Consider the following 72,089-nt stretch of genomic DNA (forward strand, 5'->3'; position numbering starts at 1 on the left):
CACAGGTGGTTACCGTTTGTGTCTGACAAGGGGGTGATTTATACTCAAAGCAGGAGTGCCACATGGTAGCCATGGTAGGACCAAAGAAACCCCCAAAACAACCTTGTGAACCACACAGTAAAAGTGAGAGGATAAAAAAGTGAGGGTTATTAATAAAATTGAAAATTAAGAGTGAAATATTATAAACATTTTGCGGGGCTTGGGGGCAGTTGGAGCTTAAGTGGGAGTGAGAGGGCACATAAATTTACATATTAGCACTTACTGCCTTTTTATCCACTTAATATTAAAGACATGTTTATGTAATGTTTTATTGCAGCTTAAGCATTTACTACCTGACAGGACCTTTTAACAAAATGAGAACCATAGGTCTTCCCACTACAATCAAAGCATGCTGGAATTAATTTCTCTTTAGTTTTACTACACAAGTTTTACAAATTTTATAGTAAAAGCATCACATCTTCAATAATAAAAGTAAACAGATTTCTTTGGTATTAACACCAGGACTGTAACTGATAAAATGTTGCAACATGTTTATAAAAAAATGCTTGCACACAAACACACAGACTGATTATAAGTCATGCAGGACAGCTGGTCATCTGTCTAGCCTAAGAGCAAATGAGTAGTTAGCCATTTCAGGACAATGGCCACAGTGTCCATTTGGCTCTGACCCCTCACACACTCCAGGGCAGCATGGAGAAAACATTCACAGCACTGCGGGAGGCCTCAACCAAATGCACACAATACTGGCCCCTGTGACACTGTCCATGCATCCTGTTGCTGTCAGTGCTCTTTCATCTCTCACTCTCTCTGTTTCGTGCTTTCTCTCACTCTTTCCGTGAATTTAGACTCATTTCAGCTACTAATATTTAAAAGTCAAATCACTGAAAACCTTTCTAACCTTAATTGCTCAATTTAACAGTTAATCAGGGAAAAAAAACTATCAGCTAAATAGGATATAAATAATTATATAAATTTGAATATCAGCAATAATGGCAGTGAGTTAAATGATGTGTTTTTTCCTTTCTTAAACTACATAATGCACTGCTTTGCCAAACCACTAACCAGAAACAATGGACATCAGAGATGTGAAACTAGAAAGAGGAAAAAGAAAAGCAGAGCCAAAGACATGGGTGTGAAAACAGGTCATATAAGCTGTTGCGTTTGTGTAGGACCAACGAAGCAGGGTGGGGTGAACAAAAACTATATATAACTACAGTGAGGGTACTTTGGTGTGGCTGCTCATCTCTTCACCCTATAACTGACTCCAGCTCTATAAACTAAAGAGGTACTATAGTACAACCACAACTCTTCCTCTTACCTTTTATTAGAGTCAAAGTTATACAGAGACTGAAAGCTGTGCTGGCTTTACAAAACCATTCATAAATTCATACTTGATCTCAAATAAACAGGTTTCCCACAAGTAATTTTAAAAGCAAATGATTTTTATTCACTTCACTAAAGAGTTTAGAGACAGCTTGTTCCAGTACTTTGTTAAGAAGTAGTGAAATAATCACAACCACATCCTAGTTTATAAATAGCAACACTTTTTAAACATTGGAGCATGTTGTGTTTTTGCAAAGGTAAAGCAAATTTTTGTTTGTTTCCCAAGCCTGCAATAGAAAGCTAACCTGTGCAGCTGTCACTGTGACAGCTGGGATGGGCTACAGCCTCACTGGAAAAGGTGATGAAAATGGATGAATGTTTCTTTCCAGCTTGCCAGAATGGAAGATAATATAAGAGAAGCTAGGGCAGCACTTCAATCTGGGTTCCTGCTGGTGATTAATGTGTGTGAATGTGAACCTGAACTTGATGGCTCACCTTTGAACACTGGAGGCCACATGCAGACACTAGTGAAAAACGCACAGACACCACACACAGAGTGGGAGAAATTCTTTATTCCCCATTTCACACAACATCATAAAAATTCTTTATTCCTACCTACCCTCATCCTGCCAACTTTCCCCTTGTCCTTACTTCATTTCCTATGTCCCTGGGCTTCTGTACTTCTTTTTCCCCTCAAGCACCATCACTTCTTCCCCTCCTCCCTCCCACAGGCTGCACAGTAAAACAGGAGCATGCAGGCTCATGGGAGGCCATTAACCACCAGAAATGCTGTCTTACAGCTCTGCTGCAGTGCAAACGACTGCAGATTCCTTTACACATCCATGAGCCCAATGTGGTAGACCAGCACATAATGTAGCCATACTTCAAATGACTTCTGGCCCTGCATATTGAATACCTACTGAGCTGTGGTCACAAATGTTTGCAGGTGTGTAAAATAGAGCGCCCCAGTTAACTTCCTTGTAGTATTTCCATTATAGTTACCATGAGTGTAAGTGACTTTGAGGAAAAGAGGATTGCTTGGCCACAGTCTTTGTTAGGACAACAATGATGAAATTAAATAAAATCTTTGTCCTCCTGGCTCTTCCACTGTCACACACACAGACACACTCCATAAGGCTGAAGCTGGCTCCCAATTTTGCATGTGGTCTGTAAGACAATACCATCATTATGAAGTGGTACATGCCCAATTAACCTTTAACCTTAATAGGCAATATATGTTGGGGGAGGCTCAGCTGTATCGCTGATCTCAAAATGTGTACATACACATACTGTAGACACACACAGGTTAAACCTTAAAGGAAAAACATGAGGCATTTTCTGACAGTCACATAAAATAGCTTAAAGAATATATATATGAAACATCTAGTTATGAAACTGTCAGTGAGAGGCTCGATTAACATTAGTGGAAAAGTGGTAATAGCATCACGTTTGGGTTTCCTGCAGCACATGCAGAGCTGCTACCTCCACTTTTTAAAAGGAGAGTTTGCAGGAACAGCAAATGTATACGAGCACAAGTACAGGCCTTTTTTTCTTTATGAAAGAATCCAGACTCCATTTCTTTGACCTTGCGCCTTTACGTTACCCTAAAAGCTACCTTTAAAATGAGCTATAAGCTGTTTTATTTTTTACAATGTTAAAAGAATAGAAATACAAGCAATTATATATTTAAGCTTAGTCTAAAACAGCAGAGAAATATGATCTAGCTTGTAGCTAGTAAATATATGATTGCATTCCTAATTGAAATGGGAAACACATGGTACAAAATATATTGCTTTACAATAAATTGAAGTTATGTCCTGTTCTTACTACTTAATGTAAAATAGAGCTACTGTTGATTTATGCAGATGCTATTGACAATACCATAAAAATCCCACTGAGGTATCAGCTTTCTGCAAGATGAAAAATATAATAAGATGAATACTGCTTTCTCTTCATTGCATCAGATGTGAGGCCGTCACCAGTTATATTTCAAGTACAGACAGCCTGCTTAGTTAACATGATCAGCATAACACTTAGTTAATTTAAGTTTTCAATAGGAACATAAGTTTGTACTTTATGTCTTTCTTCAAATTGGCTTCACAGGTAAAGATATTATTATTATTATTAAAGAAGTGTCTTAAGACACCTTTGTGAGTCAGTGCATGAATGTCTGTGTGTAATGTAACAGAGCCCCGCTTAACTGCTCCCCAGAGACAGGCTTGAAACTGAAGCTAAGAATAGCCCTGGCTGCATTACCTCTTGTAAAGGGGGAGATAAGGGTGAGTTGGAAGGAGAGGAAAGAGTCAAGGGGGCAAGTGACACTGTGCCGCATGGGAGATGACAAGTAGACACGGGAGCCTTAGTCCATTGCAGGACAGCTCTTTTACCTGGCACAGATAGTATATACACATGACCTAACCAGTGACCCTTCCAACCTCTCAGAGACAAGAATGGATGCATATGCGCACAAACACATGCAAACACACACATTTTGAAGGTTTTTGGGCACCTTACATGTCAGACATGCTTAACTTTTGTTTTTTGGAAATTAAATTTAAATTTTTAGCATTTTATTGCTTGAGTAACAGGAAGTGGTGTTTAAGATGCCCAATACCGTTAGGTTTGATGGCATGGCGAGTAGCAGGTAGGTGGAGATACATGAAGGAATATAGTGGCCAGACGTTAAGGAATAAGTTCTTCATTTTAGAATTGTAATGATCCAGTATTATTAGCATTTTTTAAAAGACAGATGAAAGCTGCATTACTACTTGATCACTGCTGTAATTCCAACATGTGCTTCTATAACAGACCAACAAGGATCTTTTTGCTCGTTCTTCATTTGTTTTTGTTTTTCATTTTTTACAAGTGTCTGGGTTTGAGGATAGATGGATGGGCACACAGACACACACAGGAACGACAAAAACAACATATCTCTGGGTGCCATACAGTGTGATCTGTACTACTCACATGTCACACTGACACATATGCACTCACAGTCTTCTCAGATGTCAGGTGAGAGGTTGTGACCCTGCACTAACAGCTCTGTTTCCTTTACCACTGAATATGAGAACCTCCTCCAGGATCTCTGAATGGTTCAAAAAAGGAAACGCTGCACTGAGTGACCTGTCAAAATAGGTACACGGCAGCACGCCAAGGAATAAATGCATATGTGTACAGTTTTGTGTGTCTGTGTTGACATTAAGAAAATGGAGACATGAATAGCTATATTCATCCTGGCAAAACAGCTACTCCAGGCGATGGTGCTACAGCAGTATTGGTAGTGATGTCTGATAATCACCTGTCATTTGAGATAATTGGGTAATTGGGGTAATGGACTTCACTGTGGTCCACTCTGAGCTCATCATTTCAAACAGGTATGGAAGGTTATATTTATACCATCTACACTAGCTGCCTAGGCATACAAAAGGATGAGCCAGAGGTAATTAGTGCCTGCCTCTGTTTTCATTTTACAGACCAGAGAATGACCACTGAGACAGATAGAAGAAAAGGATTTGAGAGAAAAGGAGAAAAAATAAAGAATGAGCTAAAAACAATAAGCAGAATAAGAGCTAAATAACATAAATAAATAAATAAAGCAACCGAAATGCTTTGCCAGGTGTTTAATTGGGACTCGGGGTTATTTAGTGTATGACACAGGGAAAGACAGAATGCATTACCATAGCAGTCTAACATTATGGTCCCGCTGCTATTACAGATTTAATGACACGCTGTGTGGTAGCCAACTACATTTAACCCTCTCATCTGCATAATAGTGCTGCCCTTACAACACTCACAGCGGAGTAATACCTCATTGTAATTAATCTCCCTCCCTTTATCTCTCCCTTGCACCCATTCATGTACACACACTCACACATTTACGCACAAGAGAAATTGACCATTAGCACACATTTTGCAAAAACGAAAGCACTATAAAGTTTATTCTGCAAATTTGTCCATGTAAAATATTATCAAGCTAAACAAATGTATCCCTCTGACATTACATACCACGGGTTATTACGTGGGCTATTAAAATCATGGCCATGTGGGAATTTACTCTATTATTTGTAACTAAAGGTGACAAAGCATGTATAGTTGTTGGGTTGGATGCAGAAAAAATGTATTATAGGAAAATATTTTATTTGCAATCTCAACATTGGTGATGTAAATGAGGCAAGCAGCCCAGGTGAATGAACTTTGAGTCCATAGTCTTTGAAACTTTCTATCGTTGCCTAGATAGGTGTCAGGCACAAGTGACAGCAAAGCCAGTAACCAGTGAGCAGCAGTTAAAAACTGGAAAGACTGAATGAATCGTATAAAACGACACTTTTCGCCGAGAATGCTTTGCCATTTATCAAATTTATTGAGACTTTTATTTCTTCTCTTGCTCTTAATAACACTCAGCCACGCACACATGCATACATACTTATATACTGTAGGGAGCAGGAATCTGAACCACCATAAAATTCATAGCAGGTTGAATGTGACCTCCATTTCTTGCGTGAAATACATTCTCTGCTTATTCCTTCACATATTTCAACTTTAAGCATGGCCCAAAAGAACCATAAAAAGGCAGTGAGTGCAGTCATCTATCATTTGCAGAAGGCTACCGAACATTGTCTGTTCTGATGATAGCAGTGCCCTTCATGCTTGCCAAAACTGGTGCCTTGGTACCTCCTTATTATGCAGACACTGGATGTGATTGTAAGCATTTGGTGTTCAGATAAGGGTTAAGGTGGGCATTTGCTGATCCTACGGACGATTTTGGATGTAAATCCTTTAACTAAATAAATAGGCAACTTTATGCTTTTCAATATATATAGATATTTGCAAATTTGTTTAGCACATGCAGAAATATTAATCCATCAGGCATTTGTGTGTTTTGTGTTGGTTGGCCCTCATGTTGGAATGCAGGAATGTGCCTGCCATGAAGCAACATGACAACCGACATGCACATGGATTTCAGAAAGACATCAAAGACTGAGCCATATGGGTAGGGTTACCAAAACCACAGGAAGGAAGACGGCAGGAAGGAAGCCGAAATGAAAGAAAGCACATAAATATATATATAAAAAACACAATTCATTTTACAGTCTAATATAAATAATAACCATAATAGACTACCATGTGCCTGGTGATGATTAAGGAAAGTAATTAGTTTGCAATGAATGTAGAATGAGCTCATTAAGACAAATGCAGGGAGACTGAGGCTTATCACAGTCAAAGACACACTGGCAGCTTCTCCTTTATGAAAGCACTGAATCATCCGTCTTACAAATCTGTTTAAAAAACCAGGAAGCTGTGTGGCAACCTGCTGTGATCACCAGGCCATGACAGCAGTGTTTTGAATGATGAAGTAATGCATGGGTTGAAGAGCAATGGATGTCATTTTTCATTTACATATCTACACAAAAGGCCTGCAAACTGGACCATTTCTCCTTTGATTGCTGTTATTTTCTGAGCCATCTGAATGAATGGCAGTTCACCGAGAAAAGGAATTTCCCTCAGTATCAGCATGGCCCACCATTTATCTGTACAAGTAAAGCTGATTAATACTGAGAATGCCAATATTCACTTCTTACACTCTACTACAGTGCCGTACCAGCACCAAGCGTTGTTGGCAATTGTAAAGAAAAAAGTGTCACATCAAATATATGTCGATTTAATATTGCACTCTGCGTGCAGTAACGTTACTGCAATATACCTACTGAGATTGTGTGATTTTTGTTATTATTAAGCATGTGGTCTCTCATTTTATTGCTTTTTCTGGAAGTGAACTTTCCCCAGCTTTGGTCTTATGTAATCTTGTTGTGAATTTGGCTCGGCACCTGGCAGCTTAAATCAAATTCCCCTTGGTCTCAATAAAACAGTTTTGCTTGGAACTTATCCACTGTGAGACAGAAAGGAACATTGTGCGTGCTATTGCAAAAGAACAACTGATTCTGCGAAAAGGCCAGTGTGCCAGTGGAAACCAAGGTAAGCATGCAGAAGTTCTTGCATAAATGTTTTGAGTTTAAGTAAACAGACTCTCCAAATTCATTCAATAGAGACATGAAAATCAAGGCGTGAGTACTCTTGATTGTGCTTAGCAGTACCAAGTGGAAATCCACAGCCCTACAGCTGTTATGGTGACAAACATTTTATTTAAGCTTTTGATCTCCCATCACTGGCAGCTCAACACCATTCACACCTCTGGAAAATACTTAGATCATTCCATGCATGCACATACACGCATACCTTGTTTGCTAATGTGTTAAAAAGGGCAATGATACTTTTCCACTGCAAAGGTCCTTACTCTTCCTACTCTTCCACTAAAATTTGGGCTCTGCAATTTTTTTTCTTTAGCTCAATGTAATTTGTAGGTCAGTGCAGGTGGAAATTGTAATAATTAAACATAACATATAGTACAGCAAACATCAAGATCAGTGAGTATAATGCATTTAGAACTATAACGATATCGATGGATGTTTATTTTTTCTTAAATTAATGACAATAAATTTTAAATAAATCAGTGTAAGTGTAACAAAAAAGAATAAACAATAAAAATAACAATTAAGCACATGTAATATATGAAATTAAGTCCAAATAGCTGTAAAGCACTGATATACTCAAACAATTCAAACCATGTTTAAGGTGTGCACAGGTCTGTGATCAGGTTTGGTGATTTTTCACATAAAAGCTGAACCAGCTTAAGCACATATCAACTGTGTATGACTCAAAATCAATCACAGAGAAAATGCAAAAATAAAACTTAATTTTTAAAAAACAAATAACAAAACAATTAAGAAGCAGTTTTGCACACACTTAGCTCTGTCACTGAGTAAGCAAGACAAGCTTCAACGTGATTTTTTTTAACCAGTTGTCACTAGTTATTCTGCTTAACAAGTCCAACAAATGTCTTACCATAGAGTAGATCGAAGTCAGAGTCAAAGAGGAGCATTGCAAGGTGTTTGGTGTCAGCTGTCAAATCCTTGGTGGCATAATGTCATGTGCTTTGACTGATAAAGGAGGAGATGCCATTACATGCCACCAGGCAGAAGAGGTATGCTACAGTAATTCCCTCAAAGTATCCACTTTTCTCTTTCACCTCTCCCTTGCTCTGCTGTCTCCTCTCCCTTTCCTCACATTAACACCTGATAGCTGTGACCACTTATCAGGTATCCTACCCAGTCTCTAAAATCAAAATGTTTAAAAGCTCTCATGGTTTTCTTATGTACTCTTTTCTTCCCTTCTTTTTAGGGGGTCCCAGCGTTATTTTTCAAGATTTTTACAACTGTCAGACAAAAACATCAAAATTACCTTTACTTCTGTGTCTGTATGTGTGTGGGGGACAAACTGACACTCATGGCTTAACCGCTTAACCGCTCTATGCTGGTAATGTAATAGAGACATATCAAACATACTTCTGTAGATTAAATGAAATATAAACTGGCTGAAAAGAAATGAGAGTAGACATCTGCGCATCCTTTTCTTACAGTCAATATCTATTACATCAGGAAAATATTTTCCAAATGAATTCAGGGCAGGTCATGTGGCTTGACAGCAAAACAAGGATAAAGTAAAGATATGTGACCAATTGGAAAACCAGATTAAAAGGCTAAAGGTCAATGAGGTGTGGCATCAAACTGCACTGAGTCATATCGATTTCATGGATATGTACACTGTGGCCCCTGGGATCTGTGGATGCCAGCAGCAATATGAGACACACACACAAGCAAGTGTGCACACACATGAGGGTGCAAACTCCCATAGTAATATATAAGCGCAACTAGTTAGGAAGATTTTCTGTTCTGGTGTTACGTACACAAACAGCTACAGTGGGGCAAAAAAGTATTTAGTCAGCCACCGATTGTGCAAGTTCCCCCACTTAAAATGATGACAGAGGTCAGTAATTTGCACCAGAGGTACACTTCAACTGTGAGAGACAGAATGTGAAAAAAAAAAATCCATGAATCCACATGGTAGGATTTGTAAAGAATTTATTCGTAAATCAGGGTGGAAAATAAGTATTTGGTCAATAACAAAAATACAACTCAATACTTTGTAACATAACCTTTGTTGGCAATAACAGAGGTCAAACGTTTACTATAGGTCTTTACCAGGTTTGCACACACAGTAGCTGGTATTTTGGCCCATTCCTCCATGCAGATCTTCTCGAGAGCAGTGATGTTTTGGGGCTGTCGCCGAGCAACACGGACTTTCAACTCCCGCCACAGATTTTCTATGGGGTTGAGGTCTGGAGACTGGCTAGGCCACTCCAGGACTTTCAAATGCTTCTTACGGAGCCACTCCTTTGTTGCCCGGGCGGTGTGTTTTGGATCATTGTCATGTTGGAAGACCCAGCCTCGTTTCATCTTCAAAGTTCTCACTGATGGAAGGAGGTTTTGGCTCAAAATCTCACGATACATGGCCCCATTCATTCTGTCCTTAACACGGATCAGTCGTCCTGTCCCCTTGGCAGAAAAACAGCCCCATAGCATGATGTTTCCACCCCCATGCTTCACAGTAGGTATGGTGTTCTTGGGATGCAACTCAGTATTCTTCTTCCTCCAAACACGACGAGTTGAGTTTATACCAAAAAGTTCTACTTTGGTTTCATCTGACCACATGACATTCTCCCAATCCTCTGCTGTATCATCCATGTGCTCTCTGGCAAACTTCAGACGGGCCTGGACATGCACTGGCTTCAGCAGCGGAACACGTCTGGCACTGTGGGATTTGATTCCCTGCCGTTGTAGTGTGTTACTGATGGTGACCTTTGTTACTTTGGTCCCAGCTCTCTGCAGGTCATTCACCAGGTCCCCCCGTGTGGTTCTGGGATCTTTGCTCACCGTTCTCATGATCATTTTGACCCCACGGGATGAGATCTTGCGTGGAGCCCCAGATCGAGGGAGATTATCAGTGGTCTTGTATGTCTTCCATTTTCTGATGATTGCTCCCACAGTTGATTTTTTCACACCAAGCTGCTTGCCTATTGTAGATTCACTCTTCCCAGTCTGGTGCAGGTCTACAATACTTTTCCTGGTGTCCTTCGAAAGCTCTTTGGTCTTGGCCATGGCGGAGTTTGGAGTCTGACTGTTTGAGGCTGTGGACAGGTGTCTTTTATACAGATGATGAGTTCAAACAGGTGCCATTCATACAGGTAACGAGTGGGGGACAGAAAAGCTTCTTACAGAAGACGTTACAGGTCTGTGAGAGCCAGAGATTTTCCTTGTTTGAGGTGACCAAATACTTATTTTCCACCCTAATTTATGAATAAATTCTTTACAAATCCTACCATGTGAATTCATGGATTTTTTTTTCACATTCTGTCTCTCACAGTTGAAGTGTACCTCTGGTGAAAATTACTGACCTCTGTCATCATTTTAAGTGGGGGAACTTGCACAATCGGTGGCTGACTAAATACCTTTTTGCCCCACTGTATACTGACACTGTGCAATTCCTAATACAATAAGCCTCATGCTGATATAGACATTCGGTTTAGATTGCCATGCCATTAATCACATATAATGAACTGTATAACAAATGTTTTCTCCGGCTCTTTACCTACACAGAATCTAGAATTTCAAATATGAAACGTGAGTAAAGTAGATTCAGACATAGTAATGGTCTAAAAATGTATTCACAGTAGCCATTCAATCAAAATTACAGAACCCATGGACTAAATCTTTATAACAACTGGGAATATCAGCTATGCAAATATAGTCAACAAGGGAAATTATTACAGATTTTTTTTTGTTATTATTCTAAAACTATAAAATGTTCAGTGTTACATTTATTGCTGTCTACACAACAACTAAACAACTTGGTAAAGTTGTACCTATTGGCACTTTTACTAGGAGTGCATCACAAAAACACATAATTTGTTCTCATTTCTAGAACCTATGAAAAATACCAAAGATAAGAGACTCTGACGGGCATAAAATATGTATTTTTGCACCAACAATGTGATTCCCAAAGAGCTATTGGCCAAAAACATGCCATATCTCAGTATGCTGTTCAGTGTGTCCTTCTGAAGAAATTGGAGAATCAGAGGACGAAAGGAGAAAAGACAGGCCTAAACAAAACTTGCAACCTAAGATGAATCATATCTGAAAGTCATATCCTTAAGAAATGGGAAAGAATCCAGCAAAGAACTTACACAGGACCCGAGAGATGCATCTGGCTCATCAGTTGATTCATCTACTCTTTGTCAGGCCCCATATAAAATGGCCTCAGTGGAAGGATGGCTGTCAAGAAGCCATTCTTAAGGAAGGGAATTAGGGAGAAAAGCTATGGTATGCAAAAATGACACAAGAACTGGACTGAAAGTCAGTGGTCTTATGCACAGAAAATTCCAAGTTTGAAATTTTTGGCAGGTCCGCCGGTGTCTGTAGGCATCTGCAAAACACGGTGGAAGCTCGGTCATTGTTTTTCGACATGCATGTCAGCCAGTGGTGTTGGAGAGCTTTTCTATATCGATGACTTTATGATTGCAGAAAAACACAAACGGATTTTAAACCATTTTGCAACACCATCTGCAAGAATTCATTGTTCAGCATGACAGAAATCCCAAACACATCCCCAATGTAGTAAAAGCATATCTGGAAAGAAACACACAGTGGAAGACTATCAATCATTGACTGGCCTCCCCAGAGGCTGAACCTCAGTGTGGAATTATCTTGACAGCTAATACAAGAAAAGCCAGGACAATTAAAAGTCCTTGAAGAAGCCCAGAGAGCTATTCCTGAAGACTACTTAAAGAATTGACAAGAAAGCTTATCTAAGTTAGTCATACAAAATACTACAACAAAGCATCTTAGAGCAAATTTGTTCTAGCACAATGAAGAACAAACAAAAGTTTCAAGAATTATTTTTCTTCACATTCCCAGTCATCTAAATTCCAACTTCAACCACAAACAATTGTTTTTTTTTAACCTTGATGAATGAAATAACCACCCAGTCATATTGAATACTAATACCTTTATACATCAGTGCGAGACTTGTCAGCAATAGATTAAAGTCAACAAAGTATTAAACTGTGCCAATGCCTACACAGAGTAACTGACAAGAATCTGACACTTTAAACACACACTGTCTATGTTTTGACATAGCTGAGTTCATTACACTGACAACCAGTCTGGAAGTTGAGCCTGAAGGCTGTTTGAAAGGAAAATATAAAGAAAGCAAGAGGGACCATTTGTATATTGATCTCAAAAATCAAGCTTGAAATCTGAGTGCTTTCGTGACACCCCAGCATGGAAAACTGTTGAAAACCCTCCATCAGATGTTCTGGAGGTTTTCCATGTTTACTAAAGCTCATCAACTCTCTTGCTGATTCGGGGTTCCACAGTACAGAGCAGACACTGGAGACGATTGCTTCCAGTCATGCACATTAGTCCAGTGTCTCTTCCCCTTCATGTAATATTTCAGTTTCTCTTTACTCTCATTGGGACTCCTCTCTTCCTCTACAAACCAATGTACACATGACAGTCTCACATTTAACAGATGAACCTACACCAAACAGATGAACCAAAAAAGGAGAAGAAAGATGAGAGGGGGCAAAAAGCCAAAACATGCTGGTGAGTAAAGTTAATTTGTAAAACTCTGGTAACCAGTAGACCTTACATAAACCAGACATGGAAAAACAAAGCAGAAAATTTTGAATAAATATTGTTTTTACTTTAATGGCACAAGTGCTATTGCTTAAAAATACAACTAAAGAGTTTTTAATTATATTCAGCGGCACAAATACGGAGGATGAATTCTTTTCAGAGACAGTTTCAGGCTCATTTGTTTTGTTTTCATTTTACTTGCATCAGAGACAGCATGATGTGGTGGACATGACAAAAACCTCTCTCTCACTGACGACTTGAATTTGTGATCATCGCCTCATCTGTGGTTAAGCTTAGGAAACAAAAATCTTTAGCAGGGCAAGGATTGCAACACAGAGTTTGGGGCTTGCCAAAAACATTTATCTAACAACATTTTCCCACAGTGTTAAATAGAAAATATTATGAGGTAACATTGGCATTTGTTCACCCATTGTGCCATTTCAGTTATTATTTTAGGGCTCCAGCTCCTTTCACTGTAAACTAAGGATCTGCACATTAAGCTTTCTTTGTGATATATATGAAATTCAAGTTAAAGGAATTGTGGAAAATTCGGAATAGTTTTAAGATTTGTGTCTTTTTCATGTTCTGGTAGTGAAAACCAATTGCCAGATAAACTAGATTAAGCTATAAGAGACAGATCAAATAAAAAGTATTCACCATTGGTAATCAGTATGTGAGCCATGTACTGTATAATTTATTTTAATACAATTCTTATGTGATTTTACTCAAGAAACTTGTACGAACAACCAAATAAGAACTTGCCAGTACCCAGGGACTTTTAGACTCTGAGAAAAACTGTGAGCTGATTAAAATCTCTCTAAAGGACAGTATGTTTGGTATATGATATTTAACAGCAGTAAACACACTACACCCAGTGCAGGTAAACATACATCCTGACTGAGCCCTGTTTACAAAAACTGTCCACAGCAAGGGAGACCAACAGGGCAGAGGCAGACATCTCTTCTGCAAGGAGGTTCAAAGGAGCTCTTTGTACAGCAGATGAAAACATCTATCATAGGGGGTGTTTAGAATATTGCATGTCCTGCCACAGATCCCGGAGAGAAGAGAGATCACTTATGTCTGTAAATGAGGCTGAGGGACTACAGGTAGTCATTACTCAGAGGAAACAACTGTTTCTACCTCTTACTCACATACCTCTCCCCTTCCAATACCCGCAGGCCACCATCAATACCGCTCAACCCGACAGCTATCATAGAAGTTCACTGTCAACGCCTGACAAACACACATCTGCACAGCTGTAAATGCCCTGTAATATAGAACCAGAAACACCTCCTTGGTCTGACATCTCAATTCCGCTCTGTTCTCCCTCTAGTCTTCCTGTCAAAGTTTTTGATATCTTGATTCAGGCATGGCACTGTGGAGGTTGTGGAACAGGGTTCATTAGAAAACACCTTTGCAAAGGAGTTTTGCACCTGGGCACATGTGCATAAAGTGACGTTAATACTTTCTCTGTGTTGTCAGGCTAATGGAAGCTGATAGATTCAGGTCAACAGGTATTGCTATGTGGTTTTTGTTTTTTTGTTTTTTCTTGGTCTCAACTAATGCCAGGCAGTTTCACTTACACTATTGATAACTGTTTTTGATGTGTATTTTCACTTTAAATCAATTGAAACACTGGAATGTGTTGTTCAGTTGACCCAGGCTATAAAAAAGGGAAAAACACTGCTGCTGACAGTTTTATCCTTTAACACTGGTAATGATTAATTCTTGTTGCACAAGTCAATATTAGTTCATATAGTGCCAAATTACAACTGCCACCTGTAGGTGCTTTATGTTGTAAGGTAAAGACACTAAAACAAGCACTAAAACACCTACATAGCTTTGTAGATCATATCTAACCTGTAGATCCCATCTATAGAACCAATTCTTGATGTAGTTGCCCATGTGGATCACTGATCATAGAGAAACCAATTTTTACAAATGTAACTGATTGTCACGGTTCTGGGTCATTTTGACCCTGCTTTTTCGGTTTCTTGTATTTTGGTGTGTTTCCAGATTGTGCTCATTATAATTATGTTCTGATTCTTTAGCTATCCTATGATGATGATGATTATTATTTCTGGGTTTAGTTTAGGTTTTGCCTGTGCTTAGTCTTCTCTGCCTGTATGTCCCTCTGTCTGTCCATGGTGTCTTGTCTGGTCCTCTGTGTCTGTTAGTTTCCTGTTTTATTCTGAAGGTCCCTGTCTTATGTGAGTGTGTTCAGGTTACATTTCCCCTGTCTCGTCAGCTGTGATTTCTCCCAGGTGTGTTCCCCACCTGTCTCTCATCCCTTGATTACTGCCGTGTGTATATAAGCCCTGTGTTTCCTTTGTTCTCTGTCGTGTCGTCAATGTCTACTCACCCTCAGTTTCAGCTGTGTGTTCTGTTAACTGTATTTACCTGCCTGTTAGTTTATATTTTCCAGTTTAGTTAGTCTTCTGTTTGATCAGCAGCCTGCAATAAAGCAGTTTATTCTGAGTTTACTTTTGCCTCCGTGAGTCCTGCATTTTGGGTCCTTCCCCTCTGCCTTCCTGCACACAGCCATGACACTGATGGAGAAAAAGAAGTATACTGTGTACGTGTGCCTTTGTCTGTGTGTGAATACACTGTAAGGCTTCGCTCCAGGGGCTCCTAAGCACACTTGCTTGCTCATTACACCAATCACATCAAATTAACCACTTCCTTCTAGAAATTCTGGTTCCTTTCCATGGTTCTGTTTCCTCATTTAACCCCCACTGTTTCTGTCTGCCTGTCTAGAACAGCAAATCACTTCACTCATGGGTTGTTTTCCAGCCACATGTGAGGGTCAAGTTAACTCTGAGCATACATAGTATGCTTATGTCTACAATTACGATCTCTTATGGCATCTGACAACAGATCTTCTGTGCAGGATAGCACATTATCATTCAGCCTTATATATAAATAAGGAACACTAAGTTGTAATAAATAATAAGATAATAAGTTGATGCTGTTGAAATGAAACCATTAGCAATAGCAACACTGAGCAGTGAGCTGATATTTTTGACAGTTATCACCCTTAGTGGTCTTTCAAATTGGTTTTTTTTTTTTTTTGAGAGTGTGGTGGTACTGTGGCAGTTGGCTGTGATGGTCTAAAGAGGGGAAATGAAAATGCCACAGTACAGGACGATGTGAAGTATAAATAAATGTTTGGTAAGCTGAACTAATTTTGATTTAAGAAAATACATTGTCTTAAAATATGCATGTACATTTGTTTATGTGAAATAAGTTGATAAATAATTTAATGTAAAAAAAAATGTGAAAAATAATATTTTAATGTAATAATATTTAGAAGAAAAGATTTTCTAGTTTTTATAAAGTCCTCTTGCTGTTTCCGTTCGGGGGAGATGCAGTTTATTCTTTACAGCTGACTGATAAATAAACAATAGACAGAGAGGAAGCATTTGAAATATTTATTGTCTTTGTTACAAGAAGCTCTGAAAATCACTGTGGAAAAGCACAAAATGGTAGACCTATTTATACAGTTAGATAGGGAGAAAGTAAGCACAATAAAATGTGTCTCTGTAAGAAAAACACAGTGTCCATCATAAAGACAGTTATAGCTATTTATGATAGACCAGTTATGGTCTATGAGGCAATGATAATAATATTTCTAAAAGTCATATTTTTTATATATATATTTGAGTTTGAGACTAATTTTCTATGTGACTCTTCTTCCAGTATTTCAGCAGCTCACTCAAAATGAAATTTAAGATGTTACCACTAAATCAATTAAAACAGGACTCCCATGACTGTGATGATGCCTTTCACAGAAGAGCCTTGTCATTTTATTTTCAGCCTGAAATACAAGCACCGTGTATCATATTACTTCCATTTCTTTGTAAGTCTGTACATAAAATTCAGGCCAGGCACACTGGGTTGCATAATGCTTGGTTTTCATGCTCATGCCTCTGACACTGATGCCATCTCAACTTTTTATTTTTATTTTGGGAAATCTGTAACTGGGTTTGATCACAGCCTTTTATATTTCAAATGGTTTCTACTGAAGTTGCCACTTTCTCTTCTTCTTCTTGTCTTTTACACATTTACCTTTACACGCTCACACACACAGGGACACATACTAAAAAACAAACCAGCTGGTCCTGAATCATTCTGACATCTGCATACAGTGTACAGGGACCCGTGTTGCTATATCAGGAGAGGCTCAGCTGAGCTAACCCTAACTAATTCCGAGTATGCCTGTCATATACTTGAGACTGCCAGTAACTGCAGCAGTAAAGTTTTTGCATACTGATTTTATCTGTGCACAGAATATAAGTAAGCAATAAATTTAAGGAACAGAGGCTCCAAGACACATTTATTTAAATAACGTTCACAAACAGTTATAATAAAAAAAAAACCTCTATTGCACCTACAGTACACAAGAGTAAATGGATTGTACAAAAATATGTCATTTTTTTTAGAATAACATCATAAATGATTACTGTTATAGGTCAGTAATAAGACTAAACTTAGCATGCTATGTCTCCTGTACATGTATTATCAATATTTACAGTCATACATAATGAAAGTAATGGCGTCATCTTAATTCCAATATTACAAATCCTAACTTTTAATGTCATTAAGTGACCAAATGGAATATTAGCCCTATGAAACTTTGGAGTAAAACGAGCAACAGCAGTCTGTCAAACTACGGAGGCTTGAGTGATATCAATGGATAATTTATTTACAACGTTAACTGTGTGTTTTCCTGTAACATACCTCTACTACTTCAAGTTGCTTGCTAAGTATATTGCATTTTTGCACTGCATATTTCACTGATCGTCTTTCATGTCACTTTAAGAGTTAAAGTTTACTTGCTCATCTGACACTGCAGTTTCACAGTTCTGAGTCACATTAGCTTGATCCTTAAACCAGTTAATATAAACATCCTTAATGTTTCTATATCCTGTCGCCTATTGTTCTGCTGTCCTCACTACCCTCCCTTGCTTCTGATGTTCTTTCTTTTCCACATTCTCTCTGTGGTGTCTCCTGTTCCGGCTTTTCTTCATTTCCTGGATGTGTTTCCATTTGCCATTTCCTAAGCCTCGCCCTCGAACCCTCAACGGCCTCTTATCCAGCCACAGTGCATCGCAGTACTCTTCTAGAGAGCTGAAGGGAGAGCTCATCGCTCTCAGGTAGTCTTTATATCGCTGACGTGCCTCTGTTCCATGGTGTAGCCCCCCGGCAGAGTCGTCACTCGGCTTGGCTTTTCTGTCTAGCTGTCCATTTGTAACAACTTGTAGAGTGACACGGAGGAGAGTATGGGTGAAGTGTGTGTGCTCTTGAGCTACACAGATATACACACCGGCATCAGAAGCATGAAGGGAGCGAATTAGGAGACCTCTTTCCGTGTGAATTACTCGATCATCAAATCTGACCTGAGAGACAACAAGAAACATATAAGAGCTACATAATGCCAACCCACCACCACAAACCCCAGCTAACACATCACCCTCCTAGGGCTGTTCGATATAACGATATATATCGGATGACGATATAAAAACGTCTATCGTTTCACATTTTACGCTATCGTTTTTCGTGGTGTCGCAAAATAAACTGTTTACGGCAATATTTTTTCATTATTTTGATGGTCACTGTAGTGGCCATCAAAGAAAACAGCGGCCGTTATAACTTATGTCTAAAAATTTATTATTTCATGCATCAGTTAAAACACTCGACTCCAGGTACGACGCCCAGCTGGAAACACTTCACGCAAGTCGAGCTGCCCGAGATTCACAGAATTTACAGAAAATGTTACATTTTTGTGATTTATGTCGTTATCGGACGATAGATGTCTTAATATCGGGATATGAGATTTTGGTCATATCGCACAGCCCTACACCCTCCTCAAACACATACATTTCTGAAGATTTGTAACCAAGTTGTGTTGAACAAGGTAATGACCCCTAAAACGGGAAGCATATGGAATTAGGTGTGGCGAGTATAGTTCACGGCGTGGGTGGGCACAGGTCATTATGTGATGAGAGATCTTTAGATGCATAATAAAGAGTAAACGTTGAGCGCTGCTGGGAATGTATGTGCTTGTTGTTAAGGTAAGTGGCATGCTAATGTTTTTGGCCCTATTTCCGTCTAGCATCCACCACGGTTCATCGGATGATGTGACTGCTGTCAGAGCCTAAAAAAACAAAGCTGTGTTAAGAGGACACAGAAAGAGCATGAGGGAGTGAGTCCAGCATGTGTGAAAGTGTGGCTGCTTCAAAGGGATACCTCCCACAGCTGCACTTTGACCCCCAGAGGTGTAACTGATAAGAAATGCAGAATATTACCATGTCTTTTGCCCATGTGCTTGCTGTGGTCTTGTTTTACCATTTTTTTCTTACATACACAGGTGTCTCTGTGTGTGTGTGTGTGTGTGTGTGTGTGTGTGTGTGTGTGTGTGTGTTTGGATAGCTCTGTGGTGGTTTCCAGATCTGACACTAATGATGTGTAGTCAAGGCAGAGGCACACCCACAGGTTTCAGAGTCTTTCTGGATGTTGTCTTTTGCACACATTAGACCTACTAGCCAGTCTCATACCACATTCTCATTTCGTGACACACCTGACTGACTTGACAAAACATATGGTATACGTATTAAAAACATAAAAATCACACTTACGTGGCTCTCTGTCCTCTGCCTTTTAAAATCATCCAATTAGCATTCATGTGCCTATCTGATTGCTTTTTAAGTCGCCTGCACTCTTCCATCCAAAACCAAGGCATCTGTGACTAAATAGCAATGCCAGGCTTTTAAACTTAGCCAGATGGTCTGTCTTTATTTGTATGTGGATATGTCTGTGTGTGTCTGGGCATGCAATCACATCAGCAACTCCTACAAGGGAAAGCAATCCAGTGTATAGTGTATAGTGGTGTATAGCGTTCATAAACACACTTATGCTCTTTTGTTTTAACAACTTTGCATGAATGTGGAGTAAAGCAATGAAATGTTATTTAATGATGACGTTTAAACTGTTAAATGAAACACAGGCGAGAATATTTGCAGTCTACTTCTAAGTTAATTTGATGCTTTAAGTATCAAATTAAGAAATTCCCACCTAAGCTGAGAAATAGGTGCTTTGTGCTAATGAGCATTGAGCAACACATTTAACCTTTTCCATACTTTTCTTATTAGAGATTACCCAATGGGCTAGCATTGCAGGCTCCAGGAGGTAAACACGTGTGCACAAACATGATGTGTGAAAGATGGCAAAATTTCTTCTAGCTCACATCTTTAATAGCTGAGTTTTACTAGGAGATAAGAGGAGGCACTGGATAAGGAGATTATGAGTTGAGTAAGTTTTAGACTGGGCTGCAGGTGCTATGAACAGCTGGCTGAGGTTGCCTTTATCAAAACCCAGAAACACAGGAGGGAAAACTGTGGGAAATTGTGGACACAGCATGAAAGTTTTGAGGAAGCTAAGTAGGCAAGGAGTATTGGGGCAGGACGTGAGCAAAGATTAGGGTCGGGCTGAGGAGGAAGTTAACGGCCAGGGAAGATAAAAGGATGACAGAAGAAAACAGGGCAGAAAAGAAGAGATTGAAATGTGCAAGACACTTAAATGATCACATGCTTTGCAGCTGTGAGAACACATAAACCACCTTACACAGCTAGAAGGCCAAGATACAACTATTACACCCAACTAATGTAATAGGGATGTAGTTTCAATTCCGCATCCAAAAAAGGCCTAAAAACATAGATCCAAACTTTATACATAACACACATATCAGCAAACACACCATTGCCACTAGGTAATTAAAACAAAGAGAAAAATTAAGACAGTTAAAGAAATCAAATGGTATTAGTTGCAAGAATGCTATCTGAACATATTCAAGATATCGCCCACACAACTGACTATGAATTCCAACATCTGAAAAGTGTGCGCTCCTCTGACCTCCAGCTTGTTTTTCACTTGATCTCCATCCTTTTTATGATCAATGTTTGCTGCTTTGAAGCAGCACAATCTTGTGTTTACTATAATTGTACGTATAAACCGACATGACAAAGAAGTAAAAAGGCCAATAATTTAAGTACCAGAAATTATTATATAATTACTTTATGTTGTCTGAGTTCACAAACGAGAAAAAAAGTGTTTTAAGGCAATATTGCTCATAAACTACTTTGCTCTTCCACTGTTCAGTTTGCAAATGTATTTGGAAATACTATAGTATAATATATAGTAACTATGTATAGTCACATAATAATCTCATAATCATGCTCCAGCTTTGGCCGTGTTTTTTTGTAATTATTATTATTTTTAGCTTATATAGCTTCCCTGTATTTGTCTAATCCTTGTCATGATTATCTTATTATCATGTTTTTCTTTTAGCACTGTTTTCAACCTATACTCAAAATTATCTCCATTATATTTGTATTTTAACTCTTTTGCCTGCAAAGTACTTTTATGGTATGAATCCTAAGGAGCTATGTGCTTACTTAAAATTCAAAACACCTGAAATTTTAAATCACTTTTCTTTATTTGACTCCATCCAAGCCGCCATCACTTTGTCAACAGTGCAACAGGTCACATATTATTCATCCCTACACACACAAACACAGAAAACACCACATTGTGTTTATTGCACCAAAACCCGTGGCTGTCCCTGGGGAGTTCTCTGTTATAGTTTTTCACTGTAGGGGTACATAAAGAAACACAGACACATGCATTCATCCACCCACAGACAAAAAGCAGAGCTTTGTGCAGTGTGAGCCCATAAAGAAGCACATGGGTCTTTAGTGGCCTATGCACCTGTCACTGTGCTTACATTCACCCCTGAGAGAGAGGACAGAGCACAGTGGTAGGAGGAAATTAGTGTAGTGGGAAGTAGAGAGGTTAAGCACTAAAAGGGCCACTTGCAGTGGGTGCAGGATAGATTGTATGTTTGGATAGGGGGAGGGGAAGGCACTGAGGTGCTGAGTAAGCACATCTCTGTTGTCTCAATCAGGAGACAACTGTCATCATTATTTAGTTCCTTTCCACACCTCAAATACAAATATATTACCTCTTTCTGCTTTTATGCCTTTCTGTTCCCACCCTATTGTTTTTGCAATGGCTGGAAACTTTTCTGTCAAGGCCTTAGACATTATTAAAAATATGCGTATGCAGAGATTTTTAGTACAAATAATTGCTGAGAAGTTCAACACTCCAAAAGCAGTGCACATGAAGTCCGCTGTGGTGTGTTTTGATGTTTTGAAGCATTTCTGTGAGAAATTAGTGCCGCTGTAGCAAACACTGTTCCTAGGCACTCTAACCTTTCCCCACTTTTTGATGTAGGAAGAAAATAAATGCAACCCCTTCAACATGAACCCAAGAAAAGCAAAAGACTTTCAGACTACAGAAGGAGAGCTGAATCTATGAAAAATGCAGTAATATTCTAACCTCCTCTCTGCGTTCAGATTCCAGTCTTTGCATGTACCATCGAATCCGGGCCTGCTGAGATTTGGGGATACACTCGAAAAATGTGGAGTTGCTCTGCACCCCAAAGAGAATTTTCTCCTCCACACTCCCAGTACCAAGACCTGTAAAAACCAAAAGTAGTGTCTATGTTTTCTCAGGTTCTAACAAAGATACAGTATCTGATGTATGTCTCATAATTAGATTATTTTTTGTGACAATTATGCAGTACCAGGCAAAGGACATCACTGTCATTAAAAACATGTTTGTTGCATGACATGAAAACCCCAACAATGGATACACAAGCACACAAATTTCAGCTGTGTCAGCCAACATGAAAGTATCTTGGACATATTGTCATATTTCTTTGAAAAACTTCCGTTCTCTGTTGATTCTGTCTCTTCATGTGATCCCAATCTGACTCTGTAATCTTGACATCGGAGCTCCGTGGGAGCCATACCATCTGTTGCAGGATTTTTTTGTCTTTCTTGACACTGTTTATAGTTCTTCTTGAATCTGTCTGCGGGTTTAGGTTCATTATCAAGCAGACAGAATTTGAAGTGATCAGATGCTTTCCTGATTTTTTAAGAAATGCTTTACAAAAACAAACAGTGGCCGAACCCCTTAAGACATAAAGTGTACATACTGTCTTCTGTGTCCCAGCACTGCATGGCAGGGTCTCCATTCTTGATGTCCTGTCTTCTAGCTCGCCTTGCAAGTAAACACAGAAACAAAGCAAAAAACAAGGAAGCGTATGACCACTTTAGTCTTCAGTATTGAGATGCAGAATTTAAAGTATAAAGAACTTATATGCTTTACGCTCACAGTCCAGTATTCTCCACGAGGGGAGTTTCACAAAATTAGCATCTAGCTAATTTAATATACATTGTGTACATTATATTAGTAGATTATCCACTCATGAAGTCCTTATCAGACATTTATCTGAATTCTATTCTATGAATTACAATTTTAGCATCACCATATTATCACAGTTAAAGGTTCGACAGGAATTAGACATTATAAAACAAACAGCCATAATTAGCCAAAAAAGCCAAAATCAAAGTTGGTAATAACACTGTTATATGAAAATTATGTGAAATTCTTTTCAGTCATTAAAGTAAGTAAATCCAGATTGATGTTAACACTGCAACATGCGAAAACTGAAAAACAAAACAAAACAAAAATCAGAAAAAGGGTTTTTAATACCTTTATTTGTGTTTCTCAATACTGCATTTTGTAAATCAGTCAAACAAATAGTTATTAAAATGAATGTTTCTGACACACTTCACGTGAATGCCAAATTTGCCATTACTTGTGATAAACCTGTGAAGAAATTGTCTGAGAATTACTATTTTTTCAAAAGCACTTAAAATGTAGGGAGGCATTAGCTTTATAGTTGTATAGCTAAAGAAGAAGAACCACTCCATTTTATTCCATAAGATAATCTTGTCTATCACTACAATAGGATATCAAAAAAAAAATAATAATATATATATATATATATATATATATATATATATATATATATATATCACTACGCTATCCAGCCTTTGGAACAGAGGATCGCAAGTTCGATTCCCGCCTGGGGCGTCTGTATCCAGTAAGGGTCCTAAGGCTAGACCCCCTATGCTAAGCAAGCCTACCGCAGACATGAGCGAGACAGATAAATATGAAAGCATGCCGGCTCGGACGTCGCCCGGATCAACAAGGTCCGCGTCAGGTGTTGAGGAACCAGGGCACCCTGATGAAAAGTGGGCTACTGGAACAAGAAGGCATCGGTGGGCAAGAGACGAAAACAGAGCGTTGTTGGAATGAGATGTTGTTAATGCAGCACTACGGACAATACCTACAACCACGATTACCGACACTAACAAACTGATCTACAATACGGCAGCAGTGATCAGTGAGATGCTTGGCTACAAGTTGAACAGCCACAAGGGGCAGTACCCTCCATGGAGAAGGAGGCTAGAGGGCAAGATCAAAGTAGCACGGAGGGAGGTTAGCCAACTAACGGAGCTGCAGAAAGGTGCGACAAAGAAGGTGCATAAGAAATACAGCAAGCTGTCCATACCTGAGGCCTTGGAAACTGCCAAGCAAAGACTCACAGCCTTGGCCAGCCGCTTGAGGAGGTACACCAGTGAGATAGAAGGCAGGAGAATAAACCAGCTGTTCTCCACAGAACCAGCAAAGGTGTACTCTCAGTGGCAAGGGAACAATAAGAGAACAGCACCACCAAGGCTGGAGACGGAGCAATACTGGAAGAGCATATGGGAGAAGGACGCAACCCATAACGGCAATGCTCAGTGGCTAGTGGATCTGAGGGCAGACCATAGCGACCTCCCTGAACAGGGTCCAGTAACCATCACAGTGGCAGATATCCAAGAAAGGGTCTCCAGTATGAAGAGTTGGACAGCACCAGGGCCCGACATGGTTCACGCCTACTGGCTAAAGAAGTTGACTGCACTCCACGAGCGTCTGGCAGCACAAATGAACCAGCTGCTAGTTAACGAGAGACACCCGGAATGGCTAACTGAAGGTCGGACGGTCCTGATCCCCAAGGACCCCAAGAAGGGACCGGTCCCCTCCAACTACCGACCAATAACCTGCCTCAGTACTACATGGAAGCTCCTGTCAGGCATCATATCGGCTAAGCTGAACAGGCACATGGGTCAATACATGAGTGGGACACAGAAAGGAATTGGCAAGAATACCAGAGGCGCAAAACACCAGCTACTGGTAGACAGAACAGTCAGCCGAGACTGCTTTCTATCTTTCTACGTAGCACTCATAATTCTTATTCTCATGTATATATCTCATGTATATCTCATGCACATATCTTTCTTTCTACATAGCACTTTAATTCTTATTGTCTGCACTGAAGCACCGCAGCAATTTCCTAATGTTGTAAACCTCAACATCTGGCAATAAACCCATTCTGATTCTGATTCTGATTCTGAAGACCAGACTGACCAACCTGTGCACTGCCTGGATTGATTACAAGAAGGCCTATGACTCAATGCCCCACAGCTGGATACTGGAATGCCTAGAATTGTACAAGATCAATGGGACCCTAAGAGCCTTCATCAGGAACTCAATGGGGATGTGGCGTACAACACTAGAGGCCAACTCCAAGCCCATAGCACAAGTCACCATCAAGTGCGGGATCTACCAAGGAGATGCTCTGTCCCCACTGCTGTTCTGCATAGGCCTGAACCCCCTCAGTGAGATCATTAACAAGACTGGCTACGGATACCAACTACGGAACGGAGCAGTTGTCAGCCACCTCCTGTACATGGATGACATCAAGCTGTATGCCAAGAGTGAACGAGACATCGATTCACTGATCCACACTACCAGGCTATACAGCAATGACATTGGAATGTCGTTCGGACTGGAGAAGTGTAGTAGGATGGTAACAAAGAGAGGGAAGGTAGTCAGAACTGAGGGGATTGAACTACCAGAAGGCAACATTGCAGATGTAGAGGACAGTTACAAGTACCTGGGGATCCAGCAGGCGAATGGGAACCATGAAGAGGCTAGAAAAGCTGCAACCACCAAGTACCTGCAGAGGGTCAGGCAAGTCCTAAGGAGTCAGCTGAATGGTAAGAACAAGATCCGGGCCATCAACACCCATGCCCTACCCGTGATCAGGTACCCTGCTGGGGTAATAGGCTGGCCAAAGGAGGAGATAGAAGCCACTGACATAAAGACAAGAAAGCTCCTTACCATGCATGGAGGGTTTCACCCCAAGTCCAGCACCCTGAGGCTGTACGCTAAGCGGAAGGAAGGGGGCCGGGGACTGGTGAGTGTCAGCACCACAGTCCAGGATGAGACAACGAACATCCAAGAATACATTGGGAAGATGGCCCCAACTGACCGAGTGCTCAGTGAATACCTCAGGCAGCAGAAACCCAAGAAAGAGGAGGGAGACGAGGAACCATCATGGAAGGACAGGCCCCTGCACGGTATGTACCACCGGCAGATAGAGGAGGTGGCTGATATCCAGAAATCCTACCAGTGGCTGGACAAAGCTGGACTGAAAGACAGCACAGAGGCACTAATCATGGCAGCACAAGAACAAGCTCTGAGTACAAGATCCATAGAGGCTGGGGTCTATCACACCAGGCAAGACCCCAGGTGCAGGCTGTGTAAAGATGCCCCAGAGACAATCCAGCACATAACAGCAGGGTGCAAGATGCTAGCAGGCAAGGCATACATGGAACGCCATAACCAAGTGGCCGGCATAGTGTACAGGAACATCTGTGCCGAGTACAACCTGGAAGTCCCAAGGTCAAAATGGGAGATGCCCCCAAGGGTGGTGGAGAATGACCGATCTAAGATCCTGTGGGACTTCCAGATACAGACGGACAAAATGGTGGTGGCTAACCAACCGGACATAGTGGTGGTAGACAAACAGAAGAAGACGGCCGTAGTGATCGATGTAGCGGTTCCGAATGACAGCAATATCAGGAAGAAGGAACATGAGAAGCTGGAGAAATACCAAGGGCTCAGAGAAGAGCTCGAGAGGATGTGGAGGGTGAAGGTAACGGTGGTCCCCGTGGTAATCGGAGCACTAGGTGCGGTGACTCCCAAGCTAGGCGAGTGGCTCCAGCAGATCCCGGGAATAACATCGGAGATCTCTGTCCAGAAGAGCGCAGTCCTGGGAACAGCTAAGATACTGCGCAGGACCCTCAAGCTCCCAGGCCTCTGGTAGAGGACCCGGGCGTGCTGGGTGTTTTTATTTTTATTTATATATATATATATATATATATATATATATACACACACACACACACACACACACACACACACACACACACACACACACACACACACACACACACACACACACACACACAGAGTTGAGGGCATCATCTTGTTGGCATTTTTATCTGTTTTCCTGCAAAAACATTTAGAGTGTACCAGTTTTGGGTTTTTTTTTTTAAAGAAGAAAGAAACAAGTTTCTTTGACCTCTGACTTGTGTTGCTCACTTGGGCTCCTTCAGTTTGTATTGATTTCTTCCTCCACTTCCTGCTAGTCCTGTGTGGTGGGACATCTGTAGCCTACATTCCCTGACACTCTGAAGGTCTGCTTTCAAAGAGCCCTGGAGGCCTCCACTATTGTACAAACCATAACAAAATCCCTACTGGGCAATAATATGGCACTATGAACCCAAACTGTAGGGCACAGTTTGTTCAGAGCTTGGATTCATGCAAGCAAGCTCACAAACAAAAACACAGAACAGGATTTGATTTTCACCTTAAGGACCACACTCTGCAAGTGTGGAATGACAGTGTCAGCCGAAAACACGCTGAAACATCTTTAATCATTGCCTGAGAAAATAATTACCTAATGGCTTGGAAAATATTGTGAGGTGAAGAGAATGAAAACAGAAAAAAAATTTAGGGAGAGCTATGAACGTCTGAGAGTTCCAGCATTAAGAACTAGCCTTGGAAACACACACAAACAGACACACCCCCTGGCAAACTATGGAACCAACGAGTCAGTGTTCACCGGTCCACATTTGCACTCTAATGATTTCCTTTTATTTTGGGGTTTGTTCAGATACTTGTTTCAGGCTTACTGCTTTGAATTAATGCATGAGGACATTTCAAAAATACAAAAGTACTACAAGTGTCATGTGCATACCTCTTAGAGGCAGGGATATATCGTGCGCATGTGTGTCCATCCCAGGCACAGTAGGGATCTCGTGCCAGGCAGCATTCAGCACAAGCCTGGCCATATAGGTGGCATCTGCTGAGTGAAACCTGGGCTAGACCCTCACTTGAACCCACGTAGAGCTGTTGCTATGGTAAAACACAACATTGCTTCAAGACATACAAACATACAAAGCACCTTCAACTTTAACAATTGTACATCATCAACAGAGGACATATCACTATGTTGCGTAAATAGTTAATTAGTTAAGTCTGCTAAAGCTAAAACTATTTTTTATGGAAAAAATATTTGTTCTATATTAAAATTATATTTATTAAAAAGTTTTCCTCTTTCCGCATTAACATTCTTCATCTATCAGAACATGTTTGCTTTAAATGAATCACACAGAGATTTAAAGATTTCCCCTTCTTAGCATAACATTTTCTTTGTACACTATGTACTATTTTTATAAAGAAAAAGATTCTACGCAACATTAAATACACTACATTTAAACTGCTCTGAGTGAGTAAAAACCGGCTTCCACTAAATTCTTGATCTGTTGCAGATAAAAATCACATTACAATACAGAACGAAGATGGCATTAATCAACAGAAACAAGGCTGCTAGGACAACAAAACATAAACACCTACACAGAACAGTAGACTACAGACGGAAGGCCTTGAGTGAACTATGTGAGGTGATACTTGTGATTTGAAGGCATTTTTGCTTCAGTGTAGTATGGGATGTAATTACAGAGTTGGCACTGAAACAAGTTCATATAAAACAGATCTGGTAGTTTCTTGAAGTTGTTTCACCAGCTTCGTCAGCTCTAAGCTTGGAATTTAAGAAGAAGCTTCTTGGATAAGAAGTGAAACGTCTTCAAGAAACTTAAAGAAATCTTTGCTGCTCTAAAAAGTTCGGTTGCAAGGTTGCTATTGATCTAGTATGCTTTAGTGCATAGTCTTCATATGGTTTCCTTTGTGGTGTAGGACCAATTTAAGATAGCGTATACTGCTGAAAGAATGGCTGCATATAGATATGAGTCTGATATATTTTTTATTTTATTAAAAGCACATGGTTAAGTTTCTTAAATGATTACTACTTTTTGAAAATCAGGTTATAACTTAAAGAATACTCCAAGATATTCTTAGGTTTCTGTGAAGGCTGACATTTGGCTTGCAAAATGAATAGGCTGAATTTCGCAGTTGCAACTGGATCTAGTCTGACTCGCCTCAAAACTCTAGCGGGCAGGCACACAGACACAGGTCAAACACTGTTGGTGATTAATGGAAGCTGTGATTGGGGTTGAAGTGTCTACTGACATTCCTGACCCTTATATAATGAGGCGTAAGGGTGAGAGAGCTACAAGAAAATGGGGAAGACTACAGACAGAGAGGAAAACCAAAACATGAATAACAAGATAAAAACTATATGATTTGTGCCACACAAGCCATGTGCATATAACTTAATGCATGTGGCTTAATCGAAGCGAAGAGCAAATTTGCACGAACAATTGCACAAAGTGTGCAGAACAAACCTGTTTAGACGAGATCTCCAAACTAAGGATAGGCGAGGGATTCTGCAAAAAGAAAACAAACTCCATCAACTTAAAAGCTAATGGATATAAATTATTGGAGGTCAGTTATGTATTCATTACATATAAATATTTCACTGTCTTATAAGTCACTGACAGCTACACTATGAGGAAACAAAACTCAGCAAATCAGTGTGTAACATATGTGTGTATTTATTTGAATAACTGTGTTTTGAACTAAACCTGGAACACTTGAAGCTCTTCAAGAACCACTTCCTCTGTTGACCAGTTTTCTTGAGTGATGCTCACTACCTTAAGAATGGAGCCAACATCTAGGAGAGTGAGACAGAAAGAAAGAGGGGTGAAATTACCACCAGAATATCTTCAGAGAGTTGCTTGAAGCATATAAAACATAGACTGCATATGTTCATTTCACCCTACACAAAATCTGTCCAATGCCAACGAAAACAACAAGTAATATACTGCCCTCTGCTGGTCAAATGTTGACTTTCACAAAAACTAGGAGGAGAGGTGTGACTCACCTGTTCCCACGAACATAACCTCATACTGGCCATCATCTGCCAAAACTCTGTCCACCACAATGTGAGTCAAGGTGTAGTCAACTTTGACACGTGTGAACACAGGACGACCAGTGAGAGGGTAGACAGAGTGATACATCAGAGGGTGGAATCGAATAAATCTGACAACTTCATCCGGGAAGTCTTTAGTGGTCTTGATCTTTGGATCATATGTTTTGCTTGGGCACTAAAATTACAAAAAAATCACAGCTGATTAGTGACCGTGTTTTCTATATTTCCTTCCACCAGTTCAACTATGGAGCAGATTCACTCAAACAATTTATTGGTATGTGTCTCCTTCTAGAGGCTAAAATAAGAACAGCAGGAGACAAAGCATATGTGAAACATCTGTTTCACACTTGATGTCAGCACCAAATTGTCCATCACATTACTTCGCTTAATTAATCTTTTTTTTTTAAACAAAATGAAACATGAATCTGATTAACTTCTCAAGTAACCTCATCAAAGTGTAAGTGAAGGTCATGCATTACCAGGCTGCATGTGCAGATGTAAGTATGCCCTCCAGCAAACCTTTACATTAAAGCCATGTTTATAATTTTTCGATTAGGAGGAAAATTAAACACCTTATCCAATATATGGAAACAGAATAGCTAACAGTGATAAGTGCAGAAGGTACAGATGATTTCTTTTCTTTTTTTTCCTTTATGCTCTTCTCTTTGGCATACAACATACCGTTCCAGGACGGGGATATGGTATCCTCCCCTCATATTCTACCCAGCGGTGGTCAGGCCCCTCCTTGTGGGCATAAGGTCCATTAAACACAGCCCTTATGTCTGCCATGCTATAAACACACACTGCTGAGCCACGGAAAATGGAACTGGAGGAAAAGTAAAAAGAACAGGTCAGGTTAATGCTTGGAGAAACAGGAAAGGACCTGAGGTTGTGTTGATAAAAATCATACCTAGAGGTTGTGAAGACTGCATACACTATGGGGTTTTTGTCATCTCTGGTTGGGAGTAGAAAGACATCCTCTACAAAATAAAAAAGAATGAAAAAGGTTTTTTTTTTGTTATCAATAACCAAACAGAAAAGATTTAGGCGAGCATCCAACAATAAATTGCAGTATTGAAGAACTGCAGTTGGTAGCACCATTAGCCATGTGGTACTGTTGATGCATTTCCGTCCTTGTATGAAATTTTCTCCGAAGACAATTTTTAGAACATATAACTGACTTTATTGACCAGATTTTCAGTTTTTAATCTTACAGTCACTTACGGAGCTGATCAAAGTGTGTGTCCACGCCATCTGGCCCAGGGATGGAACACACAAGTCTGGCTTTGAGGAAGGTTGTCCATTTATTGGTCAGACTCCTCAGCCCACCCACATCATTCTGAAACACAACCACACACTCTGTAACAAACCATCGTCGGAGAGTGCAGCTGTCCAACGCGGCTGAACACGAACTGTAATTAATAATATACATTTGAGCATAAACACTGTAATCCAGCCAATGCGGTTGGAAAGACAACACAGAGCATCATAGACTGACTCAGGTTTCCTTCACTAATTATGAAAATAAACAAGTGAACCACATGCCTCTGGAATACATTTGCTTGTTTAACTTGCACAAAGAAGACCTTCAGTCAGGAGTAACTGAAAAGTGAAAGGAAAACACTGAGAAGGGTGAAAAACATAAAAGGAAAACGAACGAAGGGGAAGTGCAGCGTGATGAAGGGGAGAATTCAAATGCTGATTAATAATGCAGGTTTTACTTTAGCATATGAATTGCTGTTTTAAATTGAGACCTTTGACTGAGGTATGGTAAGAGGGTTCAAGTGTATCTCCTTGTCACGCATTGAAAACTTAAAAGACCCCCCTTGTTAAGCTTAGCCAAGTGGTGTAGAAAGGGCTGTTATGGTTTAACACACAAAAAACACACTTGTGCTTAAGAGACCCCCCAAAATGTAAGCACTTAATGGGGATCTTTCACAATGGTGATAATCTTCAAAGAGGATTGATGTAAGGAGCTATCATTCACAATGCAGATAATGAATATGAACCAAAGTACAAAGTACATGAGAGACACATGGCTCAGAGAAGAAAGGGCCGTAATTCAGACGAATCTCCTTCCAGTCTGCTTTACGGCTTATTCTCAAGTCATAACCACACTGAAAGCTTTTTTCTAAGAATGCAGTCCTGGATCGTGCATGCTAATATTAAACTGCCATGTCACCTAGTTCCACTCTGAGAACTAATTGGACACTGTGTTATAATGCCTGGTCTGTTACATAGAGTTGAATCTTTTGATTTCTGGATTTTGTCATTTATTGGCTGTTTTCTGTTTGGTCTTATAGCTTGGTTGTTTTTTTAAGTATAGGTTGAGGGCTTGATTCCTGTTTTGATTTCATTTTTCATCCTCACAGTTATGTTTAAGCATCTTTGAAAAGGTGATTTACAGTGGCTTGTAAAAGTATTTGGCCCCCTTGAACTTGATCTTGTCTCCCTCTCTTGATTGCCTATATCCGTCTAGTTTGCCCCAGCTGTCTCCACTTCTATAGTCTCTATTTTGTTATTTTTCTTATGCACTTTGTATTTATGGACTTTTCATCAGCCATAATAAATGGCTTGCTTTTTGTTGTGTTTAGTCTGCCTCTTGCGACACACGGCGTGGTGCACAGAGAGCCTCAGATCATGCAACTGCACTGCTTATGCCCACAGTCAGCGGTGCAGCTAAACTTATAGTTGTTTTGACGTGCTGTCAAACAGAACCTAAGTGGCAGTGACACATTATCATCAAAGGTCTTTCAGAAAAGAAATTACCTATATTGACCTCAGTGACTGACTAGGTAGTAAAAACACAGCAAACATAAGAATTCTAACCATGATTTACTGCTCCAGACAGAGTTGGATGACCACAAAAGAATTGGGATAAAATTGGGAACGGTTCCTCCCAGCCAAAGATTCACACCCGATCAGGACACCATCTCTTATTTTACAAGGTCCTATCTACTTTAGGCTGTCTTTTCAAGCACCAGTTCTCTGCACCTACCACATCACTACCTGGGCCTCAGCATCCATGTACAGCATCATACTGTCTTTCATTGGCTTTGCTGTTGCTCATTAGTTATACTGTACCAGCCCCTTCACCCCTCCACCATATATCTCCTACTTTCCACACCTCTCTCCTGTAATATCTCACCTTGCACACACGAGCCACTCGGGAGAGGATGCTTTTGTCGTTGCCTTCCCAGGACACCTCGCGGAAGAAAAAGTATACTTTATCATCATCTGGATTGTAGGTGTCTGCAATGGGATGGGCAGCTATAAACCTGGCCTCTGAAGACACAGAATGGAGAAGACAGAGGAAATAGCATTAAAATGAGTCATAATGGTTTTGGCATGAACTGCAGTCTTAAGGTAGCATTAAAACTACACTTAGCATGTGTTTATTTACAGTCGTCTTCTATTTCTGCAGAGAGATTTGATGTATTACTCTCTCTTTACTAAGTGTAAAGCTGAAATGGGCTGAACATAAACTGCACTTAGGTACATGCAGCAATTGTAAAAGAAGATTTAATTGACTTTAAAAGCAGTTTTGTTTAAATTTACATGATTTTCAGTATGTCAGGCAGTATCAATTATGCATCAGTGCAGCATAAAGATACTCTTACACACCCTGGGTTAAACATCTGATTTATATGTGAGCATCTATGACAAGTGTATATGTCCTGTACTTAAAATCTTTGTTACTGGTTTTTTTGGCCTCTTTGGGACGTGAAAGCAATCTATCAACATGAAACTGACACGATACTTCTGGATGTTTTAGCAAACATTTAAAAACTGAATAATGCAAAGGGAAGTACCTGCTGTGGTTAGACACAATGCTGATGCAAAGGTGACAGTAAAGCAGGACAGCTGTGAATGCAACAATTGCAAAAGAAGATACAGCAGAAAAAACTTCAAACAGTCCAGACATCTGAATGGAACAAAAGAGTTGAGAGATAATTCTATGTCTAAAATGTTTTTGATTGTGAAAAAATTAAAAAATAAAACTGTCACGGGCCTATGAATAAGAATATATTATGTTTTATGTGATGATCCTGTGTGTATGTGCAAAATTTAATCTGTACACTTGCTAATTATCAAATGGATAATTAATACTTACAATACAGTTAAACTGCACAAAGCATGTTTGCCTCTGAAAATTACTGGAGGGCAAATAGGTTATTTTTGGATTGATTTTAACTGTTCAAGCTACTAAGAATTATTAGTAAGCACAATTTTCAACTGCATTTACGGCACTGGACACTGTATTAAAACAACAAGTGCTACATATGATGTAGGAAAATAGCAGTGAGGAGAAACAACAGCATGTTGCCATCAGGAGGGAACAAGCCCAAAAGTTTAAACGTTACAGTGACATTACATCAACATTAGCTCGACACCTAGAAGCCAAGCCAACCACTAGAGGGTGATTCCCCAACTGGAACGGCTTAATGCATTATAGCTAACACATGGGACAGAAGGTCATTGCTAGTCATGAAAAGATGTTTCACTGAAACACCGAAACACTCCAAGAAATGGGAAAACGAGACGGCCGCCCTGTGTCGACACTCACTGTTTACACACACCGACAGAGAGGGAGAGGGAGAGAGAGAGCGCGCATTACTCCAAAAATCTCTGACTGTGTAGTTGTGAAATGTGGAGACCATGTGTAAGGATTTAGGTTCTAGTGACAACTGTTGATACATGACAGTCCATCAGTGGCTATAAAACACTGCAAACAGGAGATGATGCATGCAGAGAAGGTCACTCCTCAGTCCTAAGTGATGACTGTGCATACCCCTGGCTAACATGCGGTGTGACTAGGACTGTGAACTTTGTGGCACACTGTAAATTCCCCCATAGGCGTGGTCCTGGCTCAGCTATGGCAATCATATAAAAGTTCCAGCTAAATGAGTAAGTGGGCGGTTTCCTTCCCTCTGGAATGCCAATAACCATCCTGAGGGCACAGAGAGGCTCTTTGTATCAGTAGAGAGGCCAGAAGTTATGCGAAAAAGCAATAACAAGTTTGGAGTGCAGTCAGCCTGTTAACGTGGATGTGTGCAAGCATGTGTGTACCATTGATCCAGTAGTCTTCAGAGATGTCTGTGCGTATGTAGTGTTGGTCAGGAGGAGGGCCTAGGGAGCGTGTGAACGTTGTATCTTTGCCCAGGAAGTCTGAAGATGTGCCCGCATACAGGTACTGATCTAAATAGAAGCACAGTAGACTTAGAAAACAAATCTTACAGCTTTTTTTTTAAATATATACAGAGTGAGTAAGATTTCAATTAACATACTGAAACAAGCACATGCAAGAGACACAATTGTTTTGCATTTGTCTGCCAAGTAACTTTGTTGTTGCTGCAGAGACACGTAAGCTTGTGTCTTTCTTGGCCCCCAAAAATGGGAGAAGAGGGCTGACAAACAAAGACGTGAATACAAATTCATTGCAAATAACTGAGTGAAGTGAAGCGTGGCGCTCTGCAGCTATAAAATTCTCGCTCAATAAAAGATAAGGCAGGTAGAGGACTGCTTTGTACAATGTCACCTATGTTATCTTACCTGTGAGGACTGATGTAAATGGCTGCAAGGGATCAAAAGGACATTTCAACCTGCCAGACTCCTCTGTATTAGACAGCAGCTTCAAAACGCCATCCTGAGAGACAAAATTAAGAGGATTCACAAACGTAAGCCTATTTATCAACTCTAGTCAAAATGTTTCCTGTTAAGATCCACTCATGCCCACTTTACCTTTTTGTGGCCAGTGATTTCAATGAATGCACAAGTGGGGTGGAAGGCCCCTGTCCCACAGGCATAGACATGTGTTCGGTTGTAATTGTGAAGGACCCTGATAAAATTTGCACATTCCAGCTAGAACAAGCAGGGACAGAAAAAGAACATGTATGAGGTACACTGGAAGGACTGATTGAACACATACATTTAGTAATCACAGAAACTTAAACTCTATAGATTTCTTTAGAAACACTTACATTTTCATTTTTGCCAGCCAGTTTGCACATTTCCACGTTTTCCTTCAGAGCAGGCCAGTGAATCTAATAACCGATAAATCAGAAATATTTCACTTCTTACAATATAACCAGAATGTGAGCATTCAGCTTCAATTTACAGAAGACCTGTTGCAGTTCTTTATAGTTTGCATGCTATGCTAAAATATTTAAGTTCTAAAGATTAAATTTTTTTATTTGTGACAAACATTCCATGAATAGCTGTTACTTTTGAGAATATAGAGTAGGATACAAGATTTTCTGGATTTCTTTTAGATCCTTTAACCTGATTCTTTTTTAATGAATCATTTAAGTTAAAAAGTTAAAAACAAGAGCAGGCCCCTGAACGCTCAAACTTTTTTTCCTTTGCTTTAAATAGTATTTTATTTCATTCTATTTTTACACCGAAATATGCTAAACGTAAAATGAAACGAATAATAACTACACAATGTTTTCCCTTTCATCTCTATCCATATCTAAATAACAAATGGCATTTTTACAGTATTTAAACACCTGTAGGTGTTGTGGTAAGAGATTAGCTGAGGTATAACATCCAGCCTCCCTTTAATGTATGCCACCATACTCATACATGTGTTATAACAGGCTTATGTGCTTAGCGTGTTACCTCCACTAAATCCTACCATGGAGTGCTATCCCCAAACTTATTCATGGCTGAATTATCATACAGAAAAGCAGCGTTACAATACGATGTGCTGAGCGAGAACAGTGTGCCTGTGTTAGTGTTTTAATTAGTTTTGGATAGAGTTTCATGTGATCGCTGACCTTGTTTCACCTAGTAAAAATGAGTAATTTACTTTAGCATATATAGTTATTTAAAGACTTAAAGGGGCTTTTAGTCCCAGTCCAGGTATGCGTGTTCAGTAATTGATAAACACTGAGTTTGCAGGGGAAGATCACATTCACTGTCAAGGCTGATCTCACAGGGCTCAGAGGGTCAGACTTTCTGTTCATATCTCTCTGGCATCTATATCAATGACCCCTAAAGGCAACAGAAATGCAACACTTTAAGAGCAAGACTAAGAGTTAAAACAACCAGATAAAGATCAAATAAACACACCGTCTTCCCACCAGTGGATCAACCTCAGCTGCATAAACACACTAACATCTACAAATGTTAACATATGGCATCCATCCAAATGCATTTGTGTGTTTGTGTAAAGTCTGAGCATGCACACTCCATCAAACGTGTACATACCTGATGTATGTAATTGTGTGTGTGCTCCATGCGTGTGGGTGGGGGCAAGGACTCTCTAAGTTGATGACCCTGACCTTACTAGACAGATAACTTCAGACTGCTATTGACTGAAAGATCAGTGTTTCCCTAAAACAATACATAGCTGAGTGCATTTCAGGAAAATTCTAATGGAAAAAAACGATTCTTATCGCCCTACTTAATTGCCAAACAGGTAGCAGCTAAATGTTCCATAATGCATTGTTCACATTAACTAACAGGTCAGTTAACGTGTGTGAAAGCTTTAAACTTAAATTTCTTCAAGTAATATAAGGTTTTTAAACCAATACTGAGGTATTCTTGTTTTAGTTTTACAAGTGGTCCTCGATATTTTACTCATTTATACTCTACCCAACTCAGCTTGTTTTGTTGTTTGTTTGTGGCATTTCAAACAGGAAGTTGGAGAGTGCCTTCTGGTGGAAAAACATCAACACTCATAAGGTTGTGCACCTGGTTTCTTCTTTATTTTTATAATTTTCATTTATTGTCCATTATAAATGCTAATACAGCTATATCAGCAAACAGCTAATATCTATAAATATATTGACCCTCCTGATATATCATTCTGGCTCTACTTTACACTCCTGTAAATATATTGACGTGTACCTGAAAAAATGTCTACATTATAACAAATGACATGAACAAATGCAAAAATAAGCACTGCTCTTTACTTAGTACAGTGTCTTGTCTTTTTACGTCTGAACCTGGATTATTCTTTATGCTATATTGATTTTACACATGCATATATATAGCATACCTTTGTAGGGGATTCAGCCAGATTGTCAGGGTCAAGCAAGTAGATGTGGTCCCTGGCTCCCAACAGAAGACGACCCCTCTCTTCATCCAACAACAGCGACTGCGAATGAAGGCCATTGGAGGGGCTCAAAAACAGAGATACACTGCCCACCTTCAGCAGTTCTGTCCCAGTATGAGAAAGACACAGACAAACACATTAACAAATATCCCCACTGCCATGTAAAATGCAGTATTGTGAGTCAAATTAAACTAAAGTGAAAAAACATATTTTGGTAGGACTACACTGTGGGGCGCAATTTATTCTCAGCAGTTTAAAACCAGTATAATCCCAAAGACAGTCACTGAGATGAAAAAAGTCTCGACTTAAAGTTGCATAATCCTGTTTAGCTACACATGCTCATAAATACGATTTTTTTTTTTCAATTTAGATAGCATAGTATCTCAGTAAGTAGACTTTTAGACAGGAATACCTGTTGTTCATCCATTACACAATAGTACGATTTTGCTATTCACGTGTACATTTTTATGCAGAACACGTACTGTTTTTATATGAAATTATATATACAGTTTGCTTGCTTTAGACCTGGACTCGCAGCTTGTAAGGTCCATAGGTTTCTGAAAGCTGAATATGTTCGACATTTTTAGCTCAGGATCGTGTCTTTGATCTCCATTAGAGGAACTCTCTTCTATCACGAGGCTCTTTTCAGCGCACCACACTTGCCACATGCCTTGAGTAAACACTGGCTCGGTGCAGAGGAGTCCTGTGGGAGTCACTCTGAAAGGATTGACACTGTGATTACCCTCTTGGTGAGAATGATTGGAGAGGTTACCAACCTTCAATATTTGAACTTTTGGGACCCCTCCTCACCACACAATCTCCCTTAATACCTCCCCTTTACACTGAACCCCCATGTGCTGATGTATCTCCCTCCTACACACATATCATGCCCCAAACAGACAAAACTCACAAAGAGATTAGGCCTGCTAGCCCTTGGTGTGGTGTGCAGTAATCTGTTCTGTAAACACACAGCACTATGAGCCTATTGAAGCTTAGCATAGTCTCCACACATTTCTTCAAAGAGGAGAGCCCTAAACAACATGAAAACCTCTTGATTAGCTTTGTTATTGGAACTCAATGTTGCTTTCATGCACGCAGTTATTGGAGTAAGACTTGATCAAGCTTTAGACTTAGAGACCTCTTCAGAGCTGTAAGCAATGCCTGAATCTGCCCTTTCTCACATGTAGCACATGGCAGGAGGTCAACTGCATCAGACACATTGTCACTGCTAAAAATACCTCATATGGTGAAGGATAGGGGTGTGCAGGATGCAGGTCACATCACACCCATATGCTTGCTATGATTTATCCAGACAATTATCCTGCTCAATTCCCATTTGTAATCAAAGACTTTGTAGCTACCAGGGTAACACGTTCATTTATTGAATGATCCATCTGGTCATTTCTGTTTTCACTTGTAGCTCCACCAAAACCTGATTATGGTGAAACAATTACAGTCTCAGGAATAAATATGCAATGTAGGATGCCTCTGGTTTCAGAATATTCAGAGGAGCATGGCAGACACTATTATATTTTAGGTCAGACAGACATATTGATTAGAAGCTAATGCTACATGTTCACTAGATGAAAACTAAAGTTCTTGGGTTTTTATTTTAAAGCAGTTTGTTTAGAGGTACTCCCTCAATGAGGGATTTTTACTTTTTATAATTTCACCCTTTAGTCATTGAATCTGTATTTGGGCTTACGTAAAGCTGATGCAATGCTGGAAGCGAATTCACTGCTGGGTGGTGTTGCTTTTGAACAGTGTCCACTAATGAAATGATGACAAGAGGAGCAGGATGCATGCACTTGGTTAAGCTTTTGTTATTTTTGACAGATTTGTCTTTGCCTCAGTGATTCTCACTGAGAGAACCAAATATGGATATTGCTGTCAAATAGCCATTCACTTTAGTGAAGATTAAAGTAGCATGTAGCCAAATTAAAGGCAATCAGACTACATGACATGATAAAGTACTTTACTTTACTGGCTTGGAAGAAACATAAAATAAGACAAACCGTAGAGCTAAATACTAGGCTAACTGCTGAAAAAACAGTGTCCACAGTAATCTTTATTCCTGCAGCTACTTGCATATGTTTTTGTTGGACACATACAGTAGGACATGCATATGTATCTATTTCCAGGCATAGTTGGTTTCAGAAGCCTTGACCAAAAGACCAAAAGCTTTTGGAGGTTGAAGTCAGAGTGAGTTCACTTTCAGGTCACAGTGGGGATTCAATTTTATGGAACAAAAGTTAAGTTAATATGTGTGGTTCCTTGTAGCTGATACACAGCATTAGGGATGATGACTTTGAAGTAAAGTTTGCACTCAGGTTTGAGGAATGCAAAAATATAACTTCCTAACTTTTGGTGGCACAAAGCAAACACACTTGGTTTATGCAAAGCCACATACATGGACACAGAGCACATTTATACGGTCAGATGATATCCACACAGCAGACTGATGGATCAGTAAGTGAGAAACATTTCACTTTGTTTCATGTTTAAGTGCTACAGATCATCTCCATAAACTTCACTAAATTCTCCTCTTACCATTTCCTCTGCCTGTTGCACAAGTCACATTCAAGTAAGAAAAAAAAGATGCACACTGAAAGATGGAAAGATGTATGACAAGAAAGAAAAAAAATGAAAAGATAAAATCCTATGTCAAACAGCAATATTGTTTGAATTAAAACAAACATCAGCAATATTTAGTTCTTACCTCTATGGCTGAGTTTGACCCTGGGGACACTCTGTTTGATGCTTGCTCCAACAGGGAGGATGGCCAACAAAATCAGTCCAAACAGTGTGACCTCCGGATGGAATAGAGCCATAAACTTCTTCCCTTTGCCTCCATAATTACTGCCAGACAAGCAGAACATAGCCCCAACCTCATTCCAGGTCTGATTGCTAGAGTCCTCTTTCTTCATACTGTGTGGAGTCATCTTGTAGTGTTTTCACTTTGTGCTTTTCTGCAACCTTGGAGGGAGACCAGTGTAAAGAGTCAAGCTAGGGAGGAGCAATCATAAGTGTATGAGGATGCAAGCAGTCTCATCTAACTCCAGAGAGGGGGAATATACACAAACTTCTGTGGCTGTTTCGCCATGGAGCCCTACAGGCATGTCCCCTTCCTTTGCCCATCCTACATCAGCTGTTGCTTGTCACCGGCTCTCCTTTTGTTTCGCCTTTAAATCTGTTTGCCCCAAACAAAGGTCAGACTAACAAAACAGTTGCATTCTACTACTTTTCATCAGGCACGTCTCCGCTTTTCTCTCTCCTCCCATATCCTTTTCACATGGATAACTCAACTTAATTCTTTGCCTTAAGGATACTTGCCAGTAGCTTAAGGATTGGTTGATGACCCTGTCACTTCCTCCTTTATACCATGTAAAAAATGGGCCATGCCCTGTTTAGGACGTCACAATCAATTAAAAATGCCCAGACATTAGTTCACATTCTGAAAAGTTAGCTGTCTGACTAGGATTGAAAAGCTGTGCTTTTAAATAAATGTGTGGTTTAGAATAAGTAGCAGGAGCACAGACTGTTACAAGTTTAAAAAAAAAAAAAAAAAAAAAAAGGAAGTAAGAAGGAAAAAAGACAAGAACTAAAAAATAACTACTTACTTGTTATATTCTGAAAATCTGTGTTTTAATAAATTTATATTTTTTTCAGTGGTACTTGGACACCTAAAAAGTGAAGCAGTGGAACTAGTATATAAAGCTTTGTCACTGAACCCTGATACTAATTTTCCTTCTTAAAATTAAAGTTGCTTGTCAGCACAATTCATACAATACAAGATAATATTCAGATTAACTTTACCACCTCTTCAAGAGTGCAGAATCATGCAAAATGTTTTTTTACACACATTGCAGCTTCATGAAATCTGTGCCCTTTATTACACCGTTGATGCATTCATTGCATCTTCTAAGTACAGACTGAGTACCGTCCCTGTCTTTAACCTGCATTCCTGCAAATCCCACAGCCATTAGGATACTAATTAACCAGACTATTGATGGAGAAATTAATGAATGCATTGAAAGAATGCCTCCCCTTAAGACCTTTTGCCACCATCATTACTTTCCTTCCACCCAGTTTCAGAAAGCACACATCAACCTGTCAAGTGACAACATAAACAATGTCAAGCTAAAGCTAGATTAGATATGACATTCACACTCCTATATCTCTAATATTGACAGCATGTATGCTCCTTAGAAGTCCACCACATATAGAGAATAGCCATTTGATAATGTGTAAGCAGCACCTTAAAAAAAAAAAGGTGATATCCTGAGTAAATATACTGACCCGGGTCTTTGCCCATTGATTTGTACTGCAAGGTAAAATGTGAAACAGATATTAGGTGTTCGACTACAACTCACTTAAGTTTATTTGATTTCTTTCTTCAGTCATCTGATGTTTAAAACTGTAGCTCTTTGTGCAGAAACAGGGGTGAGCGGCACCCTTCCAAGTGCCCCATAGCTTTAAAACGAAGAGGATTAGACTCTGATAAACAGACTGGTGTTTATTTAGGATGACAAATTGAGACGTGTTCACACCTTCAGGGTTAGAAATACAGATATAGAGCTCTGCGTGATGGATGGGCAATCAGCAAAGAGAGTGAGAAAGTTAGGAGGCTAAAATCCCTGTAGTCTTTGCACTTTGTGAGCGATACTGATAGTGCTGATGGTGAAGCTTATCCTCCCTACAGTATTTTCAGGAGAGCAGTGACACAATTTCACTCAAGTGATAAGCACTTCAGTAATGCATCTCTTTTCACAGCTTGAGTGCCCACATCTATCTGCAGCACAGACATGTGCAACACCCCGCTAGAAGAATGACCCCCAGGAAAAGAAAAGTACAAAAGAGAAATAAGGGAAAAAGTGCACAAGAGATGTGAATAATGGGGGAAACCAACTTCTTGTGCCATGTAAGTTAAGCTAACACCCCTATTTCCTGGTGACTAGAGTCCTTGTTGTCTTTGGCAGCATGGCCGGCACACAGTGCAGGGTGTCAGGAGAAACAATCCTGATAGAGATGGTGACAGATTTAAAGCTAGCAGCCAAGGGCTCCTGGCTTCTGATCTCTCACCAACACAAAGCACCTTTAAATATACTGACTCTTCTGTTTCGGTTTAAACAATACAGTCTTTGCATGCCATAAAACATCTACTCAGTTAGTATTATCAGTGAATCTAGTAGCCGACACGCTGTACAAGAATCGTAAAGAGAAACTAGCTCAAGTGAATACACAACAGAAGTTGCCAGCAGTCATGAGAAAAGAGCAGATGGTGAAGAAGTGCTCTGGCTATGGGCATGCTTGCACCAAGACCACCCCTAATGAGGCATTTAGCAACACCCAGGTGCCCTGTAGAGTACACTATTATCTAACTCCTCCATCTCCACAGGACGGAGTGCATTAGCACAGCTATTTGTCTTTATTCCCTGACCACAGGCACTGACCTAGCAGAACAACATAGGTAATTGTTTCTAGTTCTCAAGACATTAATTGTTTTTCTTGGCAAGAGTCAATCATCTTTTCTTTAGCCTTGTATTTAAGCAAGCATGCAACTCTCTGTGTGTGAGCTAATGTCTCACAGGAAAAATGCTAAAAATACAAACTACAAAGAATATGGAAGAAACATTACGTTTTAAAGTGGGTTTACAAACTATAACTCCAGGTATAGATGGAAGTAATTAAGGAAACACGTCACTGTTCCATAAAGACAGGAATCAACCTTACTTTTTGTGTTTTAAACATGTCATGTCTTTTATTTTTATGTTAGACTTTATGACCACATTAAAATAACAGTAGCAAAGCGGTCAATAAGATAAGCTGTCAATAAGACTGATATAAAGGCTCATAATCAGCGGCTTTAAAGTATGCTAGGAATTAACTGCTGGTTCAAAAAAATGTAAATATGAAACATGTGATCCCTGAGGTATTATTCTGGATACAGATCAAGCCCCCCCCCCCCCAAGCTACAATACATGCTTATAAATTAAAGCTTTTGGGGAACTTTCATAGTATAAATGTGCAAGTTTTTTGTGTAATTTGTTTACTCATTTTATTAAGTAGACATCAAGGCCACAAACTGTGATTCATTTAGCATTTTAATCACTAACGTGATCCCACATTATCTGACTGAAACATAATATCTAACAGCGCAGCATGTGCATCTCCTGGGAAATGAGATATCGCTCCAGAAATTGAATGCAAAATAAATTGCCAAAATATCCCCTTACACGCAACATTTAATCATCCAAAACATGGCGATGGAGACAGAGATGGGCTTTGAAGTTGAAAACACTGCAGTAAATTAGTCCCAAATAATGAAGGAATACACAGTGCAAACCATGCTTGGTAAAGATGCCAAATATTTCTCCATGCAACAGAATAGGGTTGATCCCTTACTAGTCAGACAGCCTGGATTTCCTGAATCTGTTACCTTTAATTATATCATATAACTTCTAAAATGTTTGATTACCAAATCTCTCTCATAACTATACAAAATTAGACTCTATGGACTCCAGACAGTTGATTCTACTGCCCTGGTCAATGGATTTAAGTGAGGATTTCCCAGAGTAAATGACTCAGGTCTTAATTTAAACAATATAAACCCACAATTACACTTTGCTCTAAACCAATATGCATGCAATCTGTGAATGGAAATGCCTAGACAAGAGGACATTCCAGTTGAATTCCTTCCGTTCTGGAAGTGAAGAGTACGTCTGTGGGGAATACCAAAGAAGATGGATTAAATTCCAACCCTGAGGTCCTGTCTGTCTACATTTTGTCTGTATCTCAAAACACTGGAAAGGGAACACTCCTGGAGGCTGCTGGTATGGAAACCAAATACACCAAAGCCAAATAATATGCCCCAGCACCTGTTATTAAAGACTCACTTTATGTTTACTGTTGGTCTTCAACAATAGAAGACAAGGTTCACAGCTCCTCACAACCACATGCAGTTGTCACAGAGCCAGCTCAGGTCTCCTGTCACACACAAGGGTTAATGGAAAGCTGGGAGGAAGCAGCAAGGAGTGATACTTGATCTATGGTTTAACTCGTCAACAGAGAAAATGGCAATTAAAAAACATGAGCTGAAAACAAAGCCAGGGAATATGTAAAAGAGAGAACAGACCATGTAACTGAGACGGTTGGATGAAGATAAACATGCAGGTAGTTTTGCCGATAATTGACAACAAAACCAGTAACTCTACTCACACAGAACAGGTCATGACGCCGGAAAGCCACTCAGAATCTGTATGAGTGCCTGCATGTATGAACAAATGTGTGCGTGTAAGCTAATACCATCCTGAGGGAGGCAGATGGGAGCAATATAGGGCATGAAAACAGTGACTGACATTTGTAAGTGCACCCACTTGTATCCTCATGGCCTGAGGATATAGGGGTACACCCATCTAGGCTACGCAACAACTCTTCTCAAGACCAAACTGTCATCTACACACTTGAGAAGCAACTGTATTGTTCTTTGTAAGTGCTGGAAAGACTCTGTTATGCAGTTTATCTCCATATGAGCCTAAGCACAGTTCATTTACAGAGTGGGGACACAGAGAGGCCACAGAAAAACAGCCAAACCGAGCCAGTCAGTCTGTCTGCAAGTCACTGGCACCTAGCTGTTGTAGACACTCTAAACATACTAACATCACTGCAGTAAATGTGTCTTCTCAGTTGCTTTGTCTGTCAGCACTGAGGGATTTTGCAAACATAACCATATTAGGCTAGACTAGTGTGCAGCATACAAGTATGTTTTAATAACACTTTCCACCCGAAACCTGTTGAGTTTTGCAAAAGACCCCTTTAAGGTTTTAGTTTTCATCACTGTCCAGGAAAAAGCCTCAGCATGAGACTGCACTGACTTCTGACAGAGCTCAGAAGTGTTGCTGTAGGCCATTTAAAACACAGCTCAATATTGATGCTGTGGTTGTTTTAGAGAAATGTTGGATTAGTCCAGACATGCCACATAGAACTGGAATGAATTAGTGCACACAGGAGGCACAACTGTAGCACGGCATGGGAAGGGCATTGATTGGCATAGCAAACAATGGAATACACCCCTTTAATCAGTCCAACATAGTAACTTATTTTTTCACATGGAAGGTTCCTATCACAGCCACAGCAGTCTTGAGCCTTCCCCATTCCCGGCCAAGTAAACATGGGGATGTGTGTGTATACTGCAGTGTGTATGTATTAGGTATGCCTGACAGCATCTCAATGACGCAATGTTTGGACGCTGTTTAAAGGAGAAAATCAGACAAGATTTTCTGTCTTGTCTTTCTGTCGCCCAAGGCAGAAGTCATTTATTTACCTCAGTCATGCTGATCGAAACCCCTGAAACACTGCCAGAGAAATCAATGCATCCACACAAGTACAAACTCCCCTCCCTCCCTCCCTTGTTTACCTCTCTCAGAACCACCAGATCCCAGTCCAAAGTTAGGTAAACCTTTAAAAAAATATATGGGGAGAGTGGACCAGTGAGAAAGAACTACATCACTACTTGTTTTCTTTTCTGCTGGACTGTAAACCACTAACATGCACAAACACAAATAAATGACCTCAATGAGGTAAATGTGTCCACGTCAACATTTTACTGTATGTATGATTAATTCAGACAGTAGACATGTACTTGGCTTAAGTCCATATAGTCACATTCAGTTTGGGGGCATTTAGAATTCCCACCCCCTCCCCAAACACTGTGCAAAGACAAAAATTCTCCCTCTTACCAACTTCTCATATATCCATATACAGTCTCTGTACTTTAAACGATCTATCAAGAAAAAGAAAACAATAAAGAAACTTAAATATTGATTAATACGTTTAAGTTTGTAAATCCAGCTTAATAAAATGTACAGATACACATAAAGCGTTAAAGCCCCTTTAAAACTCTGCAGTATTAATTTATTAATTTAAACTCTACTGTGGTCCACCTGACACACGGTTATAACTTGGTGTAGATTATTACCCTCGTTATTATTATGGCGTGTTCCTCACCTGCTCGCTCGCTGACTTCGTCTCTTCTCGCGTGCAAGTGCACCACATGAATAGCAGTGTCTCAGAAAGTTGTCCGTTGCAAACACACACACACAAAAACGACCAAAAGTATGACACTTGGCACAACTTCAACCCGACCAAAAGGAAAGTGGATGGATAAAATGAGGTCTTCCTGCAGATATTTCCACTCCCTGTAACGTTAGTTAAACTGAAAAGCGCTCTTGAACTCTTCGTGCACTGCGTGTGTGTATTTTGGATGGCTGGGTAGTCTGTGGCAGTACGCCCCGGGAAAGACAGACGGCAAACTCCCAGTTGTGCTGCTGCTGCTGCTGCTGCTGCTGGAGGGGAGGGGCCCTCAGCATCTGTACCGCCGTTCTTTTGGACGCTCCACAGCTTCAGTTTCATCCCTCCGAAAGTGCTCCGACTATTAGAGTTACGATGGGCCTTATTAACGGTTATGTATTTCGGCTAATAGCATGATCAAAACAGCTTAAAACTGATCTGAAAAGCATTCATAACCATGAATAGACTCACCAGTCACAGCTCGTGTTACTGCAAAACATGTTAGTGATCATGTGGTATTTTATAATTATTAGTGGCAAAACTATGGCTGAAAATATTATTGCAGTCAGCTCATTGGACTGACCTAACCACTGAGGACTGCCTCACATTTTTCTGTGGTGCTTTTCTCCTCTTATTGACCACTCAGTGCTTCACTCTACAATAATGCCCTCACCCGTTTTTTCTTTAAGCATGCATCAATTTATCTGTCACACCAGTGAATACATTGGGGGCAAGCCTGATTTCAGTATCTTGCTAAGTGCACTTCCACCTACAAGCTGTACAGTAGGAGGTGGGGATCAAACCAATGACATTCCAGTTTATAGATGATTACCTGTGTTTAATTATTTAATTTTACATTGTTTTCAAGTAAATTGGAGTAACTCACATCGATTTAATCACGAAAATATGTTGTAATCCCCTGGGGAAATGGTTAAACTGTCCGTGTTTTGATATATATAGCCATTTGTGTCCAGTCAAAGTCTATGCGGCTCATTTTTGTAAACTTGTGTGTACTCTGGGTTTCCCTGATCTACTAACAAGCAGAAAGAACCAAGAGCTGAATGTTGGTTCAGGCAGCAGATTTTGGCTGTGTGTCACAAAAGACTGCAACGAATGGAGGAGTTGATTTTGAAGTAAACATGGATTTCTTTGGCACTCTCTATTCATGTACACACAGACGTGAGTCAATCCAAATCTGCACTTCTTGTGAGTTGTGGAAGGGTTAGAGCCAAACATGCACAAAAAAATGAATTTATTCAAGAACAGAGCTGTAATGTTGGACCAAGAAAAAAGAGTTGCAGGATATCCCACCCATAAACTTAGATGAAAATGCTTGTTATTGATTTTTGGTTGTGATGATCATATCACTTTTCCAGTGGTGGGTGTGTATCTTCAACAAATTCGACTGGGTCCCAGTTACCCAAGAGGATTAGGTTAAAGGTCAACAGGTGAAAAGAGTATCCGCCCGCACTGTTGGGAGGTTTAGTGTCAGGGTGTGATCTTCCTCAGGATATCGTTCTCTTGCGCACACTCACGCAAATACACATACACAAGCGGAAAGCAGTTAGTGATGACTTGTACTGACGACATAAGGTTGCACACTGTCCAATGTTCATTTGATCCCTGCCCATTCTCCAGAGAGCTTTGTCAAAAGTGTGTGTGTGTGTATACTTGTAATGTAAACCTGTTTTTGTTTTTTAGGTCAGGATAATGTTTGGAACATATGTTATATGATGAGATGATAGTATGTGGTTAGACGATATGGTATGGTTGGGGTAAATGATTGGGAAATTAATGTAAGTTCATGTGTGAAGTGACTGAAACAACTGTGTGTGCCTGCGTGTGTGAGGAATCGAGTAAAATACTTGCACAAATTGATTGATTTCCTTGGGATTTTCCCTGGGATTTGGGTTGAGTGACATAAGAGTTTAGCCTCATACTGGAATACATTAATAATAATAATAATAATAATAATAATAATGGATTGGATTTATATAGCGCTTTTCAAGGCACCCAAAGCGCTTTACATTACTACATTTCACAAACTCAAAGCACATATATTTGTCTCCAAAAACACCCAAATGTTTGTTTATTTATTTATCACGTACTGGACCATTATATCCTGTTATTTAAACATAGTATAGAAATTGCTCAAATTGCAGGAGAGAGACAACAATAATACCTGCTCAGATTCAAATTGGAGACGTTGTGGTGCACGATTGGCAGCTTAACCTATTAGCAACAGAAGCACATATGTTAAGTAACTCGAGACCCTTTGTGGGATTTTAAACAATGTTCAAACAATTTAAAATCTGAGGGATGCTGACGGTGATTTCAGTACCAGAACATGATTTTAGTGGACAGTTTAACAAATTGTGGGAAAGTTTCCTAAAAACTGGCTGAGTTATTTAAAAGAAACAAAGAAAAAAAAAAAAAAAAAAAACCACCCCAGAGCGTTATACATTGTTCCAATTAATATTATGAGTAGAGCACTTTATACAAGCTGGAGCTAGCATATTCTAGCTTATAGAATGTCCACTTAAGTCTACAGGATAAGAAGTTGTGTATAAAGGTTTTACCTCTAATTGATGCTTCTTAATGGGGCATCAGATGTTCAATCTGGATGAGGTGGAAAGCTGCAGCCATCTCATCCGATCTCTTCATTGAACAGTGAACATCATCCTGAAAAAGAATCTAATGCCAAAATGTAAACAGAAGATTGTGGGCAATGGAGGAGAAAGGTGGTTATTTGAAGAACAATTTGCATAAATGTGTCTACAAGAATGCAAAATCACCAGTCTTTAAAAGTGGAAACACTTTCATTGGAAAAGTGTGTGTTTGGGATATGTACATGGCCAATATGTCACATTTTAGTGTGGGTTATATATTTTTATTCTTTCTTAAAGGTTTTGCTAAAGCACAAAAAGAAACTGCTGGTGTAAGATTGAAGGCTAAGTTCTCTGGTAAGTCAAATGAGGCGAATGTGCTAAAAACTGTGACATTAAAGTTCCATTATTAGATTCACAATCCTTACTTGTTTTTAGAGAAGGAAATGGCTTTTTCTTGCATACTTGTGGTATTCGTTGGCGAGAGGGTCGTGTGCACAGTCACACACACAGTGTTTGTCAGAATGTAATGCAGTCTGTGAGTAATTTCTAACACTAATCGTGAAGATCTACAGCAATAGGGCAGTTATTCAGGCCTGTCAACACAAGCAGCTCCTATTTTACTTCGGACACACACGGAGGCCTCCAAGATTTACTTCCAATAGACCTGAACTGATTAACTAATCTTGATTACAAGAACTGCCACCAGGCTTGTGGTGCTCTTAAACAACTGGAGCAGAGTTAATTGTCAACAATTGTTACTTATTGATGATTAGGGATAAGGATCATTAATTAGATCTCAACTAGACATGTCAACAAGCCATTTAAGGATTTGAATAGCCTAAGAAAATTGAACTATACAGAAACACATCAGACTCAATCTTTTCCCCAGAGACGGTCATATAAGGCTAAGGCTTCTTTAAATAAAGTTGTTTGTGAATGGTAATCTGCATCATTCCTTTTCACGTCTATTACTCTTCTACATATACAAAGAGGCTTACTTACTACTTCTGTGTCAATGATTTGTGGATGGGTGGACACAAACACTATGGCAAGCATTCCGATAGCTCACGATACTTCAATGTTAGGAATCCATCGAGATATCGCGGCTGCTGTATCACATTACAAACGTGTGTTACTCATCATGGGTGTTTCTATGTAGCTGCATCACTGCAATGTAGTTAAAAAGAAAGCACACCCTCTTAACTCGGGGTTTCACATATCAGAACATAGTCAAAAATGAGAAATATGGGCCACACCAGATTCTGAAGTTATTAAAACAAAATCTCATGACATGATGTAGTACACCATGTCATTATGAAACAAAAGCTAAGTTAAAATTCTGATACATTGTGTGAAAAACTAAGTACACTCCAGGATTCAGTATGTGGCCAGGGCAGTAAAAAAAGAAAGAACCGACAATGCCACTTGAGGAATTGCACCTCAGGAATTATTAATCTAATGACTTTGTTACATAATCAGTTGGTAGTAAAAGCTCACAGGCAGGGAACAGGTGTAACACGTTACTTTCAATTCTTTATCTGACAATAAGTTAAAAACAAGCCTGGAGCTGCAAATAAATAAATAAATAAATAAACAAGTTAAAACCAAAAAAAAAGATATTAGATATTATTCTAGAATACATTTATTTATTTTAAAAAGTAAATAGATTAAATAAAATATCAGCTCCAATAAATAAATCTATACAACTATCTGGGAGGCAAACTACGGTGCCACTAAGGCCTAAGGCTACGTTCACACTGCAGGTCTTAATACTCAATTCCGATTTTTTGATCAAATCCGATTTTTTTGTCTGCTCGTTCACACTACAAATAAAATGCGACAGCAAACGCGCTCTAGTGTGAACGCTCAAAGCGGCCCGCATGCGCAAAAGAAGATGTCACACACAACGCGCTCTGTTTAGACCCAGAGCAACAGTATTGTTTGACTGATGGCCCTTAATATAAAGACTTCGGACTTCACGTTTCCCAATTTTTGCTTTAAGTTATTTTGTTATTTACATAATAATGTAAATAACCTAATAATGATCCTTATTGCTGTTTAAGAGAGGAGCGGTGCTTCAAAGGATAGCTGCAGATTTCTGTCAGAATCTGCAGATTATACAGTACAAATAAAATGTTTACGTTGTCTTCCCAACAGTTTCACTTACATCTACACTGGATGGCCAGGAAGCGTTCGCGATGTCTTCTCGGGCGCTTCTCTGGCGCTGATAATTGGCTTCAGTCTTGTGTCGGTGACGTAAAAGGCGGATTTAATGCGACTTGACCGTTCAAACAGCAGTCGCTTTCTAATACATCGGATATGTATCGGATTCAGTACCACATACGAAAGTGACCCAGATCGGATTTGAAAATATCGGATTTGCGCCGTTCACACTGTCATAGCATGATCGGATATGGGTCGCATAGGGTCAAAAAAATCGGATTTGATGCGCTTTCGCCTGCAGTGTGAACGTAGCCTAAGTCCTTGTCAGATGTGTCTCACTGCATTTTCTTGTGTCCCAACCTCTTCCATTCACATGTGTAAGTGTGGGGAGAGAACCTCACCTAACAAGCCTCCTAACAAGATGTCCCTACATTGACAAGTCACTTGTCTTCATTTGCTTATTTTTGTACTTATTTATCTTTCACTATTTTTTAATCCTCATTTTTACCTTATTTATCTTAATATCTTGTCTTATTTTTAATCCTTATTTATCTTTTTCCTTCAACCCTACCTAACTTGGCATTTGTGTATGGACAGCAAAGGAAGAATTTCATTGCACAGAGAAATGCTATTTCTTCTGTACACATGACAATAAACACTTTGAATCTTGAATCTACACCAACTAAAAGAAAAAAAAATAAGGAGAAACAAATTAAAGAAAGACCGAATTAAAATACAAAGCGAAAAAACATTATGGTTGTTATCCAAAGTCTGGTCTGCGATCTTAATGCTGTGTTTCTAATCACCATCATCAGGCACTGGGCAGCCAAATACAGCCATCAAACAGTCAACAAACACTAGGATAAGAAAGAGGTTTTCTAAACACACCAAATCTATTTTCAACATACAGAATCTATTTCAATACATCCATAACAACCACTGCAATCAGAATAAATCCAAAAAGCCAAGAGAGCCTGAACAATGAGGTGCAGGTGCGACTTATTATCAAAATTGGATTGGAGCGCTAGAGAAGGAGTTAAGGTTAATGCTGCATTCAAAAAGCACTTCTCGGGTGAGGAATATTTTTCACATGTTTGATAGCACTTTGATTTTGTTTTTCAGCCATTCTTTTGCAGATTTGCTGGTATGCTTGGGATTACTGTGAGTTGTATGACCCAGTTTGGGTCAAATTTTTGACTCTAGAATACTTGATATGGTATACTGATGAGTTCAGGGTCGACTCAATAACTGCAAGGTGCCCAGGTCTTGTGGCTGCAAAATAAGCCAAAATCATCGCCCCTCCACCATTTTCTTGACAGCTGGTATGAGGTGTTTGTGCTGTGTTTGGTTTTCTCTAAACATCTCCTATTTGGCCTTGTCTGTCCAGAAGACATTGTTCCAAAAGTCTTGCGGTTTGTTCAGATCCATCTTTGCAAACCTAAGCTGTGCTGGAATGTTCTTTTTAGAGAGAAGAGGTTTTCTCTTGGAAAGAGAAGTCATACTTGTTGAATCTAACGGACGCCTGATGCAACTTGAGTTTTTTTTGCAGTTTCTCTGAATATTGCACGGTCTGACTTCTGGGGGAATTTACTAGGACAGCCATGTGAATAATCTTTCTCACTTCAAAATGTTTGGAAATGGCCCTATAATTCTTCCCAGATTGAGGACCAGCAACAAGTACTTCTTTAAGATGGTTTGTTGGTGTTGATGAACACACTGCCAAAACTTCTACTTTTCATCATATGACAAAATATATTGGATCATGAAAATAAAACATCTATCGTTTCATATTATACGCTATCGTTTGTTTTGTGGTGTCGCAAAATACACTGTTTATGGCAATATTTTTTCATCGTTTGGATGGCGACCATGCATTGAACAGAATACAATCACGGCCAGTAAAGATGAGGCAGAACTAGGTAGCTCAAAAAAGGACCAGTCAAAAGAAATTCCTAAACGAGGGGCTACCTCTGTAGCCTGGACATACTTTGGTTATGAAATGTCTGACACAGACCAGAAAACATGCAAATTATGCCGCAAACCAGTCCCCACCACAGACTCAAACACAACAAACCTCTTCGAGCACCTATGCAAGAATCACGTGAAAGTGTGTGGAGAGAGTTTACGGATGAGAAGCAAAAGAAAAAGCCGTCAGATGCTCAAAATAAACCTTAAACTCAAACTTTAGAATAGTCTTTTCCACGCAGCACGCCATGTAATAAATACTCACAAAGAAAATGGGGGCCGTTACAACTTATATCTAAAAATATATAGTTTCATGCATCGTTCAAAACACTCAACTCCAGGTACCCGACGCCCAGCTGAAAACACTTCATACAAGTTGAGTTGCCTGACATTTACAGAAGATGCACTATTTTGTGATATATATTGTTATCAGGATGAGAATAGTCTTATATCGGGATATGAGACTTTGATCATGTCGCACAACCCTAGATGCCATAATTTCCTGATCATCAGGTAATCAAGTGCATTTGAGGCACAAGAGGCTGTTACTTACCCTTTTAATGCCTATGGATGCAGTAAGGGTGTTTTAACACACTGATTCTACATGTTTGCTGAGTTTTTGCTAAATAATAATATATATAAAAAAATTTTTTTAAAAAACATGCGTTACGTCCCCCCCCACCATGGTGGAGGCAAAGGTAGGAAGGAGACAGCAACACTGGACAACCACAATCAATGAAGGAGGAAGACAACAGAACAGTTAAGGATCAGGTAGGATTTATTGGTTGCTTGCCTTGATAGTCAAACTTAACAAAAGAAAAAAGGTGGGGGAGGAGGACTGGGCGGTTGAACCAAATCAAAGAAAGTAATAAAACAAAAAGAGGTCGAGAGCTCCCAGGGCCTAACTAAAAGAAAAATGCAAAACAAAAGGCCTACCTAGCTGCTCGACAAAAGGTCAGTGAAAACATACATAAGTGGCATCAACCGCATAACCTAGTGTGTCTAACAGTTTAAAACCTGCAACCAGTGTATAGGGTACCCCAGCTTACCTGTCCAGCCTCCCACCACACATAATACAAAGACGCCTGTTCACAAATGTTTGTCATAGCAGAAGCCAGCCACCCCCAGCTGGTCAGGAAGCTGCTCATTTGTAGTGATCCTTGGAGTGTGATTGGCCAACTGTGCCCAGACCAGCCAATAGATACATGGCAATCAACTTTGAACTGGCCAATAGGTGGAGGCTTGACACCTGTTAGATAAAAAGAACACAAAAGCAAAGCCACATCTCTTGGCACGTAACACCATGTATCATGTTGTTCATTTGAAATTGTATTTACATTATAAGACCTGGTAGAGTCCAGAATTTATTTTCTCTTTACTGTGTCCTAATATGTAAAACTTAAGAATTAAAAGACGGTGCACTTTCTTTTTACCGCGACCATGAACTTAGGCCCTATAAACTATTTTCTCTGAAATATATTCCATTCACTCTAATAGATGTTTATCATAACTCAATAGTCTGTGAAGGTTCTCAGTCATCCAGGTCATCGTAGTCAAAGGAGCTTGCAAAGAAAAGCGTCTGGATGTTTGACCTTAGAACTGAAGAAGCTTCTCGGATGAGAGGTGAAACGTCTTCAAGCAACTTAAAGAAGTCCAGACGCTTTTCTTTGCAAGCTCCTTTGAATAACTCAATAGTATTTTTAAAAAGTTCAGGGAAACGTTTTCACTGCATTAGATTTCAAAGGAACTGTTTTTCTTTTCCTTTTTGTAACTTGTCTTTGTTCCCACTGTGTGACTGTGTAAACGGATCTATATCATGAGTAATCCAAGAACACACACAGAGTTATGTATCCATGACTTTAGACGACATTACAAAGACTTACGACACATCATTGTTATGGAGACTCGCTTTTTGAAGTCCAATCACCATAATGTGATTTGATTAGTAAACAGATTTAGGTCCTCACAACACAGATAATACATAGACCACACGCACATATGCACACTCACCCCAGTAAAATACCACAAGAATGAATTTTTCTGACTAGCTAAGAGTCAAACAGTCACAGCTTCAAATATCAGCGTGTAGAACAAACAATAAACCCACAGTCCATTTAAAACCGTTTTCCAAACGCACAAACAAGTAGGCCCATTAGACTGAAAACTGTAGCAAAAACATACCTTCAGAGGCAGAAAGTGAGTACACAGAGGAAATTAGTTTGTTTTTTCCCGTCTGCACTCTGTTTATTTTGTGTTCTGAATTTGTTAGTGATTGGCAAGTGTCTAAGCGTGGGATTATTTGTTTATTTTTAACAGGAACATGCAACTTTGTGGTTGACAGCGCGACAGTCTCTGCAGTAGGAGTGAAGTGACCTGAAAGTAGAAACAGGTGGGCTGTATGGCGGCTGGGAGAAGAGCACGGGGGAGAACATTTGAGACACTGAGAGGTATTTTACTAAAGAAAAAGTACAGAAGAGCATATTTCAAAATAAGGACAGAACTGAAGCACAATTTGTTCCACATTATGGCTATACAAATACATTATATGTTGTAAAATAAATACTTTAATATATAAAATAGTGTTATGAGTTACTTTAATTTCTAAATTGGGTAATGTATAATGTGTACAAAGTACACCATTGTAATGTATTTGCTTTATTCCTTCCTTTCTTTCTTTATTACACGATATTACACTGTGAACAAGAAGTAAACTGAGGTTATTTTTGCATGAAATAACCAAAAGGAATCCACAACTTGCTCAGGTACTTCAAAAATGGTGTAGTTCAGTGTAAATTCTAGAGCTGCCAATATCAACAGCACTTTCTCCCAAACATTTATCTCTTCTGTGGAGGAGAGAGGTGCAAAGTACCGATTAGGAAAGGAGTGACTGTCCTAGGAAATGAATGGCTGTCATCTTGCAATGACTTGTAAAAATGAATGTTATTCAAAGGAAATTCATCAGCAGAATCAACTTTGACAAAAGTCCCAACTTGATTTCTGCATAATAACTTTGAACTTAATATTCTACAGAACAGTCGCTACATTTGGGGGTTTTTAAAAACCCTAACAATGCTTCTTTGTCACCTTAACATGTCGTTTCAGTGAAATTGAGCCAAACTCTAAAGACGTCATTTTTATTTGGCATTGCATCCAGACTAAATAGTCGAGCTGAAGTCTGAGATCTTGATAGGCCTTTGCATTCCTTTCTAGTGAAAAAAACATCTGGAGAACTCGTCTGATCAGACAACAACACTCCACTAAGGAGGAGGAGAAGACAGAGAGAGAGACTTGGAAGGATATAGTGTAAATTACACCTTCAGGGCAGGAGGCTGACGTGCAGCCTCAGATGGTCTGCAAGCCTTTGAACAAAGCATACTTAACAACGTTGTCCCCTGTGTAGTTTGAGTGTAGCCTTGACGTATGCAGCTGTGAGATATGGCACAGCTGTGTTCTGTGTCTTTTTATCAGGCAGACCTCTCCTCCCCCGATCAGCTGTTCGTATTTTGTAAAATAAATCCCAAGCATACAGTAATGGTTTAAACACACGAGTGGTTTAAATTACTGATCCCAGTACTGCTTACCTTAACACACATAATAATGAACAGATAGCTTTCAAACTTAAAAGACTGACAAACCCTTGTGTTATTGTTATATTCAGTAAACTCAACGTTAATCAATCAAATAAGAACCAGAGGCAACATACAATATGCAAGGCTTTCACTTAATAAACGTAATCTCATTAAATACTGTTGTTTTACTGAGTTTACAGAAGCTATCAAAAAGAGTCAGATGATGGGATCAGGCACAGGCAGACAAGGGGAAGTGGAGATAGGAAGCATGTGAAGTTTACTTCCTGTTAGGCTATTGTAGAAAGCGGTTTTCTTAGATCATTCTCTCTAATATTCATTTTCCCCATTCTTGCCACATGTGATTCCGATCTCTCCTTTCGGGCAATTAAAGATACAGAAACCCCAAGGGGAAGGAGAGGGTGGAGGGAGCAGCAGATAGAGAAACAGCAATGCCTGTGGCCCTGGATTTACTTCAGAGTTCTCACAGCTTATCAAACATCACAGTTCACTCAGTGAGGGCCTTGTCCCCTGAGGCCCACATTCATAAACACTGAGACTGGGTCCCTATAAAGATAGAGTCGATGTTTGACATGCCAGAGTAAACAGATGTAGGCCTGGGTTTAGTGAACAAATACCCTACAAATGGATGTAAAAATCCTAGAGAAAACATTTGGAATGCAATAAAATAATATTTCTTGAATTTAGGGAGGTTCCATGGAAGAGTCATCTGTCTACATACTCAATACATTTTTTTTATGTTTACTGTATTTGTGTAGCCTGTTTAGTAAACATGATACTAAACACTATTATAAGGTGTGTGGTAAGTGAGGTTGCATTGCGACTTTTCAGTTTTCAGCCTGTTAGCTCTCTGCATTCCCCAAATGAGTCATTTTAAATCACTGTTTTTGTCTTGAGATGGCTTCAGGATGAGCATGAGAGAGGGGCAGACAAAGGAGGAAAAGCACGAAACAGAAACAGAGATGGATTCACCTCATTCCTCAGACCTTCCACTGATTTTAACAACTACCACACGCAACTTTCCTCCCTCCTTTTTTCTTTTTAAAAAATCTTTTTTTTTTATCAGCAATGCCTTTTATTGACTCCTCTTAAAGAAATGCCAGAAACCAGAATTCCTTCCCTTCCCTTCACTGGAACTTTGAAGAGACACGCCAACATAATTCAGACCAACTTTAACCATATGATCATATTACCGATACACCATCAACTCTGCTGTTATTTCTAATCTTCTTTACTGCACGGCTGACTTCTCTGTTTAGACAGTCATTATAATGCTTGTGTTCCACACCTATTCATTATAACAATGGAATGCATTTACACGACTTTCAGAGGAACTCATTGATGAGAATATGTATGCCAGTGAAGCGTGAACTTCCCAATTCCCAAAAGTGTATCTCAGGTGTGATTTTAATTCATTTTGGGGAACCCGAGTGTCAATAACTGGTGTTGGCTAGCCTGCTGGCATCCATAAATCACTCTATTACAGTATCTAAAAACAATTTAAAGCAATTAGGAGCAGTTAAGCAATTACCACCACGTTCTGATAATGGTGGTGCCTCTTTATCATTACCAAGGAGTCCATTTCTAATACAGTCACAATCTATGCTGGGGTGACTCAGTAACTAAGTTACTTCCACTATTTTAACTGACCAATTTTGTCTAATTGGAAACAATTTTCAGCAGTTAGGAGTATCAATAAAAGTCAAGCCACTTATAAAGCAGTTCAGTGGGGGCACAGCATAGAGGCACATGAAGTGTTGGGTGGAAGGTTGCCAGACGTATGAGTAATTACTGGTTTTCTGTGTGTGTGTGTGTGTGTGTGTGTGTGTGTGTGTGTGTGTGTGTGTGTGCGCGCGCGCATCTGTAAGCATTTGTGTAAAGACATTTGTAATAAGGCCCTCAGAGAGTGCCTAATGTGCCACCTGACTGAACAGGTCAGAATGTGCCATAAAAACACCCTCACCTTCATTAAGCCTATGAGCGTTGAAGGCTGCTGGATCCTGCACTCTGCCTGCTACCACACAGCTCACGCCGTCACTGGAGAGGAAATGAGGAGCGATCGGCACAATGACTCACTGTGATTTGGAAGTGGCAATGGGACAAGCCAGAGATATATGCTAGGAGTGGTGGCAGTGCTCATTAACCTGCAGGGTGTTGGTGGTGAAACAGGAAGCAGCTTGTAGCCGTTGAGCTGCTGTGCATATAACTGCGTATGGGACAGATAACAGTGGCAGCCCAGTGCTGCAAATATGGAATTTCACTCACTGGTACCAGTCCCCTATTGCTCTATGTCAGCACACCTCCCTCTTTCACACCGTCACAGACTGGTAACAGCAAATTGTGTCATGCAACAATAATCTCTAACGGTTCATTGCATGAACACAGATGGAGTACTGTGTGGAAAAACATACTTTGTGTGAATAAACCTGAACAGCTAAATCCTTACCACTTCAACGGATGAATTCAACCTGAATTCCACTAGCAAATTCTGTAATGTCTTTTGTTTTAACTGGATCCTCTTTGTGAATTTTTCTAACACTTTGACAGTCAGTGACAGTACACTCCCTGACTTTGACGCCCATAAAGAGTAAAACCAGCAATAAACAGACAGGAGAGAAGTAGGAGGAGAGTAGAGAAAGGGTAACACAGTGATAAAGTTTGGAAAATGAGACGCCTTATCTGCTTTTCATCTGCAGTAATGGTCGTTAGCTGAGTTTGTGCTAGCTTGCAATAAATTTTTAACCTTTCAAATCACAGGGTCATTTCTTAGAATTCGTAAGGAGACTGTTAAATAAATCTAAAGGGTTTTATTTTTTTCCACAGGGTATAGCTCATTATATTGGAGCAGCGGAACTGAAACCAATACCATATGGCTGTTAAAAGAAGAAACTCGATTAGAAAGCTAAAAGGGTCACATGAAGGCACTGGGTTTCAAGGGTGAGATATGCAGACAGAAAAGAGTAAGACCGAAGGACAATAGACTTTGGGTTCTATATGTTTATTTGGAGACAGAAGCTAAGTGACTTTAATTGTTTCTCAAATATTAAGAAATTAGAAAGCAAGGGGACTGGTATGGTATGGTATACACATATGTTTAAAGTACGGTAACTTTAAGCATATGTCTATCGATTAGGATAAACCTATTTAGTTTAAATAACAAATAACCTTCTGCTAAGAGTTAAATGAGTTGTTTTATATCTCCTAATTTACCAATAAGATCAGAAGACAGATAGAATATAAAACTGGAAACGTGTAAAAATCCACCCTATAGCCTAAACATAAACCCTTGCAAACATGGGTAAATTTCCTCCACCTATCCCAACCCTACCCCACCTTTTGCCCCCTTCACCCCTTCAGTCAGACCACCTCAGAAACTGTCTCTACTCTGTGGTCTAACCCCTTGGAAGACCAGAGCATGAATCATGACCTCACTCTTGTTAGCTAATCACATCACAAAAAACAATGACCCCTGTAGGAAGCAAGACTTAAAAACCAGGAAGTTCAGATAGAGGGATAGCCCAAGGGTAGTAATCAATCATTGGGTGTCTAGTGTGAGGTCACCTGCATGTGTGTCTGTGCATGCTTAAAGCAGTCATTGCTTGAGCTTATTTTGGAATCTAGGTCTGTTTAAATCCCTTAATTTTTAGGATTACGTCTACAAGATCTTGTCAAATCCTTGTAAAATAGCAAAATGAGTAGCATAGAGCATTTGTGTTGCCAGGTAACTGCTGGTTAGGTTTGGTCTTACTGAAATTCGGACCTATTTTGATAGTAGACCTCATAGTGACAGATATAAAGTATCAGGAAAAATACTTCTTGCTCAAACTATTATTGTTCCATGACCTTCATTCCTGTGATTTGTGAATGTGATATGACCCTTTGTTTCCAAGGTTACAGCATGGCACCATCCAATTAGTGGCAATGTTTTGATTGACAGCTAGATGCACTATAGGAAGCTGATATTCTCCCAGCTTCACACCATTCTCTTCCTCTGACAGAACAGGGAATCTAGGGGAAAAATGTTTCATATTTTCTTCCCCTTGTCAGCACACTCTTTTATTCACTTACTTTTGATTTACTTTCAAAAGGGCTGCTTCCAATTTAAATGTCAATGATTCGTGCATTTTTTGGGGGGTAATTTCTTGCATTTTTTAATTGCATTTTACGACTAAAATTTGGATGAGGTCGCTGTTGTATGAAGATGCAAAAATACTGTCATCTAATCCTTTAAAATCATTACCCAAGCATATTGTAGTCTCATGAGAGACAGTATTCACCTTTAGAATTCACAGTAAAAGTAGAGCAGATTTCTTCAATCCCACAATCCCTTAGGGCAAAACAGAAGAACACAGGCTGTCAGCAAAGAAGAAAACAACCCATCCTAGGCCCTGTGGCATGTGTCATTATTTAGAGTTGAAATAGATTAATTCCCTGTACTGACTGGTGTGAAAGATCATATTTAGCCTATACAGTGGTAATATATCATAATAATATGGAATGCACTTCAGTTGATTAGCTTCCTGCCTTCACACACACTATACAGGTCCAAAATACAGGGAAATATGCTTGTTTTTCACAGAGAATGGCTCTGGGAGTAATTATAGTGTTCATGTTAAGTCATAGGCAGCTTGATACACCACACCTGTTCCACTGACACATCGGCTAAATGAAAGAGGAAGGCCTGCAAATGCATATTCTCCTGCTGTTTTTAACTATGTGTACGAAGCGCCCTAACCCTCTGTCTGCCTCTCGTTCTTTCCCCTTAAGCTGTCTTTGAGTAGCCTTTTGTAATGGGTAGATATGGTTAATGTACCGTGTCACTGCATGTGACATACCTTCCTTTCATCCTACTTCTTTACTATACAGAAAATATATACATTATGTGCTTTTGGAGCAGATTGTTTTGATAATGTCTCCATTACCGTCAGGTCTTGTGCAGTTCTGAGAAAGCACGCATCAATTCACTTGTCCAAAATAAGGTTAAAAAAAATAAAAACACAGATCCTTTTTCTGCACTGAGTCACATAGTGAAGTATCATTCAGAATTATGGAAAACACCCAGTTATTCAAGGGTTTTTTATTTATTTTTCACTCTTGTACTGCAGAACAATTCTCAAGGCATCAAAATTATGAAATAACACAAATAGTAGTCAAACAGTAGTAAAGAAAGTGTAAACAAAACAAATATATGTCTTAAATTTCAGCCACATTTTACTTTGATTACAGCTCTGCACACTCTTGGCATTCTCTCAAGCAGCTCCGGGGATTGTTACCAGCAGCACTTCAGCTTTGGAGAAGTTTATCTCCACATATGCTGAGCACTTGCTGCCTGCTTTTTCCTACATCTAAACCATCTCAGCTGGATTTAGGTAAGGTGATTGTGGGGGTCAGGGGATCTAATGCAGCACTTCTTTATTCTCCTTACATAGCCTCAGGGTGTGTTTTCTGGTCATTGTCCATTGAAAACCAAATTAAGCACAAACCAGACTGCAAGATGTGTTGCTGCAGTATGAAAACCGTATCTATCGCTTTAAATTAAAAATATGACACACAAGCTGCCTTGTTTAAACTTTTTGGACTGCATGATAAATGGATGGATAAATCTTTTTTGAGCTAATTAAAGAAACAACGCTAACTAGTAAGATTTACAGAGAGAAACTGTTAGTACTTTTGAACAGAGCTACGATAGATGTTCCTTATTTCTAAAGTCAAGCTAAATTGATCAGCTGGTTAAAAAAGAAAGAAAGAAAAGGAAATCTCTCATGGCATAATTTCAAAGCCTAGATAAAAAATTTTCATGTATTTAGCTCTGGCACTAATATTTTTGTGGTTGAATCTTAAAAAGCTGACAAAAAATGTGATCAGTATATTTAAGTGTGGTCGTGACTCATGCACTTAAACAATGGCATCCATTGTAAGCCAGTCTAAACTATAGATTTTGTGTAACTGTAGCTTGGCAGTTGCGGCCCAGAATTTTTACTCCTATATAAAATTTAGAGTTTATCAAAAACAAATGTTTACCCTATGCCCTGGCTACAATTTAAACCTAAAACCACATGGGTTATCCATATTATGAGTGTCTGTATATTACATCTATACTGCTTTCTTAAAGTCATGAAAGTAAAGCATTTGTTATGATATGCTGCATGACGTGAAGCTCTTTTTATTAGCCAAGTTGTACAATGTAAAGAAAATACCGTCACGGTATGGTACATTACTAACTTTCAGAGGTCTTTGGGGAGGAGTCCACAAATGATTCCCCATCTCCTTTCCCAGCAGGACATGTCAAGGATTATAGAGCTCTGTTGTGTTAGAGCTGTCTTTGGGCTGTTGACAAAATATCTATGCAGCACCCCTGGTGACTTCAGCTGCACAAGTTTTGTAGACTGTGTCAATGAATGTCAGTGTTGTAAACCTGTTTTCATGGACTCAGTCTCGTCCTTAGGCCAATGAATTTTATGTTTACCTTTAAAAGGAAATGGTCTATTGACTGCCTATCCCGAAGAGGTGGCATTGTTTCTCTGGGCCTGGGGAGTGACTGAAAGGAATGAAAGGACAGATGGACCCAGGAAGAACTGAATCCTTTGATGTCTGGTTAGTGATAGAGCTTCAGGTTGATGTGTTTTGATGTCGGTGAGCTGAACTGAGCCTGTCAGGTCAAACTCAGAGCATGCAGTCAAACTCCAAGGATACACTTTGAACACTGTAAAATAGATATTTTATTAAAGGATTCTACAAATACATATACGTTCATATATTTTCTGTATTTGATTCCAAAGGACAGTCAAATTACTTACCAAATTTTAAAGTGCTGTATTTGTTGTTTTAATAAGAACGAGTTTACCATTTACACTTTATAGCCTCGGACTCAAAAATGCAGAAGCCAGAGTTGAAGTCCTGCTGCTTTGTTGTTTTCACATCCAGATGTTGACTTCAGGTTTTCATCTTTGGATGGCGATACTCCCCGATGTTCTTTTTAAGAGCATGCTAAACATACATGCTAAAGATAAAGCAGTAGTAAAGGAAAAAAACAATGCTGCTTTTGTCCTAGTCATAAAAGCGAGCACACACACACACACACACACACACACACACACACACACACACACACACACACACACACACACATATAGTATGCAGATTGAAAAGACTCCCCTGATGATGCCCCAATTAGGCCTGACCACATGGAAGCTGCTGAGTGTGAAATTGAAAAACATGGATAATAATATAATGTTAGTACTCTTACTTTCAAATACTATTAGAGCATGACCAGAGAGTCCCCATACAGGCAACTAGTCCCAAGTAAAGACCTCTGACACCTACAAAGCAATGACTCAGCGTGGTGCCGTTCCTCATAGATATGACGTAAAGTATGATCTTTTTGTTCTTCTTCATCATCATCGTCAGCTTTAAAATGCAATAAATACAGAAATGTTTAGAACCACTGGAATGAAGCTTACTGCACAAACTCATTTAGGCAATACAATAAGTGATACTTGAACAAAGAGGTAATTACCCTTAAAATGCTCCAGCTTAGAACATCCAGCATTCAAGTGGTTCATAAAATTGCAACACAGCTGTTGCTTGGCCACAGTTTTACTCATAAATATGAAACTTTGTTGTGGAAAATGGGTATGAAATCAATTAGACAAATAATTAAAGTCAAGGAGAAAAGACTAAAGTTGTTTTTTTTCTCAAGAGCGATTTGACAAAATCAGAGAGGAAGTGCAAGCATGTGTACCGAGGGCAGAGATTGACAAAATAAACAGAGTGAAACAGTGTCTTATTGATTTCAAAAGACTCAGAGGGTGGCATCATATTTCATGATGTTCAACACCCTGTGGACAACACAACTAAACACAAATTAGATACTAAGCCAGAGTTTACAGACAATCTGTTTGTGACTTAGTATTAATGTATAATATCTAATAGAAACATAATAAAACATGTTTCCTTTTCCAAATGTGTCCTGTTTCCTTTGGAGATGTTATCCTCTGTGAATTCTCAAGGTTCTAAAAACAAAACCAAGACAAATTTCATCTTCTCTCCTTTTATTTCTCTCTCTTGTCCAAGTTATAGAAGCTAGGTCAAAATCATGGTTGCAGCTCAGATGGCTTAGAACATCTCCCTGGCTTTGGTCTTCAAAGAGGCCCCAAGAGAACCACAATTTTTGCCTCTTTTAACCTTCCTTCCCCTCGTTTGTCAGAGAACCACTCTGCTGACAGCAGACCCACTGCACTGCTCACACTGTCAGTTGTGTGATCCCCTAGCCAGAAGGTTCACATCTCGACACCTCCGAACCACTATTTCCCAGATTCGATCTAATTATCTGACTGTCTTCACTAAGTCACTTTGGCACCAAAACTGTTGCTTCTTCTGTATTCTACCTCTCAGGATTAAACCAAAGGGACTGACCGAGACAGCCAGAGTTGCCCGCTGGGATTCACGAGACCTCTGAGGCCCCAAACACTGATATACTGTTCTGTCATCTCTTTCTGTCTTGTTATATTCCAACTGTCTGTCTGTTCCCTGTAGGAGTTGGGGCGTGCCTCCTAATGTGTATTTAAAATCCCGTCTGCCCTGTCACCACATTGTTAGGATGATGTCTGCACTGCCGTTTTGCAGGGCGCTCTGTTTTGATTTGATGACAGTAGAACCACTGGTGTATGCTCTGCTGGGGCCTACAGACTCTGTGTCTGTCTGCTTTTTATCCCTACATCCATCCTGTTCCTCCATCCCACCACTCCTCCACTCCTGGGGTTTATGTCTATTTTTCCCCTATTTGTCGCAGCTTGTCTTGTCATAACTCACACTGGCTATCTGATGACACAAGAACACAGAGGACAAAAAAAATATTTCTGTGTGTCTGCGCGTGTAGACTCAGCATCTTATTACACCATAATCAGTAGTGTAGCAGCCAACAGCAGGGAGCAAATCACATTAAGATAATTGGGAAACACTTCATGTTGGACAGCTGGGGCTGTGCTGGATTGATTAAATAAATTTGGTGTCACACAGAAAAAAAACAGCCTTCCTAGATCTAGAATCTCACTTGGGTGTGTGCATTTATGTGTGCGTGTGTGTGTGAGTCTGTGTTTGTAGGTGCATATGTGTGCTGTGCATGCAGGGATAAAAGACCCAGGAGAGAAACATTCTGAAAAACAAGAAAAAGGTTCTTTCGCCTGCAAGTTAAAAACACACAAAGAATCAAAGCTGAAATGGTACACAGCAGAGAGAAAGTCCTCTTCTTCCTTTGGGAGAAAAATTGCTACACTGACAAATAAGCAGTGCTTTGTTTGTCATCAGCACGGAATTCTCCTTAGCGACCACTAGATGTCACTATTATCTCTGTGTCAAATTCCACTCAGACATGCTGCTTGCTGACATTGTTTGGCTCTCAAAAGATAACACTTGCCAAATCTGTGTAGACGGCTCTTTTTAACACAGTTCCCTGAATGTGTAACTAGACTTGTCTCAAAATGATAAACTGATTCGATAATTACAGCATAACTGTTTATTGTGGCATGTTAGGAAACACACCTTTATCGAACACAAGCAAAGCAGCGTAGGCGTGAAGGGGATAAATGTGCAACTTTTGCCTTCTAAGGTCACCTCATTTCCACTGATGTGAGGCCACAGTGTCTTAAACTAAGAGTATGCAAATGAGGAGCAAGTAATCAAAGTTCAAACTGAATTGTTTAAGAGTTCACTGAACTGGAATAAAAAGATGTGCAGGAAATTACTTCAGTTTGTCATTGCTGTGGCAAATTAGGCAAGGACTGAATAAATGGATTACAAGAAATGGGTGGGTGTGTGTGTGTGTGTGTGTGTGTGTGTGTGTGTGTGTGTGTGTGTGTGTGTGTGTGTGTGTGTGTGTGTGTGTGTGTGTGTGCTTGAGTGAACTATGTTTTGTGTGGCTTTGGAATCATGTGCATGTGAGCATGCTTTAATTTATCCGTACACACAAATATGTTTTTGGGTTTTTTTTTTCGTCTGCATGGTTTTGACTAGCGAGATGCATGGCATAGCTTGGCATTTTTTAATGGCGTACATTCTACTCCTCCCTGTGTTGTCATGGTGATGTGTCCCTTCCCAACCTTTTTTTAGATAGGTATGCAGGGTCTGTTCCTTCTTTGCAATCTGACACACATAATGCAGAGCTACCATGAAGTCATAACATATTAAAGGTTCAGTGAACAAGTACACAGCATATATGTGGACCAAAATTCAAAACTTCCTTGCCCTCACTTCATGAGGATGAGCTAAACTTATGCACAAGCTTGTAAAATACTTGATGTTAAACCTAAACAAACCTTGAAGGGATTTGAATTTTAAAATAGCATTTCTCTTTGAGGTATTTACAGAAATTTAGATATTGCTCACTCAAAGTTTTTTTCTTTTTTTTGAACTGTCCACCTCGCTCCACCCCACAAGGTGGTACATAACAAGGTAGAACTCCCATGCCAGGCATTTGTAATCCATTAGGAGAAGAAATGAGGACCTGGCTGCTGCCAGGACTTTAAACACCCAACTGATCTTATTTAGATTTAGTCAAGGAGAGGAGAAAGGAGAAAGGAGCAGTCTGGATAGACAGGCTTTACGGTCTTATCTGCAGCCTGTGCTAACATCCACTTTTCACACTTTCTGTTCTATCTGCTGCCGACATAGACATGTAAACACATGCACACTGGTACAAGAGAACACACACGCACACTTGAGGACACGGTTGATAATAGAAACGTCACTGTATGATTAATTATCACATGTATTGGAAATGATTTTGCACAGATAATATATTTACCGGAGCAATGAATTGTCCAAGCTGCTCTGTGTGGCTTACATGAGTGTAGCATTGATTTGTTCATTACTGGTGTAGACAAAAGAACAATTATTGTCCCAATGTTAGCATGCACAAAATTCAACACACCTGTAGCGACTCTATTATCTCAGTTCATAGCCGTTTTTCCTATTTACAATTTCCTGTTGTTTTCTGCAGCTGAACACAACCTTTGTCCCACACAAACACACACATTCCCATTCAGCAAAAAACCCTTAACACGTTATTATCAAGGCAGACAAAACAAACCATTTTCCTTTATGAGTGGTTTCCTATTACATTTCAACGGGAAGCAAATTAGGGTGAGGAGACTGTTGCTGATGAGAAGTGTGTGTCTGGATGCCAGGTGCAGTGGAGTGCTCGTTTTGCATATCAGAGAAGTGTGATTATGAGTAGAGCCATGCATATTCCACATTAGTGGACGTAATGACCGAATGAGGTGTGACTAAATGAGAGGTTACCCCGCACACACACACGCACACGCACACACACAGTTACTTATGCAGATAGACACATTAATACACACGCAACTTGCAATAAACTTGAAAAAACACTGTCTACTGTATGCGATGAGTGCAGGGTTATCAGTAATGGAGCAGACCAACCGAGAAAACGCGACAGCAATGGATCCACATCTCCATAAAACCTGTTCTCTCCTTACTGCCCCCATACATATTCAGATGGGCCGACTGAAGCCGTGCCACGTCGTTAGCAAATGAAAAGTAGTTTAGCATGAGAATGAGCCCAGGGGTCACAGGAAGAGAGATGCACAGACACAGAACAAATTCCACTCGGCCTGTAATTGGCACAAGGGGAAAAAGGAAGCACAGGACAATGAGGGAAAGAGGAACTTTTATTTAATTTATTTTATAAGCATTACATTCATAATGCTGCCTGTAACTGGACAGATTTTTGTAAAGAACATCTGTTTGCATAATAGAGGCATTGTTGCTAGACTGAGCCATCTGATATTGAAATCACGGTGGCCTTGCCTTGCAGGGCTTCATATTCAGGTAAGATGATACATTTGCATCAGCAATAGATATGGGTTCTCATTTGACACAACAACTCACAACAGTTGTACAATACCGATAACAAAATCTTTTTCAAATTAGCTATACTGTAAAGACAGACTATGAGAAATATCTGCAAGTGACAGCATGCAATCCTGTCGTTTGCTGATTTATTAACGGGGTTATTCTTATAGTTTTGGCAGCAAATAAAATCCATTCGATTTTTTATTAAGTTAGGAAATGTTTAGTGTACACCTGAAGAAAACATAGTTACAGCCGATCAGGCAAAACCTGCAGCACAATGCTTAGTGGCTACCTAACCAGAGCAAAGCCGTTCTGTAGGGAGTCTGTGTTTTTCTATAAGTTTGCATGACACAATATGTTAGGTTAATGCTTGTTATCTTGCCCAAACAAACACTTTTGCAAGAGTTTCTGATCAAATAAAAACTAACACAATAATTTAATTAAGTAGTGATAAAATTATATCTTAAATTATTGTTAACTGTTTGTACTTTCTATAAAGTAAAAATGACAATTTCTGGAGTTATTTGTATTTCAAAAGTGCAAAATCTTACTAAGTCTACTTGTTCATTATACGTGCACGTTTTTTAGAAAGCATGTGGTTATGCTTTAAGTCTAACTTCCAGCATTTTACATTAAAAAAACGGCTGCTATGCATTGATGGTGTACTGGGTACTGAGCACTTCTGACGTGTAGATGTGGTGTAAACCTAAGCCAGCAGAAATGAAAACTATCTGCTCTATTTCCAGGAAACAGTATGGGAACTAACACTCGTCTGGGTTAGATTAGGCAAACAATCTGTGTGGTAGTTCAAACTGGACTTCTTGGGAAGAAGAGAACCAAGATGGATCAGTAATCAAGATCAACACCAGTCTGAACCAATTTACGCAACCTTAGAGAAACTGGCACGCTTCAGTGCTCACCATATACCATTTTTTCTCTTTTTTTGCTTTCTTTGTCTTTTCTTTCCACCCCTAACTCAAATTTCTCTCACTCTCTTTTCCTCACTCTCTCTCTTTCTATTTTTTTTATATGTAATCTCTTTCGCACAAGTTTTCACGAAGCAGAAAGTCATTAAGTGAGAGGCGACAGTGATGGTTCAGCCTGAAAGAACACAGTCTCCCCAAGCAGGCTTGACCACAGCTGCACACAGATTAGCTTATTACAGGTCATACACATTCTTTTTTCTGGTTTTTCAGGAAAAAAAATCCAAAGAGCAGCCAGGTGATGTTCTCAGAGCAGCCTTTCAAGTTACAAATCAGTTTAACTCTTCTTTTCTTTTGTTTGTTCATTTTCTTCCATTATGAGGCATCAGCAGAGCTAATAGATTTCAATATATAGAAGTAAGACGCTCTGTTTGCTCTTAATAATGCATAACGAATCTACACATACAAGTCAAGTCCAAAAAAAGAGTTGTGTAAAATGTCAATAAAAACAGAATATATTGACTTGCAAAACTTTAAAGCTTTCACGCATAAAGCAGTACAAATATAACAAATCAAGTGTGAAGAGAAAATATTTTTCTATCTATTTTTCTGTTAACACACTCTGAATGTGTATTTTAGCACTAAGAAAACCAGTTTGTTTGTTTTGGTTGTTTTTTGAGTATAAAGTCAGATCTGTGTTCACTAACAATACTTTTCAGAAGTGTTGTTGTTTTCATGTGATCAATTTGCTTTTAATTCAGTTACACCTCAGGCATCAAAGATCATATTGTTTTTCAGGTTTGTCCCTGGTTTAGAGAGATTTATTGTTATTATATAAAATAATTAATAGAATCCACAAATTCTTGATCAAATTATTTACCTTTATTGTTGACCTGGTGTATCTGCCGTCACAGAGTGGTGAACTTGTGTCTGAAAGCCAGGCTCTGGGTTGCTCTTTTTGTCACGATCCCTGGCAGCTTCTGGCTTCCCCTTCTCTCCTCTTCCCTTTATGTTCCTTTCCTCTCTCTCACCCTTCTCTCACCTCTTCTCCTCTGTTGTGAATGTAGGCAACAGGTGAGCAACTCATCTGCTCATCTGTGTATAGAAAGATTAGTTCTTCATCTTTCCCACATTCTAAAATCTACTTGCTTGGTGACCACTTCAGGCTTTCTTTAGCTGTCAGGAAATTTAACTGCGTTACTTAAATTCGTCTTATATTGTCTCAAATTCCTCAGATGTCAGGCCCTCAGACCTCTGTTGTCTCTGGTTTCCTCTTTCTGCTCTGGGTGAATTTCCCCTCGCTGCCCACTCTCTGGCTCTCCACCTGGCAAAGATAAACCTTAACCTGCCAATCCCCTGAGCAACTCACCTGAGCCCTTCCTCTTGTGTGCCCACTCTGAACTGAGTCTCTACTAGTATCAGTAACTGCTAACTTGCCTCAATGTTTTGACTGGTTATGACAGTTTCTCATTATGACATGGCATTTTTCAGTAAGAGCATTATTATAACTGTACTGAGGTCAGGAATAATTGTTAGAATTGTTAGAATTATGCTGTTACTTGTGTTACAAAAGTTGTTCAGTTCTCTGCACAGCATGGATGGAAAGAAAAAAATAAACATGGAACAAACATGTTTTCTGCACACTTGCACTACAATTAGCTCGAGGAGTTAAATGGTGGAACGGTCAACAATGGGGATATGGACATTACTTTTATTTTTATTGCACAAA

General features: G+C 39.6%; 1 protein-coding gene across 2 annotated transcripts; it reads right to left on the reverse strand.

Moving 5' to 3' along the window:
* Positions 1-17,233: 17,233 nt before the first annotated feature.
* Positions 17,234-47,444, reverse strand: sema3d (sema domain, immunoglobulin domain (Ig), short basic domain, secreted, (semaphorin) 3D). Of its 2 annotated transcripts, none has more exons than XM_086298497.1 (18): positions 47,177-47,444; positions 40,890-41,146; positions 38,114-38,274; positions 36,090-36,152; positions 35,851-35,970; positions 35,662-35,755; positions 35,179-35,307; positions 33,257-33,393; positions 31,333-31,447; positions 31,019-31,088; positions 30,790-30,934; positions 30,061-30,283; positions 29,762-29,850; positions 29,522-29,563; positions 27,976-28,133; positions 22,972-23,036; positions 22,311-22,450; positions 17,234-18,313 (listed from the first exon to the last, which is right to left on the reverse strand). In XM_086298497.1, exons 2-18 carry the CDS (start codon positions 41,110-41,112, stop codon positions 17,849-17,851), a joined length of 2,439 nt encoding a protein of 812 aa, XP_086154623.1. In that variant the 5' UTR covers positions 41,113-41,146; positions 47,177-47,444; the 3' UTR covers positions 17,234-17,848. The 2 variants fall into 2 exon arrangements, with proteins under 2 accessions (XP_086154623.1, XP_086154624.1); XM_086298498.1 differs by lacking the exon at positions 47,177-47,444 and adding an exon at positions 45,067-45,234.
* Positions 47,445-72,089: the final 24,645 nt, after the last annotated feature.

The sequence above is a fragment of the Aulonocara sp. 'chitande type north' Nkhata Bay genome, linkage group LG7 (assembly GCF_057382095.1).
Source record: "Aulonocara sp. 'chitande type north' Nkhata Bay isolate Kocher_YH1m ecotype deep benthic linkage group LG7, A_spYH_male_GT1.1, whole genome shotgun sequence".
In the NCBI taxonomy this organism is placed as follows: Eukaryota; Metazoa; Chordata; class Actinopteri; order Cichliformes; family Cichlidae; genus Aulonocara; species Aulonocara sp. 'chitande type north' Nkhata Bay.

Bases quoted from the DNA above. Each gene is read 5' to 3' on its own strand.
- sema3d (XM_086298497.1), bottom strand. From the start codon at position 41,112: ATGACTCCACACAGTATGAAGAAAGAGGACTCTAGCAATCAGACCTGG. The intron at 30,935-31,018 runs GTATGATTTTTA...CTTTTCCTCCAG, and splicing joins GCAGTCTTCACAACCTCTAG to TTCCATTTTCCGTGGCTCAG. The intron at 28,134-29,521 runs GTTTGTTCTGCA...GTTTTACCATAG, and splicing joins TGGAGATCTCGTCTAAACAG to CAACAGCTCTACGTGGGTTC.